The sequence below is a fragment of the Ostrea edulis genome, chromosome 8 (genome assembly GCF_947568905.1).
Source record: "Ostrea edulis chromosome 8, xbOstEdul1.1, whole genome shotgun sequence".
Classification (NCBI taxonomy): Eukaryota; Metazoa; Mollusca; class Bivalvia; order Ostreida; family Ostreidae; genus Ostrea; species Ostrea edulis.
Window position 1 is genome coordinate 69930465 of NC_079171.1, and position 72089 is coordinate 70002553.

Below are 72089 nucleotides of genomic sequence, written 5' to 3' on the forward strand. Positions count from 1 at the left end.
TTGTAAATAATTCGTTTCGCAAGAAACAGGTCGTGACTTCGAGCACCTCTCATAACCATTCGTAGTCAAAGCTAATAGGAAATATATATAGTGCTTCATCATTCGACATATGTTCAATTATTGGATATAGAATAACGGCTTTTTCGCATACGGTGTCTGTTGGCTTGGTAAGTTTTGACAAATTATATGAATATCTAACTTATGATTCCGAGTGCTAATCACAGGTCTTGATTTGTGGTGCTTCATCTACAGCTGATCAGGGTCTCGAAATCAGTGAAAAAGTCTAAACAGGATGTTAAAAGCAATCAATCAATCACTATTTCATTGCAATACATATTGTCACAGCAATTATACGTCGAACGTGTCCAATAGTATCGTCATCGTTATCACAGTAAATACACACAACGGTGACAGCACACTTGTGATACAATTATGTAACATGGACATTTCATTTTTCATTGTAGGTGACGATCTCTGTGTAAATGACAAATTTCTGCAAAAGAGGTACCAATTCTTGCCCTTCCACAACCGGTTACAGTGTATGTACAGAGATTTAAGCTCATTGCTGCCATCATCGCTGCTTCACTGTGGGTAAGGAAGTTATGTCTGAAAAATGTATGATACCGAACAGAGATCAATGAAAAAGTAAAATAGAACGAAATGTTGAAGTAAAAGGAAAATGAAACGAATAACGATCAATAGCATCAGTCCCATCAAGAATATAAAATCAACGACAATGCGCACACGAAATTAGGGACACACAGGTGGTTTGGTCAGGTGAGTAGCAGTAGTAGGCATACATAATATACTTCTTAATTGGCCGTATATACTGTGACCCCTACGTCATGTATGGTAATAAATTAGCATGAATGGAATATCGATGACGTAAATCATGGTATGTCTTTACTAGCGTGGTAGAGGTGTCGTGGGTGGTTACCTACGTGTATATAGAGTTATATATTCTAAGTGTTTTGGTCTGATAATGTCACTGTGATACGTGAATCAAAGTGAAACATATACTACTTCCTAACAGACTAGCACAAAGCCTTGTGAAGACAATACAGCTTAAGAACATACAATGCCCAGACCACAGAACCATGACCAGAGCCCTGACATTGCACACAGACGACTCCAAACAAATGTTTGAGAAATGTGAGTTTTTATTTTCCCATTTAATGGTTGAAAGTGATTTACCTTGCAACTCATTAAATGTTTTATTTATTTTAGGTTACCGTCTTGAGAACAATCAGCGTGGATTCTTGACGAGGAGAATACAAAAGGGACAATATTGTCTGAAATATCTGAAAAACATATTCTTGTCTGAAAGAAAGGAACAGTTCTGCAGGTATAACATTTCTGATGAAACATATATAATTGAACAAGTATTTTTCTTTAGACAGACATAACATACGGTCGAACATATGCGTGTACTGTGTTGTCATACTAAGATACACATTGTTTTAGTGGCTAATATTTAAATGTTGACTTTCGCAATATTTTTACGAAAATTGTTTGCATGCACTGAGAATTAGAATTCAGAGTATTGGACATGATGTGACTTCTAACAACTGCTACTGTATCAACATCGGTAAACTTTCACTGTATCAACATCGGTAAACTTTCACTGTATCAACATCGGTAAACTTTCACTGTATCAACATCGGTAAACTTTCATTGTATAAAGATCTGTAACCTTTCACTGTATCAACATCGGTTAACTTTCACTGTATCAACATCGGTAAACTTTCATTGTATAAAGATCTGTAACCTTTCATTGTATCAACATTGGTAAACTTTCACTGTATCAACATCGGTAAACTTTCATTGTATAAAGATCTGTAACCTTTCACTGTATCAACATCGGTAAACTTTCACTGTATCAACATCGGTAAACTTTCATTGTATAAAGATCCGTAACCTTTCACTGTATCAACATCGGTAAACTTTCACTGTATCAACATCGGTAAACTTTCATTGTATAAAGATCTGTAACCTTTCACTGTATCAACATCGGTAAACTTTCACTGTATCAACATCGGTAAACTTTCATTGTATAAAGATATGTAACCTTTCATTGTATCAACATCGGTAAACTTTCACTGTATCAACATCGGTAAACTTTCATTGTATAAAGATCTGTAACCTTTCGCTGTATCAACATCGGTAAACTTTCACTGTATCAACATCGGTAAACTTTCATTGTATAAAGATCTGTAAACTTTCACTGTATCAACATCGGTAAACTTTCACTGTATCAACATCGGTAAACATTCATTGTATCAACATCGGTAAACTTTCACTGTATCAACATCGGTAAACTTTCACTCTATCAACATCGGTAAACTTTCACTGTATCAACATAGGTAAACTTTCATTGTATAAAGATCTGTAAACTTTCACTGTAGCAACATCGGTAAACTTTCACTGTAGCAACATCGGTAAACTTTCACTGTATCAAGATCGGTAAACTTTCACTGATCAAGATCGGTAAACTTCCAATGCTACTATTCTAAGTGTGAATGTTCTGTTGTTTATAAATTGATGACACTTAAACTACGCCGAGTGACGTATCTTTATATAGGTGAGACATGAATACATAAGACGTAAACAACAGGGGCAGCATTTAAAACAACACACATGAAGTAATATGTGCTTCGTTGAATGATATCAACGAAATGTAGCTTATCTTATTCGTTACAATCCACACATATTTTCAACAGAAAGTAACACATGGACGTTTCACACCGTTGTTCGTAGATGTACATTACTGAGTTTGAAATATGGATTGACCTCATGAAAATATTGTATATGTAAAACTGATACGGTACCTATTTTGATTCACCAGATGGGCATTTCGACAAATAATGTCTCTTCAGAGTACCAAGGACTGGTGCCAGATTCATTCTAGGATCAGAGCTATGCATGAGGGAGATAATCTTTAATTTTGGAATTAATTTCTAAATTTTATCCCAGCAATTAATTATGCATCCGTATTTTCAAGCTAGTAACGGAGACTTAGGTATTGGACTGTAGGGACCCCCGTAGACTAACAGACATATTGCTTAAAATGCCTCTCGAGAAGATTGTACTTATATTGTAACTATAAGTGTTGAATGTAATGCCAACGCATGTCATATGTTTCTGGAAATATGAAAAAAGCTACGACATATTCATGTTATTTGAAAATGTTTTAAAACCTAGGTCAATGTCCGTGTTTGCAAACTGCAAGTTGTCAAAATTGATGGAGGTCACTGATGAAACAATCACAGAATATGACAAGAGCTTTGTTGTCAGACGACTACAGAGAGAGCTCCAGCACATCGGAATTGAACAGTACAACTGTGAGGCATAGTTATCAGTTTTTTTTTAATTTAAAATTTTATTCCACAACCTTAATTTCTCTTCACAATCTTTTAATCAATATAAAATATACTTGTTTTCATCAATGATGCTTTTTACTTTGATTCGACATGCCAAATAGGCAGCAACACATCACATACAAGACAGAGCGGTTAGTACATCATTAGATTCACAATATAATGTAATTTATACAAAATGTCATGACTTTGAAAGTTTTACTCGTTTGTTAAATAAATATTAATCAATCAAACAAATAACACGATTATAATCTTTTCTTAATTTGTTTTCTTCTTTCTTTATTCAGAAAATGCACCAAGGAACGCTTCCCCGTATTTGGACGATAATAGAAGTCTCCCAATTACTTATCTTGTCGGTAAGTACTTCAACATGTTATACTACAGCATAAGTAAGGTTTCCCGTCGACACCGCAATATCAGCTACTGACAGCATGAACAGGCGAATATAACGAACTGTGATGGGTGTCATAACTCTAAAACAAAATACAAATATACGTATATGGTAAACACGTACCCTTGTACATACCAGAAACGCCCTACAAAAATGTTAAGTTAACACGTTATAATACAAATTCGATGTGAGGAAAAAAAAGTGCAGTCAATGTGATACGTCATCACCAGCAGGCAAACAGTGTGAAACACGGCAGTAAAGCCAAGGTTACCCGGCATCACTTGAAGTCTCTATATGAAATACAAACAGTAAAGACAAGGCTATCCGTCTAGTTAAAATGTGAAGCACACACACTAAAGTTAAGGTTACATTGAATCAGTCAATATGTGAAGCACACGGACACTAAAGTTAAGGTTACATTGAATCAGTCAATATGTGAAGCACACGGACACTAAAGTTAAGATTACATTGAATCAGTCAATATGTGAAGCACACGGACACTAAAGTTAAGGTTACATTGAATCAGTCTATATGTGAAGCACACGGACACTAAAATTAAGGTTACATGGAATCAATCAATATGTGAAGCACACGGACACTAAAGTTAAGGTAACTGACGTATAATCATATCACTGTTCGTTATCTTCACCTTATATTAAAGGCGTACATTTGATGAATTTCACAAACAATAGCAATAGACCCAAACTGGCATTACAAACACAGGAACAATAGCGTACTGATATAACACGGTGTTGAAACATCACGGATATCACAAATTAAGTAACAATAAAACCACACTGATATCACGCATTAATAAAAATAAATCGAACACCAAAAAGTCAGTAACGATAAAACTAAACTGATACTTGAAAGTAACAGCACAACATGGATTCCACACTAATATCACAGAGTAATAAGATATCAAAGAGTAATGAGATATAACAGTAATGAGATACCACAGAGTAATGAGATATCACACTACGAATTAAGTAAAGATAAAACCATGTTGATAACACACATCAATAATACATCATAAAAGCCAATAATTAAGTAACGGTATACTCACGCCTGCATTACGCATTAAGTACCTATTAAACCACACCATTGACAAGCGTTGCATGTGAGTAAAATATGTATTTGTGAAACAAAGATGTCCAAAATGGCTGTAAAACAATTTATATACTAAATGATGGGTCCTGTTATAATGATTGTACATATGATATATAAAATGCATAGCACTTATGCAACCCAACGTGATGGCTTTGGTAAATATATTTCATCATCATGTCAAAATATAAGGACGTACGGTAAAAAAAGATATGTTATGAAAGGCATTGTCACGGGAAATATGCATATGGGAAAAGGCATACCCCACCCATGCGACCAAAGTCTTCTTTTTTTTTTTTAAAGTATATCACTTTCCAAGTTCAAACTCATAATGTTAAAATCCCCTACTTAAGGATATTAACTCCAGAACCTCCGAGCACAACTGCACATAATGCTACAACTAAGCCTCACTGGTGCAAACATACCACGCATCTATAGCTGTACCTCATCAAGTCAAAGCATTTTGTCTTCATTTAAATTTTGAAATTGTAGGAGAGGAACTATATTTTTGGCAGAAGGATTGATTAATCAAAACGTTCTAAATCTGCATCATACTACAGTTCTTGTTTCATACGAAGTAGTTTCTATTTATATGCCCAGATGCGTGTATTTCAGTTTATAATTGATGATGCAAATAGTTGAGATTTGGAAATAATTGAAATAGCATTTTAAATACTTTTTTTTTAATTTGATTGATATTTTTTTTTCAAAACAGAACCGTGATTAAGAAAAAAAAGGTTAATTAATTTACTTGGAACTAAGTATTTTGGTCAATGATTTAAAAATTTGATCCTAAATTTCAACTTATTTTAGTTCTATTTTAAATGCTAAGACATGACCTTGGAATTTTTTTGGAATTTTTAGGAACAGGCATCATTTCTAACACGTCCTTTTAAACTCTCAAATTTGATTTCATGAAATGTTGTCGCATATCAAGTGAGTAAAGGTCATTATTTATTTTCGTTACTCGCATTAAACGTTTTTAAATATATTTCGTTAGCTGACATGATTATGTATCTGTTTTATGCAATGACTGACTTGTGGTGTAGTGATATCAAAAGGCATATCAATTTCAATTGAATAAATCATGAATAAATTCTGAGTACAAAAAGTAATGATTCGATCAAGTTTAAAACGTGTGCATACAAGCACACAAACAAACAGACAGACAGGCAGGTAAGCAAACGAACAGAAAAGAAATGAATGTCCCTGAATTTCCAAAGAAATGGCTATAAATTCACACTTAATCTACATAATAAATAACGTTAGACTTAAAATGACACAGACTAGTAAGTGTATTTACTGGCACTGTGACGGCACAATGTAAATTATTGTAAAAGAACGAGGACCTCACACAGTGAATAACAATTAAACCAAACGAATAACGTATATGTATTAATGGTGTATGTACAATGACATCACACAATTAGTAACAATAAAATCAGACAGTCACCACACAGATATCAATTATATGTTCACATTGACATCGCACATTGATATTAAACAGCAGGTAAATATGTGTATGTTCACATTGTTTGTTTGATATTCGTAGGATTGGTTAACTACGATATAATCAATAAGAAGCAAAACAGAAAGTTAAGTTAATGAATGCATCCAATACTGAATAAGCATAAATTATCAATGGAATTATAAGGACATGTGAATAATTAAAATTTAATAGTAAAGTACTTTAACATAATGATATTTAGATTGGAAAACAAATTTTATTATTTAATTTAATAATAATTTTAAGATGTAAATTATATGTATAAATTACAGTAACTCAACTCGTTTAAAAGTACTGTCAAGAGTGTAGAGAAAATGTCGTTATTCGATGGACCACCTTGGAAGTAATGCTTTGTTTATTTGATATTCATAGGATTGGTTAACTATATATCGTTAACCGATTGGTGACTGTATTATCTGCCATAATACTATCCATCTCATTGCGATCCAGCCTCACCCTCCAACACCTCCCAAATGCACCAACATAGTGAAGTTGAAGTGTGTTGTAGTAACATACATATGCTCCGTATGGGACGTATGGGCTGTCCGATGGTTTTAAAAATAAATAAATATAAATAAATAAGGACCATCGTGTACCAACACGTCTGATGACTGTGGTACTGTCTTTTGATTAGCTGCAATAATGTAGCCCTATCCATTTTTTTTTATTTTGACGTTTTCGGGATAGGGCTACAATTCCATAGGATCTCCGTAATGGTGCAAAATAATTTTATGAATAACCGATAATAAACTCTGTGTATTAGTCCCAAATGTTGTTTACACCAAAAGGAGTACCAACTTTGTGCTCGGGTATGTCTAATAAAGGTGTTTTTCATTAAATATAATGTACAGCATGCAAAATTCTTCGTCTGCTCCGCCATGCTTGTTATCGCGAGATCTCGTAGGTGAATCTAATGAAAGGCCTAAACATTGACAATCAGCGCGAAAATGTAGTTACTCGAGCCACTTCGACAAAGAAAGGAAAATCATATTGTTGCAGAAAGAATTTACACTCTGTTGTTTGGTTTTTAACTTGATATTAAATTCAAACCTTTTCAATACCGACGAAATAGCTTTCGCCTCCATGCTTGTCCATTGATGTAAATACTACCTTATATGGCATATGCAAATGACTTGACAACCGGAAGTTGAAACTTCAGTACATCAAACATGGCGCACAAATATGAATCGAGAAATTGGAATTTATCGAAATTGTTGAAAACGGTAGAATAGAGCCTCACAAATCTAAAGTTGCAGGTTGTAAATTTATATATTGACTAAGAAACATAGAATATCATTTTATTTACGTAAAGAAAGTCAGGAAATGTTTAGAATGAGCGCAGATGTTGCGGGAGTGAATCACTCCCGCATTTGCACCATTACGGAGATCCTAAGGAGTTGTAGCCCTCTCCCAAAAAAAAAAAATCAGAGAGGGCTACATTATTGCAGCTATCTTTTGATGGCCGGACACATACATGTGGTCGTATGTCATAAATCATAATGAAATAAAGAAGTAACTTATATTTTACAAAACTAAATAAAAAGCAAAAAATTAATTATATTTTTTATTTATATAATAAATTTAATAATAATTTTTATTTAATTTATTCAATAAATTAAAATTTAAAAAAATATGATAAGTAAATTAAAATTAAATAATTAAAATATTTTTTATTTATAATAAATTACAGAATGTAATAATTAGTAATCGCATGAGTCTCCGTCCTTCGTCCAAATAAATCAAGATACACCGAAATCAATATACCATAATTATTACATAATTAGTAATATTAGTAACAGGTAATAGTAATAGGAATGTAGGTATGTATATACATGTGAAATAACTAAAATATATACAGAAAAGAATTAGGGTAGGGTCGCCAAAGAAAATTTGATAATAGAGTGCTACTAGTTATTAGTTATTAATTATAAATTTTGCCATACAACAATTTTGAGATCGTCATTAGGCAAGAATTTTGAGGTCGTCATCAGGTGCTACACCTCATAACCTGTACCATGTTTATGTAGCTAGATCCAGCTTATAGCACGACATGGCTCCATAATTCTTATTCGATAGTATGTATTATGTGTATAAAACTGAAAATGCATAATGTAATAAGTGGTGAGTTAGTACTTATGTTAAAATTGTATGACAGATAAAATATTAACCATAAGAAGTGGTATACTTAATTACAAAACATATAGATTTAATTAATTAATGAAAATACAGAATAGATGCAAAATCACAAATCGCATACATCCAACAAGCTTACATATATTAAATATAATAGTATGTAGCAGGCCTGCATGCATACAAACTGCGACATTGCATCTAAATGTTTGTCATAAAAAGAGAAGTTTACAAAATACATACACATAATAACATACATGAATTTTATGTATATTTGCATATACATATACTTATAATATACCTGGATTTGATGTATAGCTGCATCTATACTTTAACATACATGTTTATATAAACTAAAACGATAAAAACGCAAAGTTTATATTTATAATATTAATATGCTACGATACTTATATATGTAAATGTTTACATACTGATAAACAATTAGTAACGATAAAATCAGACAGGCACCACACATATACCAATTATATGTTCACATTGACATCGCACATTGATATTAAACAGCAGGTAAATATGTGTATGTTCACATTGACATCGCACATTGATATTAAACAGCAGGTAAATATGTGTATGTTCACATTGATATTAAACAGCAGATAAATATGTGTATGTTCACATTGACATCGCACATTGATATTAAACAGCAGGTAAATATGTGATATGGAGGAAGAGAGAAACACCAATATCTTAGAAAATCTTCATATAACGATATTCTTGGATGTTGTAAAGAATCCTAAGAATCGGTTTTGCTGTAAATTTCAGATTGTAAAATCCCTGAAGTTAGTTATCTTGGAACACAAAACGTGACAGAGCGAGGGTTTGAGTGCCAGGCGTGGGACAAACAGTATCCACACATACACAGCTACGGATCCTACCCCGGGGCTCGTGAGAATTATTGCAGAGATTTTGATTCTGACGAACCGTGGTGCTTGACAACGAACAGAAAAGTGGTCTGGGATCGGTGCATAGTGCCTTCGTGTGGGGTAAATGTGACAGGTATGTTATGTAGTATCATTCAGAAATATGATAAATTGTAATCAGGGTGTCATTTTGCTTCTACACCATAACGGCGGTAGTATTAACAATCATCTTTAGATTGTTCAAATCCTACCAGTTCTTACAATTAACTAATCGTACAATCAATACTTGTATTGTTATTAACAATAAAACAATTTACACTAGCCTTGTGATGAGGGCTTTTGTATTTCAATTAGGAAATCAAGGTCAAATTGTCGAGTCGATCTAAACCTAACAATCTGATGTAGGTGATGGTTGCTCTTTGATAAGCATGTCACACTATTACTGACTATATCTGTTCTTTTAGATATGACCTTAAACAGGTTCAATGGAAATAAAATCACTGTTACGACGTACATAGGTCAAATTTTACAGCATTTTACAGCAACTTGGATGTGTTGATGATTCAATATAGTGCAAAAACTCTCAATTAGGACATTAAACAAAATACATTTAGAGGGAAACGTAAATACGAACCAGAAATACATACTTTAAGACATTAACAATGCACATACACTGCTTTCAATCAATTTTCAAATGAAAATATTTTTTTTTTGAAAATTCCGAGCATTAAATTTGCATCAGATGAAAACGCATAAGATACACTGATTGTGTTTTGTTTGCAGCGAATTCTTCCTCATGTGCGTCTATCGATGAATTGGATATATCTGAACTGAAGAACGAAAGAAGTTGTGGATCCTACTGCAAGTAAGACAAACGTTATGAGGGTAGACGCACGATGTGGTTAACTATATTACGGAAACTATTTGAAGTAGGCTATTAATATTTATAAACTGAATTAACATGAGCATCGACAACAAATTCATAGGAAACAGAAGTAGATACAGAAACAATGTGATTCGTGAAATACATCTTATTATGGGGACTCATTATCAATTGGGAATTAATTTCTGATATTTGATATATCCCTATGAGCTTGAAATAAAGGACACCACAGAGTCGTCCACTTCTGCTTCATACTTAGATATTTTATTGAAAGCAGACATTAACGGCAAACTGACAATTCAACTGTATGACAAACGAGATTATTTCAGCTTCTCCATCGTCAACTTCCCATATTTATGTAGCAATATTCCATTATCACCTGCATATGGTGTTTATATATCTCAACTGATTCGATATGCAAGAGCTTGTTCTGGGTATAGTCAGTTTTTAAATCGAGGTAAGCTACTGACAAACAAGTTGATGGTACAGGGATTTCAACAGTCTCGATTGAAGTCAGCATTTCGCAAATTCTATGGTCGTTATAACGATCTAGTTCGTCAATACAACCTCGCATTGGGTCAAATGCTGTCTGACGTGTTTCATACCGATTGTTAAGCCGTTCTTGGCACACTGATTTGACTGCGGATAACTCCGTTTACCTGATCAGGATATGGGTCTCACGGCGGGTGTGACCGGTCAACAGGGGCTGCTTACTCCTCCTAGGCACCTGATCCCACCTCTGGTGTGTCCAGGGGTCCGTGTTTGCCCAACTATCTATTTTGTATTGCTTGTAGGAGTTATGAGATTGATCACTGTTCGTTATCTTCACCTTGCATCTCTGTATCTTTCACAAACAACTTTTACCGTTGGCATCAAATTGTCTGTATTAAAACCCTTACTATTTCAGCTGGATTAGAACAACTATAAATGACGCAATAACAAAAAGAAATCTGCAAAATGGACGTACATGTGGAATTGGGGACAAGAAGAAAATAGTTCGTAAACACGAGCAGCTTCTTCAAAGGGGCACCTATACACCATGGATGTGTATGTAAATTTACGTTTGTGTAATAATCTAGATTAATATGAAGACATGCATGATTGTAAGGTACCTTAGCTTGTATGTTTCCAATATAAATGTATTCCTGTAGTTAATGTATCCCTTTCCATGTGTACAGGGGCTTCCCACTATGACATCAGTATTTATATCACGTTGATTTTAACATGTGTTAGCTTCTTTCAGGTAAGTATTTCACTATGTATTGACAGTAGAAAGTACATTTAAGATTCGGTTCTTGACTCCCCTGATCCGTATTATTAGACCTTGATCGTCAACACACCATTTTTTTTTTTGCTCGAGGGGGTGAATTCTCACATAAATTGAATGCACTTCCGCTTGAAATCGCTACCATTATTATTTTGTAACTGTCATTATTATACCTGACATAATGTGGCATAAAAAGGAAGGTCGATTGGGTTATATTGTATATACTTTATTGAATTATTTGCAGGCTCCATCTCAATATTTGACGGCAATAAAGATGGTAAGTTTTACCAAATAATCATGGTCTTTAAAACATTTCAAAGCCCGAATTTATTTTTTCAGTTAAAGCAATTCATATGTTGCAGTGCACTAATGTTCCCATTGATGACACCATTTTGCAGTAAATGTAAAACATGCGTCTTTCAATATTTTACTTGATGTGTTATTCTGTCACAAATACATATTTTTCTTTTATATATAGATCAATGTCATATGGTGTAAACTTTTTAAAAAAGAACAATTTCAGTTGACACAGTTGAATGTAATTTCATAAAACTTGAGTTAGCATAGAGACAGGCGCTTACTGCTCACAGTTGATTTTTTCTTGACATTTCAGATTGCATTACCCCAGAACATCAAGACCCGGGCGTTCAATGGAACAATGAAATACTCAGTAAATCACTAAATCTAATCAATCTTCAATTTTAATACATCTTTAAAAGTTGTATAGATACTTTGTTGCAGGGACTCTGAGCTCACCTTACAATATTTACAATCAGTTTGAATACGAAAAAATGAATACAACGAACAGTGGTCAACTTAAGAAAATAAATGAAGGGTGGACACGTACACGCCGGAGATAAAGCCTGGTGTCTAAATGAGAGATGAATTACCCTGTCACAGGTTGAACCCGCCTTAAACTATACATCTTGTTCAGGTTAAAGGCAGAATGTGTAGAAATGAATTCAGTATACAGAGATTACCGAACAATTCACATATAACAAATATCATTTGACAACCTTCAGTGTGTACTTGTGTTTACTAATTAAACCATAGTGCGACTATGAAAACGCTGAATTTAAACAAAACTATTGAAACATCAAGTAACAAGTTAACTTCATTGTTAGTAGCTTACCTCAATTTAGAAACTGATCATACGCACAGCATGCTCTCATTTTCGGATTAATTAAAGGACATGCACACCATATGCAGGTGATACGGGATATTGATACACAGCTATGAGACGTGGATGGTGAAAACACAACTGTAGTAATGTAAAACTAATACAGTACAATATGAGTGAGATATTGTCGAGAGGGACATTAAACATTATTCAATCAATGAATCAATCAAATTCCACATTAGTAATGCTACTTGAAATCCAAGATAGGATTTTACACAGACATACTCCATATTCAAATACATTGAATATCCCAGAAAATTGAAAAAAATAAATAAATATGAGTTATCGTACTTATGCTGGATTCCTAGACTTTGCGAAAAAAATATTTTAGAAACCGGTTGTTAGATCTAGCAAGACTGCCGCCAATTTTCGATGGTTTTTTTCCCCGCCTCATGGATATATTCACTGCTATGTAGGGATAACTTGAAATATACCGTCTCAACATCTGCGGAAAGAGTATAAATCAAATTTCAGGGTAACATTCACCGAACTTTGAATTTTGAATCATACAACTGTTCCCAACTATTGCTAATACAACCTATCATTGGGTGAAATGCTGCATCACGTCTTTAATGCCGATTGTTAGGCCGTTTATGGCACACTGATTTTTACTATGGATAACTCCGTTTACCTGATCAAGACATAAGACTCACGGCGGATGTGGTCGGGAGACAGGGGATGCTGACTCCTCTTGGGAACCTGATCCCACCACTGGTATACCTAATGGTCCGTCTTTATCCAACTACTCTTTGCATTGCTTATAGAAGTCATGTGATTGATCACTGTTGGCTATCTTCATCGTTCACAGTAACAAAATGTATGACTATTCAATATTTCACATTATCACTGTTCACGATAAGGTTAAATTTTTGACATCAAAAACAGCTGTATTTGCAATGAAAATAGAACAAAAAATATGTAGATCTTGTCAACATTGCTTTGCTAAACCCAGCTTTCGTTCTACTCAGAGGTACATTGAATTCAATATTGAACACATATATTGAACATATGTTTAAGTTTCCCCAATGACAATGTATACATACTCTTTGGTTATTTAATGAGGGCTCTTTGTTACCTGAAATATCTTCGAATTATCACAAGAAAGAAATTATTCAACAGTTTCTCTAAGAGCAGGATAAGGCTATTCTTGTGGCCTTCAATTTAAAAGTTAGATATAGCGGCGAAGTTTTAGCTATCAATATGTCCATTTCCATCCATACCTCTATTCGAAGTATTGTATGTTTTACATTACGACCCCTGGGTCGAGGCCTCTGCTGGTGGACTGTTGATCCCCAAGGGTCTCTACAGCGCAGTAGCTAAGTACTTCGTTACTAGCTTGGAAATACGGATGCATATTTAATTACTGGGTTAAAAATTAGAAATTAATTTCTAATTTAAGGATTATCTCGCTTATACATAGCTTTATCTTTGGACGATTTTGGCTCCAGGTTTCGGCACTCTAGTTTTCCTTTTAGCTTGTTACTTCGAATTTCCAAAAAGGTTGGCTTGAGCATCACTGAAGAAACATCATTTGTCGAAATGCACATCTGGTGAATCAACATCGGTACCGTATGTTTTACATTATGACCCCTTGATCAAAGTCTCAAAATAGATATAGGGGCGAAGTTTTAGCTATTGATATGTCCATTTACATCCATACCTCTATTCCAAATATTGTATGTTTTACATTACGACCCCTAGGTCGAGGCCTCTGCTGGTGGACTGTTGATCCCCAAGGGTTTATTTCATCTGATGATTAAATGGATATTATATTTAATAAAAATTGTGAACTGTTGGTCCTAAAGGGTATCTACAGCCCTGCAGCTAAATACTTAGTTAATAACTTGAAAATACGGATGTATATTTAATTCCTAGGATAAGATTTAGAAATTAATTTCAAAATTAAGGCTTATAGGAGTTATGAGATTGATCACTGTTCATTATCTTCACCTTGCATATATGGCTCATGACGCGTTTAGGTGGTCAACAGGGGATGCATGTTCCTCCCAGCCACATGCATTCACCGCTTTTGTGTTCAGGGATTCGTGTTTACACAACTTTGTATTCCTTTTGAGAGTTACGGGATTCATCACTGTTTATTATCTTCACCTTTTCATTAGTCAGATAAGGATGCACATGTAACGGTATATCTATTTTTCAGTTGTGGTTGGAATATATCTTATGTTGGCAATTGTCATCGTTATCGCCGTCAGAATAAACCGGTAAGATTATTTCATCTGATGATTAAATGGATATTGTATTTAATAAAATAGTAAATACAAAATAGTAATGAATGAATGACAACATTGTTTAACGCAGGATGACGAAAAGGCTAGATGTCGAGATCAAACAGATAGAAGCACGGATCCAGCGTGAACTGTTAAATATAACTTGCATGTTGTTGCATCGAGAGTTACAGCGTATGGTTCGACGAAGGCTTCGACAAAGGTCAACCAGATACCAATCTATTGCAGAGGATCACTATGAATTGACCCCGATTGTGAACGATCCATATGAACCTCCTCTTCGAAGATCTGCAACATTAGCAGAAACAGAATACCAATATGTTGCTCCATACGAAACTCCCAAAGAAGGCTGTTTTTGTAAATATTGCTTGGACCAAGCTGCCAATCATCCCCCAAACAGCTTACCAGAAGTAGATGGAGCGCATGGTACAGCAAGAGCATATGACAGTCTGCAAGGAATTTTCGCAGAGAAACCCTTCCTTGACAGAACTACTTCAGAGAAACATTCGCAGTATTCTCTTCTCAATAACCCGCCTGATGTTTACTCGCTAAGCGGCAAAACAAGAGCACTGATCCATAATGATCACTCCCAATCCACAGAACGGCGTCTTTCCCGAAGAAGAATGCGCCGTGGAAGAAAATCCGGACTTAACGATTATGATGATGACGGCATTAATGGTAATTGGATAGAACTGGAGCGGATTAAGCAAAGACAAGAAGAAGCCGAAGATGCGGAGTTCATATCGCAATTGCTATCCGATGTGAAGAGAGAACCTATCACTGATGTTTTACCCGGTATCAGCCCATTCAAAATACCAAAAACATTGCCAAATTATAAACGAGAAGAGGCAAACAAATCCATCGCCCTTTCGGAATTTAGCTTTTTAGAATTAGAAATACTAGAAGTAGATGATGCCATCAATGCCAACTATACTGAGAAAGAGAAACCCAGTTTCAAGAATGAAACATTATCGGATGCCGGAACAACTAAAACCACCAACGATGCACCTAACGAGTTGTTTTCTAGTTCGAATATAAAAAGCAAAGCAGAAGAAAACAATGTGACACCTACAAAAGGAGTGTGCATTGCAGAGGTGAATTTTGATGTAGGAAACAGCGGCGTCGAGTCGAATTCATCAGACTACTTAAAACCAATGCCACACAAAAACACGGGAGATAATTCAAGCGAAAAGCAAACCAGTTTAACAACTGAGTTTTGCCTTGCAGAAGTAAATTTTGATGTTGAAGATAACGAGGGAGACTCAGAATCAGAGCAATATGGCAAAGAAAACGGTTCAAACGAAAAACAAATCATTGACATCGCTGGACTTTGTATTGCTGAGGTGAACTTTGATGTTCAAAACATCGAAGCACTCAATGTATCACCAAACAATACTCAGCCAATGGCGGACAGAGACAACAAGGAAGATAACATGTCAATCGCGTTCTCTACCGGACTATGCATTGCAGAGATAAATTTTGACATTGAAAACACAGAAAAGGTATCTGATTCATCAGACTACCTAGAGCCAATTGAATTAGATTCTGGAACACACACACTGCAAGACGAGAAAACCGACATTGAAACATACGAAACATTGCAAAATGTCACCGACACCATGGTTAACATTCCCAACATTGAGACCGCCAATGAATATTCCATTCAAGGTGAAGATGCTGGTTTCAATATTTGTTTGGCAGATCTGAACAACTTCCAAGATATTTTGTCAGAAGTTGAATATATGGAAGAATCTATATTAGACATCGGGTATTCCTCAAGCAAAGAATACGAACGATTGAGGACGTCTACAGAGATCGTCATGAATGCACCGGAGGAAAAGCACAGGGAAGAAACAACAGTCATGTCTGCTGATACAGGACTCAATGTTTGTTTTGCAGAACTGCAAAATTTTGAACAACTGCTCTTAGAATCTGAGACAGTGGAAGAGACAGCATCGGACAAATCACATGAAAGTCATTATGACACAATTAAGATCGACGTCGACGTCAACCATAGCGATGATTCTGACACCATTTCTGAGTGATCACAGGTAAATGCCATTCGCTTTTGACTTGTGATAAAGAGTTTATTCTTCCTCTCTGCATTGCGTTCTATGTGTAAGATTTAAAATATGATTTCTTGACTATTTACCGAGTTATTCGGCATATAAAAAACCACACAAAACTTGAAACTTAGATATCTACTAATGATTCATTTTAGAGATGACATCCTAATGGCCGGGTATAAAGAGAACCATCTAGCGAATTTTATGAAGATATCCAGCAAAAGACATGGTATGCAGAGAACCAGCTTAGACTTTGTATACAGAGAACCAGCCAAGACGTAGTGTAGAAAGAACCAGCTAAGTCTTGGTATACAAAAATGAAAATCAGTGTTTTGTAAAGGCTACATAAATGACAGACATATATTGAACAATTCAGTATGCTTTATGGAAATTCTATATCATTATCACATGTTTGTTTGATTTTGTACTTCTTGTGTCTTGGGTAGTCAACAGCACACTTTTATGTGTGGGTATTTTTCTAATTAGAAAAACGTACTTATTCACACACCGAATGTAGGGTTTTGATTTGGAAATTTATTGAAAACCAGAAGTTTTCATTGAAAAAGAATGCATTTGATTTTTACAATTCATTGATGTACCTTTTCTGACACGATATAACCGTTTGATTTGTTTACTGTAAATACTTGTATTAAGACATAATTGTACAATCTGTCGACACATGTTTATGCTGTTATACAATTTGCACATATTTTTCAGTGGATATATTGATTTCATTTTATGCGTATTTGTGTTGAGCTATATGTATTTATGCAGACTTCTGTCGTTGGTATGGATGAACATCGTATTGTCTCCATAACTAGCCAAAAAAAAAAAAAAAGAAGAAAGGAAACATTCATTGAAGATGGGAGATGACTTTCTTCTTATACTATCATTCTGTAAAAAGAAATATGCTCAATATACTAACAAAGCTATTGCTTTTGTGAACGTTTGGCTTTGGGTTTTTGTGTTGGAATTATTAAGATGACAACCTAAGCAAATATCTCCCATTGATCTAATAATACATTTTACATGCAGTTTGTTTAAAAAAGACCTGTCTGTTTACTCACTGTTTGTTGTCCTCCCTTGTTTTTATTATTTACATGTAATAATCTATGCAACTTTGTGTTTTTTCTGCTGTATGTACATTTATGTATGTGCTTCTGATATATATAGTTTCATATTCATGTTTAAAAAGGATGTCAGCCACTGTGAAGATGTATTACTCCTTGTTAAAGAAATGATATTTAATACACAAGTTTCTGATTAGATATATAACCATGTAGTATGTAGATTCAAAGTTTTTTATCCCCAGGTTTCTGTATTCAAAAGAATGGTTTGAAGTTTTAAATGTAAATTTATAGGAAAGTTCGCTAAAACATGTATTTTTAATAACCAGAAGGCTACTTTTCCAAAATAAATAAATAAATATGCAAACATCCTATTGCACGGCAAATTCAATAGCACCCAAATCATTTCAACTGGGATTATAGTGGGGGTTACATGACTTAGATCAATATCGAGAATTAATGTTTCACATAAAAATAGTTCAGTTGAGCAATATGGATCACAGATAATATTTCACCTTTCTTCTTGAAAGTATCATGATTACTACTACTACTACTGCAAGTACGACTACTATTATTATTATTACTACTACTACTACAGTTACAACTACTACTACTATCAATACTACTACTACTACTATTAGTATTACTACTATTACAACTACTTCTACTACTACTACTACTAGTTTTATTAGTATTGCTACTTTCACAACTACTTCTACTACATTGTACTTCTATTATCATTGTTGTTATATGGATGTAATATTAGCACTGCTATCTTTATAATTACTAATATTATCACTACCCTTATTACCAAGGTTATTATTATCATCATTGCATGTTGTTTTTTCCCATTGCTGTTATTTTTTATTACAATCATTATTATCATTGATTGTTATACTATGTTGTTTCTATTAAGATTATTGCATGTTTGAGTATTTTTATTGCATTTATTATTATTATTATTATTATTATTATTATTAATATATAAGCTATTATTAATACTGTTGCATTTTTATTTTCCATTTAGTATTCGTATTATTATGATTATTATTGATTTTTACTATTATATTGTTTCTATTATGATTGTTGCATGTTTTAATATTTCCTATTGTAGTTATAATCACTATCCTTATTGATTTTTATATTATAGTATTGGTTTTATAATTAGCTCATGTTTACTTATTTTTATTGTATTTAATATCATTTTTTTTTTATATTCATTATATTCAATCAAAATCTAATTTAAAAAAATGTCAAATATTTAGCATGATATATTTAATAAAGGCTTGTCAACGACTGAATCATTGTATTATTTTAAAGCCACATTTTCAAAGAAAGAAAACACGATTCCCACCACCTGGTTACTCCCTGAAAATGTCAAAACCTGGGTCTTAATTGGTTTGTTAATGTCAAAGATCAGTTGTAATTATCTCTCAGCTGGGAATTGAATTCGTTAGCTAAACATTGATCATGATGAGAAATTGGCATTCTAAAGGAAGGTGATTATGAAGGGTACACGAAAAAAAACAACCTGATGTTTTGGACAAAGTGCAAACGCGAGATGATTCTCATTTGTAAACCCGCGAAAATCATATCTGACTTGGGGGAAGTCATGGTGGCAATGACTTTTTGTGAGGGTTGGAAAATGTCAATGTTACTTTCCCTTGCATACATTATTTGATATGCGTGATGTGTGTTATAAAGCGTTGCTTATAAACATGTGAACTTTACACTATCTACAATTGTCCACACTACTAGTTTACAGACGTCCTCATTAATCGGCTTGATTCACTAAAGGAAATGTTACAGTAAAATGTAACGTTCATTCCATTTCATCAGTGACAGCAATGAAGTTTGTACAACTGCAGACATTTTTTTGCAAGATAAACACTGCTGAAACAGACGTAGGGGGTATCAACGATACATAAGGGAGTGGATATACAGATGTTACCAGAATTTATATCTGATGTAGTAAATAAAATACAGAAATAACACAAGAATAAGACAGTGTAAGTTCACTTGTTACCAGATCTGTCAAAGCAACGTCTTTGTCTATGGTTATCCTTCATCAAACCTCTGGATCAGCTCTATTATAATCAAAGTTTCGATCTAGCTATCTCGATCCTATGTCACCTGATTCTTAACTACGGTGTATATCAATTCTAACGATTGAAACAGTTGGTCCAAATTTTCGGTGACGTAGATGAAATCTCCGGAAAGCAACATCGTCTATTACTGGATCTTGACCCGAAATTCCACTTTCTCCAAACGGAATAAGTATCATGGTTTTCATCAGGAAATCAATACACAATACACAGTAACATGATAGAAGATTTATTAGCAAACGGCGATGAGAATATGGAATGTATTTGTTATGTTATCACTGGTTACACCCGACATAAAACAAGGACGACTGTTATCAGCAGATGTTAAATAGGACGATCCTACACAACGTTTATCACGTGAATACGACGTCACAATAACCGTTAAACATCACATGGACGTCTTTATAATAACCTCTAAGCATCACGTATGTCGTCACAATAACCACGAAAGGTCATATGAACATGACATCAAGATAACATCTAAACGTCATATACTAATGAGGTTAAGTATCCAAGATAATCGGACAGTCATAAATTAGCATACATTCGTACATGTATCCAATAAAAACTATACACATACATGTTTCACGCATTATGGCCATCCATACATGATACGTAATGAATCAATTTTCATACTTCAGACATAATGGGACATTCTTTTACGTGTATCACAATATATATAGCATTATACATCACTGATCCACATTCATATCACCAATAAAATAAAATAATACATGTCATTTAAATACAAAAAACAACACATACACATCGACAGTATTCTTTCACATCCGATATTGTGCAGGGATTTGAATATCATTCCTGAGTTTTTTATAAGTCAACATCCATGCATCCATACAATACACATAAATACTTGATGGGTGTGGTAACATGTTTGTGACATACAAGATATTTCCACATCCGCTAATGATACTATTAAAAATTTGTATGCATAGACACGCTTCTCGCAGGGAACAGCGCAGGAGGTCGGGCTTTCAAAAACTGAAGGGTGGATAGGGAAACAGACAATCCATGAAACACGCACCTGTCTATTTAAAAAAATCACAGAATTGAAATACCAATCCTGAATTCAATTAATATAATTCCATAAAAACAACATTAGGGTCAGCAAAACATCATCGTAAAATATATATCACCTGGCAATATCAGTCACACTGCCCTGATGCCTTTGGTAGGCTTGAGAGAAAACTAACATTATCTGATCACTAGATGATTGCACCATTCTGGTTTATAAGACACCAAGTTACTGATATGTAGAGTATTTAAAAAATGTTTCTGAAATCATTATCTTGATAAGTTGGCAATCATAATATATATATTAAACAATGTGTCTCTCTTCAACCTCCAGTGTAGTAGAATTATATCATTGTATTGTGTTAATTGTTAAATTGCAGTATGTAGTATATTATAGTAAGCGAATTATCAATAAAACATCAGTAAAACAATCTGTTTCTCTGTAAACTCTTGTACTAAAACTTGAGGCAACATCATCTAAACACTCTTTCTACTCCACACGGAGGCAGGTCAAATGCAGTAATTTCATTAACTTGCGATTAAAGATAGTAAGTGTGGAGCCAGTTATTACACAGATTACTTTCTCATAATAGACGGGTTATTATGATAAACATCAATGTTTAGCCTTAACCTCTAGGCACCAAATTTAAGCACATTTCCTATTTTACGAGGAAATAAGTCAGTAGCAACTATTTCTTAAATTTGAGATGAACAAAAATGAAATAATGTTTTAGTTAGCGGGATCTCAATACCACTTGTCATTGAAACTCCGTCTCTTGTCACCGGGGATAGAAAGGTTGACAATATTTAAAACATATCTCCTTCATCGAGGAATATTAATGCAAGGTGAAGATAACGAACAGTGATCAATCTCAAAACTCCTACAAGCAATACAAAATAGATAGTTGGGCAAACACGGACCCCTGGACACACCAGAGTCCATTTCAATCATCAACACATACTTCACATGAAATCCCATTCACAAATTAAAACCTTTCAAGAGTAAATATCTCCTTTAGTTTTTTGGTCATTTGTTGAGACTGTCTCTGAAATAACTTCAACTTAGAATTTTGCAATGTACTACAAAACTCACGAAAACCTAAAAAAAAATTCAAACAGATACATGTGCACCATATTTACATATGAAAACTACATATATCCAAATGTGGTGTTGCAAACATTCCTAAAGACTTGGTTTCAGCAAATATAAAATATTGAATGAGCCTACTTTCTATCTCGTTCTCATTCTTACACTATTTGTTTCCCGCGTTAAATTGAGTCCAAAATCTGGCTTGGATTTCATAAAAAAATCTCAAACTTAAGTTTCAGTTTTCTTTTATTTAAGCAGTCAATATTTGAGTAAACTCTCAGACTTTAGTCCAAGTTTCGACTTCAGTTCTTTTCGAGAAATCCTGGCCTGATGTAAGCTCATTTACATGGCATAGTCGGATAATGAAGATCACATCTAAACACTCTCTGACACAGTCCTACTCAGATAGCGCAGCTTTCTGTCCAATAAAAAGTTGAAACTCACTTTCACAAGATCCCAAGAATATACATCTTTTATCATACTCAATTTCACAGCATAAAAAGTATGTACATGTGTACAGTTTACTTCACACTCAATTTCACTGGAAAACAAATTTGTACAACTCTTATCACACTCAATTTCACAGGATCACAAGTCTATACAATTTTTATCACACTCAATTTCACGGGATCTCATGGTTGTACAGCTTTTATCACACTAAATATCAAATGATCTCAAGTCTATAAATCTCACTAGCATACTCAATTTCACAGCATTTGAAATATCTACAGTCGTAACATCTACATGGCCGTTTATCACATAAAACAATTACAAAATCACTCCCATTATAAACATTCACCATTTGACCTTGAAACTGTATATTTCCATGGGATTCAAGGTAAGGTCACTATCTAGCGATGTGGGGCCTTTGTCGTGTAGTAATGTCAAGGACGTCCGCCGCATCTCCTTCACCCTAGCGTGTCACTGAACAGATCCCGTAATCTGACCTAGATAAAGTGTTTGAGAGAGCATGTACCTGGGCAGTAGTGTAAGGTATGGTAGATAACTCCTATTGCATGTACTGGAATGTTTACATCACAAGAACTACACTAATGACGCAACTCTCTCTTACTGTTCTATGAATGTAAACTAATAGAAAACGTTTAATAGAGGACCAGTGAACAAATGTATATCACAGGTTTAGAGCCTGCTATCCCACAATCCTCTCCTGTCCTAAACTAGGTATCCCATAATTCTGTATCGTTATACTCACATATACCACTGTCAACGTCTCAAAATAAGCAATGTTATTCCACATGTAAATACACCTTTTTACGGCTAATAAAACTAAGAACTACTTTATAAAATATCAGGAAAATGTAGGACAAGCAATTATTTGTAGTTTTTCCCCATTACTATGCATTCTCCATGTACCTATGTATAGCCTTGGTGGAATAGAACAATCCAATATCCGCGTTTCGACCCAAATCAATGTTTCTTGTGTCACAAAAAGACTTGACATCTGCTCAGTATTCATCTATTTACGTATATTTTTGTAACTGAAGCGAAACCATACTTTATTTGAGCATATATGCCATTTTACGAGAATAATGTAAAACCTTCGAGACGTTGACAGAGGTGTATGCGAGAGCAAAGAACGATAACTCTGGGTAGAGATTACCCCAGCCCTAAACTAGGTATCCCATAATTATCTGTATCTAAAGGTGAAGATAATGAACAGTGTACTATCTCATAACTCCTATAAGCAATGCAAAATAGATGGTTGGGCAAAAACGGACCCCTGGACACACCAGAGATGGGATCCGGTGCTTGGGAGGAGTAAGCATTCCCTGTCGACTCGTCACACCCACCGTGAGCCCTATATGTAAAACTTATACGGTACCAATTTAGATGCACCAGATGGGTATTTCGACAAATGCCTCTTCAGTGATGCTCAACCTAAATTTTTGAATCCTGATCCAGTAAACAACAATATGTGTCCAACAATATCCTACATTGTAAGTATAGCCCAAAACTAAGCATCCCATAATACCCAATATATCTAACTCAAAAATAAGCATCCCATAATACTCTATATCTAACTCAAAACTAAGCATCCCATAATACCCTATATCTAACTCAAAACTAAGCATCCCATAATACCCTATATTTAACTCAAAACTAAGCATCCCATAATACTCTATATCTAACTCAAAACTAAGCATCCCATAATACCCTATATCTAACTCAAAACTAAGCATCCCATAATACCCTATATCTAACTCAAAACTAAGCATCCCATAATACCCTATATCTAACTCAAAACTAAGCATCCCATGACACCCTATATCTAATTCAAAACTAAGCATCCCATAATACCCTATATCTAACTCAAAACTAAGCATCCCATAATACCCTATATCTAACTCAAAACTAAGTACCCCATAATACCCTATATCTAACTCAAAACTAAGCATCCGATAAAACCTTTTATCTAACCTAGAGCCCATTGCTAAATCTCCCACAATTCTTGATGTTCAGTCACTAGTTAGATATCCCACAATCCCCTTGTATATAACTCAAAGCTAAGCATTTCGCAATTTTACATACCTAACCTAGAACTCAGTGCTACATCCCCCACAATCCTTGGTGTTCATCCCTAAGTTAGATATCCCACAATCCTTGGTATCCCTCCCTAAGTTAGATATCCCACAATCCTTGGTGTCCATCCCTAAGTTAGATATCCCACAATCCTCGGTGTTCCTCCCTAACTTAGATATCCCACAATCCTTGGTGTCCATCCCTAAGTTAGATATCCCACAATCATTGGTGTCCATCCCTAAGTTAGATATCCCACAATCCTTGGTAGCCATCCCTAAGTTAGATATCCCACAATCCTTGGTGTCCATCCCTAAGTTAGATATCCCACAATCCTTGGTAGCCATCCCTAAGTTAGATATCCCACAATCCTCGGTGTTCCTCCCTAAGTTAGATATCCCACAATCCTTGGTATCCCTCCCTAACTTAGATATCCCACAATCCTTGGTGTCCATCCCTAAGTTAGATATCCCACAATCCTTGGTGTCCATCCCTAAGTTAGATATCCCACAATCCCCTATATTTAACAATAGTTTCGGTATCCCACGTGTCTGTTGTCTACTACATATCCCACAATCACTTACCTTCCCCTGTGTATCAGTACAAGGTAATCCATGGCTTGAAATCCCACAATCCAGTCCTAGTCTGTGTAATAGGAGTGCTGAGTCATCGCTCCGTGTGATTGCTCCATCATAACTCTGCTGTAAGGACCGAAGATTGAGTAGGTGCACATCACACGGTAAAGATCCCGACAGGAAGGAATGCTGGGAAATCAATGGCGGCACACTGACTGAACTTTTCTGGGATAGAATCTGAATGTTATGGACTAGGTGCAGATAGGTAATGTGAGCTTGGAGTGAAGGAAAACCACTTGTTTTGTCCTTGATCTATAAAAGAAAATTAGCAGATACGTCACAATGTTTACATGCCTTATGGTGCTAAGGAAACATTCAAATTCTTATGTGCACCACCCATTGGCTTTACACAAAGGATACAAACACTTTTCATTAACTATATTTTGAATATAAATTAACTTCAAACTAACTATAAACTAAGTATACAACAACTATGCATTAACTTTGCACTAACTTCTAACTAACTTTGCATTAATTATACATTAAATTTACACTAACTATATATTAACTTTACACTAACAGTACACTAACTTTACATTAACTATGCATTTAATATAATATACTAATTTACACTAACCATGCATTCAATATATACTAACTTAACACTAATTATACACTAACCATGCATTCAATGTATACTAACTTAACACTAATTATACACTAACTATACATTAACTATATTATAACTTTACAGTCTGCCTGTATAAACTTCACATTAGCTTCACACATAATACACAGAAATAGTGATTGGTAAAAGTTGTTTTGTAATAGAACGAAAAAATGCTTTGTCAAAATTTGATCACTTACCGGGGGAGCACTTCGGGACTCAAACATAAGCTTGAATCTGTTTGGGGTCAGCGTGTTGTCTCGGACACCCTGACCTAGACCTCTCATGTCGTCCTGATTCAGCGTCCTGTCCAGCATAACCTGGATCTCACCTGTCACCAAGATACATATATATCTATAAATACAAACATATACATTCAAATCTATTATGAATATTGGGATGTGTTGTCCTCTGTATGTGATTATTGAGTTGTGTTGTCATCTGTGGATTGTGAATATTGAGATGTGTTGTCCTTTGTATGTGAATATTGAGATGTGTTGTCATTTGTTTGTGAATATTGAGATGTGTTGTCCTCTGTTTGTGAATTTTGAGATGTGTTGTCCTTTCTTTGTGAATATTGAGATGTGTTGTCCTTTGTTTGTGAATATTGAGATGTGTTGTCCTTTGTTTGTGAATATTGAGATGTGTTGTCCTTTGTGGATTGTGAATATTGAGATGTGTTGTCCTTTATGGATTGTGAATATTGAGATGCGTTGTCCTTTGTTTGTGAATATTGAGATGTGTTGTCCTTTGTGGATTGTGAATATTGAGATGTGTTGTCCTTTGTGGATTGTGAATATTGAGATGTATAGTCCTTTATGGATTGTGAATATTGAGATGTGTTGTCCTTTGTTTGTGAATATTGAGATGTGTTGTCCTTTGTTTGTGAATATTGAGATGTGTTATCCTCTGTTTGTGAATATTGAGATGTGTAGTCCTTTGTTTGTGAATATTGAGATGTGTTGTACTTTGTGAATATTGAGATGTGTTGTCCTTTGTGGACTGTGAATATTGAGATGTGTTGTCCTTTATGGATTGTGAATATTGAGTTGTGCTGTCCTTTATGGATTGTGAATATTGAGATGTGTTGTCCTTTGTTTGTGAATATTGAGATGTGTTTTCCTTTTTTTGTGAATATTGAGATGTGTTGTCCTTTATGGATTGTGAATATTGAGATGTGTTGTCCTTTGTGGATTGTGAATATTGAGATGTGCAGTCCTTTGTTTGTGAATATTGAGATGTGTTGTCCTCTGTTTGTGAATATTGAGATGTGTAGTCCTTTGTTTGTGAATATTGAGATGTGTTGTACTTTGTGAATATTGAGATGTGTTGTCCTCTGTGGATTGTGAATATTGAGATGTGTTGTCCTTTGTGGATTGTGAATATTGAGTTGTGCTGTCCTTTATGGATTGTGAATATTGAGATGTGTTGTCCTTTGTTTGTGAATATTGAGATGTGTGATCCTTTATGGATTGTGAATATTGAGATGTGTTGTCCTTTGTTTGTGAATATTGAGATGTGTTGTCCTCTGTGGATTGTGAATATTGAGATGTGTTGTCCTTTGTTTGTGAATATTGAGAAGTGTTGTCCTCTGTTTGTGAATATTGAGATGTGTTGTCCTTTGTGGATTGTGAATATTAAGATGTGTTGTCCTTTCTGGATTGTGAATATTGAGATGTGTTGTTCTTTGTGAATATTGAGATGTGTAGTCCTTTGTTTGTGAATATTGAGAAGTGTTGTCCTCTGTTTGTGAATATTGAGATGTGTTGTCCTTTGTGGATTGTGAATATTAAAATGTGTTGTCCTTTGTGGATTGTGAATATTGAGATGTGTTGTTCTTTGTTTGTGAGTATTGAGATGTGTAGTCCTTTGTCTGTGAATATTGAGATGTGTAGTCCTTTGTTTGTGAACATTGAGATGTGTTGTCCTTTATGGATTGTGAATATTGAGATATGTTGTCGTTTGTGGATTGTGAATATTGAGATGTGTTGTCCTTTGTGGATTGTGAATATTGAAATGTGTTGTTCTTTATGGATTGTCAATATTGAGATGTGTTGTCTTTTGTTGGTTGTGAATATCGAGAGAGTATTTGGATATTACCTGTCTGTAAGCTGGCTACCCCCAGCGACTGTGCAGTGAGGACACTGAAGCGAGTTTTGTCATCCTCGATGAATGCCATGGCCGGCACTGGGTACACATTGGCCTGAGTGGGCAGCTTGTCAAATGTTTTATGTTTGATCATCTGTATCAAAACCAACAAAGGAATATGAAGAGTGCCTAATCAAACATGTATTTTATCTGTTCATCTCTGTCTTATATCCTGAACTATTCATGCTGGGGTTGGTCAATTTCATAATTTGTGTTCATGGCTACATGAAAGGTGAAGATAACAAACAGAGATCAATCTCATAACTCATATAATCAATTCAAAATAGAGAGTTGGGCAAACACGGACTCCTAGATATACCAGAGGTAGCATCAGGTACCTAGGAGGAGTAAGCATCCCCTGTCGACCGGCAACAGCCTTTGTAAGCCCTTTGCATCCTATTCATAACCATGCATAAAGTGTCAATTCACAAAACACAGAGGTAGAGATGATGATAAAGATTAAATACAATATTATATGGACTCACTCTATAGAATGAACACCTGGTTTTTTTTATTCGTACGGGTTACAATTCGTTCAAAAACTTATACATGACAAAAACTAAACTTGCTGTGGCCTTCAACTTGGCGTTTTGATATACCAACTAGACGTCTTATCTATAAACAATACTCATTTTTACTTATATAACATTGTTTTATCTATAAATAATACTCATTTTTACTTATATAACATTGTTTTATCTATAAATAATACTCATTTTTACTTATATAACATTGTTTTATCTATAAACAATACTCATTTTTACTTATATAACATTGTTTTATCTATAAACAATACTCATTTTTATTTAATATATAACATTGTTTTATCTATAAACAATACTCATTTTTACTTATTTAACATTGTTTTATCAATAAACAATACTCAGTTTTACTTATATAACATTGTTTTATCTATAAACAATACTCATTTTTACTTATAGAACATTGTTTTATCTATAAACAATACTCATTTTTACTTATATAACATTGTTTTATCTATAAACAATACTTTTTACTTATATAACATTGTTTTATCTATAAACAATACTCATTTTTACTTATATAACATTGTTTTATCTATAAACAATACTCATTTTTACTTATATAACATTGTTTTATCTATAAACAATACTCATTTTTATTTATATAACATTGTTTTATCTATAAACAATACTTTTTACTTATATAACATTGTTTTATCTATAAACAATACTCATTTTTACTTATATAACATTGTTTTATCTATAAACAATACTCATTTTTACTTATATCACATTGTTTTATCTATAAACAATACTCATTTTTACTTATATCACATTGTTTTATCTATAAACAATACTCATTTTTACTTATATAGCATTGTTTTATCTATAAACAATATTCATTTTTACTTATAGAACATTGTTTTATCTATAAACAATACTCATTTTTACTTATAGAACATTGTTTTATCTATAAACAATACTCATTTTTACTTATAGAACATTGTTTTATCTATAAACAATACTCATTTTTACTTATAGAACATTGTTTAATATATAAACAATACTCATTTTTACTTATATAACATTGTTTTATCTATAAACAATACTCATTTCTACTTATATAACATTGTTTTATCTATAAACAATATTCATTTTTACTTATATAGCATTGTTTTATCTATAAACAATGCTCATTTTTACTTATATAACATTGTTTTATCTATAAACAATACTCATTTGTAATTATATAACATTGTTTTATCTATAAACAATACTTTTTACTTATATAACATTGTTTTATCTATAAATAATACTGATTTTTACTTATATAACATTGTTTTATCTATAAACAATACTCATTTTTACTTATATAACATTGTTTTATCTATAAACAATACTCATTTTTACTTATATAACATTGTTTTATCTATAAACAATACTCATTTTTACTTATATCACATTGTTTTATCTATAAACAATACTCATTTTTACTTATATTACATTGTTTTATCTATAAACAATACTCAGTTTTACTTATATAACAATGTTTTATCTATAAACAATACTTTTTACTTATATAACTGTTTTATCTATAAACAATACTCATTTTTACTTATAGAACATTGTTTTATCTATAAACAATACTCATTTTTACTTATAGAACATTGTTTTCTCTATAAACAATTCTCATTTTTACTTATATAACGTTGTTGATCTGATATATCCCAGTGAACTTGATGTAAAACACCACAGTGTCTTCCATATCTGCTTTACACTTACATATTTTATTGAACATAGATGTTAACGGCAAACTGAACACTCAATTTTATGACAAACAGGATGACTTTAGTTTCTCCATCGTCAACTCCCCGTATTCATGTAGCAATATTCTGTGATCACCCGGGTACAGTGTTTATGTCTCTCAACTGATTCAAAATGCACAATCGTGTTCTGCATACGATCAATTTTTAAATTGAGACAAGTTGATGATAAAATTAATGAGTTAATTAATGTTACAGGGTTTTCAATTATCTCTTTTGATGTTACAGGGTTTTCAATTGCCTCTCTTAAAGACAGCATTTTAAAAAAAAAAAATTATGTTTGTTGTAACAAACTAATTTACAGATACAACCCATCTTTGGGGCAAATGCTGTATGATGGGTGTGTAGCAATTGTTAGGCCGTTTATTACATTCCAATTTTGACAACATATAACTTTGTTTAACTGATCAAGATATAGGATTCACTACAAACCTAGTCATATTGATCAATAATAACTAATAAAGTGATGGTAGGTGATCAATACCTGGAATCCCTTGAGATCCGTGAAGAATTCTTTGTCAACGTTATGGATGTCAGTAGAGATTTTGACAGCTAGTTCATAGTTCGTCTCCTTTCTGACGTCAACCAGGTTATACATGTCTACCGTCCTCCCATCTGTGCCTGCAACGTAGTCAATATATAATCAGTACTTACAACATAGTGAATATCTAATCAGTACCTACAACATAGTGATTATCTAATCAGTACCTCCAATATAGTGAATATATAATCAGTACCTACAGCATACTGAATATCTAACCAATACCCACATCATAGTGAATATCTAATCAGTACCTACGACATAGTGAATATCTAATCAGTAATTCCAATATAGTGAGTATCTAATCAGTACCTACAGCATACTGAACATTGAATCAGTACCTACAACATAGTCAACATCTAATCAGTACCTCAACATAGTGATTATCTAATCAGTACCTACAACATAGTGATTATCTAATCAGTACCTACAACATAGTGATTATCTAGTCAGTACCTACAACACAGTGATTATTTAATCAGTACCTACGACATAGTGAATATATAATCAGTACCTCCAACATAGTGAATATCTAATCAGTATGTACAACATAGTGATTATCTAATTAGTACCTACAACATAGTGAATATCTAATCAGTAAGTACAACATAGTCAATATCTAATCAGCACCTACAACATAGTCAATATCTAATCAGTACCTACAACATAGTCAATATCTAATCAGTACCTACAGCATAGTCAATATCTAATCAGTACCTACAACATAGTTATTATCTAATCAGTACCTACAACATAGTGAATATCTAATCAGTAAGTACAACATAGTGAATATCTAATCAGTACCTACAAGATAGTGAATATTTAATCAGCACCTACAACATAATCAATATATAATCAGTACCTACCTGGTGAGTTTTTAGTTACCTGGAAAGTTTTTAATTACATGGGGAATTTTTAATTACACGGGGAGTTTTGAGTAACCTGGTGGGTATTTAGAAACCTGGGGACTTTTAAGTTACCCAAAAAAATTAAGGCACCTGGGTCTTTTATTAACCTGGAGAGTTTTTGTTACCTAGAAAGGTTTTCGTAACCTAGGGAGTTTTTAGTCAGTACCGAAAATTTTCAATTAGCTACATAGGTTTTATTTCCCTTGAAAATTTAAGATACCTGGATTGTTTGTAGTAAACCGGAGATGTTTTAGTTACCTGGATTGTTTGTGGTTACTAGAAAAGATGTTAGTTACCTGTTGAGTTTTTGGTTACCTGAAAGTGTTTTAGTGACCTGGAGTTTTTGTTACCTTGGGAGTTTTTAGTTACCTGGAGTTTTAAGTTACTCGGAGAATTTAAAGTAACCTGTGAAGTGTTTAGTTACATTGAGAATTTTTAGATACCTGGTTATTTATTAATTAACTGGAGTTTTTGGCAATACGGAGAGTTTTTAGTTATCTAGATTTTATTGTTTAATTGGAGTGTTTGGCTATATGGAGCGTTTTTAGTCACCTGAATTATATTAGTTAATTGGTTTTTTTTTTTTTTGGCTATATGGAGAGTTTTTAGTTATTTGAAGTATGTTGTTACTCGGATAATTTATAGTAGCCTGTGAAATATTTAGTTCCATTGAGTGTATTTATTTACCTGGATTGTATTAGTTAATTGGAGTTTTTGGCTAGATGGAGAGTTTTTTAGATATCCGTTTGAGGTAATTACAGTTTTAGGGTAGATGAAGAATTCTTAGTTATCCATATTTTGTTTTAGTTCACTGGAGAGTTGTGGAGTCTGACCACTTGTACGTGGATGATTAAGACGGACACTTAATACACGATTTGTCAACACACGACTCTGATGACTGGGTGACTGACTCGCAGACTATGTTAATACAATCATAAGCATTAACAGTGAGAATATGGAGTCTGAATCACCGAAATGTATAATCTTAGTATGTGACCCGAGTCACTACAATTTGTGGTCTGAGTCACTACAATTTGTGGTCTGAGTAGCTATAATTTGTTTGTTTTTGAGTTACTTATCCTTGTGGTCTGAATCACTAGTATCTGTTGACTGAGTCACTAGTCGCTGCGGTCTGAGTCATATACTATGTGGTCTGAGTCATTATACTTTGAGGTTTGAGTCACTACTATTTGTGTCCTGAGTCACTGTAATTTGTTGTCTGAGTCGCTATAATTTGTGGTCTGAGTCACTACAATTTGTGGTCTGAGTCACTACAATTTGTGGTCTGAGTCACTACAATTTGTGGTCTGAGTCACAATAATTTGTTTGTTTTTGAGTTACTTATCTCTGTAGTCTGAGTCACTAGTATATGTTGACTGAGTCACTAGTTGCTGTGGTCTGAGTAATTATAGTTTGTGGTTTGAGTCAATAGTCTCTGTGGTCTGAGTTACTAGTCTCTGTGGTCTGAGTCACTAGTATCTGTTGACTGAGTCACTGTACTGTGTGGTCTGAGTCATTATAACTTGTGGTCTGATTCATTGATATTTGTAGTCTGAATTACTTATATCTGTGGTCTGAGTCACTAATATTTGTGTCAGAGTCAATAATTTCTGTAGTCTGACTCATTGCAATCCATAATTTGAGTCTTTACAATGTGTGTTTTAGTTACTATAGTATGTGGTCGGAATCACTGCAATTTAACATCTTATATATAGCATGTGACTTTGCCACAATACGCATTATTCCAAACAAGCTGCACTAAACATACGCTCTTTTCTAAGATATATATTTAATTCAATTCAAGAGGTCGCACCTGCCATTTGGAGTAATGTCAATGTTTGGGAAGTGTATTTTTGAGTTCTACATTCAAGGGCAATTAGGAAATTAAAAAGAAAAACTGGGGTCCCCACGCTTGTTATTGAGCTGCAGTGTTTTAAACATGAAGTTCTTGCACTTAAAATTTATTTAATTAAACTTGATTTTTTTCTGCTAGTGTCAACACAACATAAACAATGAAAAGCATTGCATAAAAGAGATACATAACCATGTCCTTTAACACTGCAGATGAAAAAAAGAAAGAAATTAATACTAGTTCAGAAATGAATAATTGCCTGTTTGCACTTGATATACGAAAAAACTTAAAGATATCAAAGTTGAGAGTTAAAAGGACATATTAGGAGTAACGTCAATTTGTATAATTTTACATAATTTTCAAGGTCTGGTCTTCAGGTTTATAATGCCTCTAAAAAAGGTAAGGGGTGGCGATCACATTTTTTTTAATTATTAGCCAAAATACTGAATGTTTATACAGAATTTCGAGTAAATTAAAACTTTTCTTTAAGAATCGGTATTTTGTTTGGAGAAATGCATCTACCAAGTTAATAAATTACAACATTTGAACTACGTCCAAGTCTCTACCACCTGTATCATAAATTATAGCACTGAAATACACGTATAGGGATATAGAAATATGCGACAAATTGGATTAAACAGAAACTGTAACACCATGCAGAAGTATAACTTTTTGATTAGTAAATCCTTCCGCCACAAAATATATTCCCTGTCAAACCCTTTCAAAATTTGAATTAAGAAATTATTTTTCAACTGGATAGGGATCAGCAATAGATGTATACTATATTTGCACCATGGGGTCAGTATTGAACCAGTGAATACTTAGTTGTAGTATTCTGCGCAGTTGTACTAAAAAGCTCAGGAGCTAATTTCCTTAAATGCAAAGAAAATGTGATCAACAAGAGGGTATGACTTCACACTATCAAATAACAGAGCCTGACCTGTCCAGCTGACCATCACACCCGACTGCTGTATGTAAAAGTATTTTGGTGGATCCGTCCGACAAAAATAGGTATACTTCACTCCTCTCCTCCCCTGATCATCCCCCTACTGTCTGGAAGCTGATCTTCGATTGATGGACCTGTCCATAGGACTTAATCTTCACTATCTGAAGTGGTCAAGTTATACACACAGATTTATGTATGAAGTCGTCAATATATACAGAAATATGTATGTGTAAAGTGGTCACGATAAACGCGAATATTTATGTATGTAGTTGTCAAGATATCAGCAATGATGCATGTCTGAAGTGGCCAAGGTATAAGCAACGGTCCGGGTATGAAATCAAGATATAAACCCATAATTATGACTGGGGTGGTCAACATATTTGACCCCTCCCCTGCAAATTCCATGTGTTTATCAATCCTAATTCTAAAGTAGTATGAAATTGGAATCGAGGTCAAAGACATTGGTTTCTGGATTCATTAGACGCTGCTACTAGGTTGTATCCTTGTATCGTTCTTCATGAACGCACGTCTATATCAATTCCTGGTATACGTATATAACAGGTTTGCATATTCAAAGTAAGAGGTCAAGGTCGTCAACACTAACAACATATTTTTTATAAACATGTGGTTATTCTTATATCATTCATAACTATGTAAGAAATGATATCGGCACCTTCAGTGATTCTGTGCTCCTTCAAAAAATGGCCTTCATGTGTGTATGATCTAGGGTAAACTCTATAGAATTTTCATCCCAACTGTAAATACATGTATGTAATAAATAAAAACTACAAGTTGTTTCCTTTTCTTTGTGAGAATTGAGACATTTGAAAAATGATAACATATGTATGTGTCAAAGAGAAACATTCTAATCTTAACATTAACCATGGGAAATGTAATACTCACTTCTCAAACGGCCCCCGAACTGTTGGATGAATTGATAGTGCACACCCACTTTAAGATGGTCTCTCATTGTTATGTTAACTGTAAAACATAAATACTCATTTCCAGAGGGTCCCTTCACTGTCATATCAACCGATAGTAATGGTAACCCATATTCATGTAGCAATAGTCGGTTATCACCTCCATATCGTGTTTATATATCTCAATTGATTCGATATGCAAGAGCTTCTTTTGTGTATTGTCAGTTTTCAAATCGAAATCAGGCATTGGCAAACAAGTTAATGGTGCAGGGGTTCCAAGAGTCTCGTTTAAAATCAGCATTTAGCACATTTTATTGTCGTTATAACGATCTAGCTTACCAACGCAACCCACCATTGGGTCAAATGCTGTCTGACGCGTTACATGCCGATAGTTAGGCCGTTCCTGGCATACTGATTGTGGCTGTGGATAATTAATTTTATCTGATCAGGATATAGGGTTCATGGCGAATGTGACCGGTCGACAGGGGACGTTAACTATTTCTAGGCACTTGACCCCACTCTGGTGTATCCAGGGCTCTGTGTCGGCCTTACTCTTTGTTTTATATTGCTTATAGGATTTATTCGACTTTCATAGCAAATACGCATTTTTAGATAACCCCTCTTGGTTGTATTAAATGGCGTAGATACTCACCTTTTTTGAGAAAATATCTGACTGTTGTATTCAATGACAGTGGATACTTATTTTTCAGACTCACGTTTAAGATGACCTCTATTCATTGATACTAACCTTTAAGATGGTCCCTCACTGCTGTATTCATTGACAATAAATACTTTCCAGACGTTCCTTCAATTGTCAGAAAGCCCATCGTTTCTGCATTTATTGACAGAGAATAGTTACTTTTCAGACGACCACTTATATTTGTATTTATTGGGAGAAATACCCAATTCACAGATGACCCATCGCTGTTGAAGTGGATTACTTTACTGGGACTCTGATAGGTATTTGTCCTTTCTTTTCGATCTGATCACGTGCAATTCAAGAAATGACACCCCAGCAACGGATGACAACTACAACATCTTTAGAAGGAATATGACTACAACATATTTAGAATGACAACAACATAGTCAAAATGATTGACAGCTACAATATATCTAGAATGAATGACAACTACAACAAATTGAGAATGAATGACTACTACATCCAATTTATAATGAATGACAATTTCAACATCTTTAGAATGAATGAAACCTAAAACATATTTAGAATGAATAATAGCTGCAACATATTTCGAATAAAATCCAATTACAGAATATCTAGAATAAATGACAGCTACAAGAAATTTAGGGTGAAAGTGAACTGCAACCAATTTAAAAGGAGTGACATCTACAAGAACTTTACAATGGAGGACCGCCACAACCTATTTATCATGACAAAAACAGACAATATATGTAGAATGAAGGACAGCTACAGCAGAAGGTACCTCAAATGTATACCTATGGAAAAGATTCTTAATATGTCAAAGCGTGTGTTGACACGGGACCTGTTCTTAAGGTCAAATCCGAAAGACCCAATATTCTCACTTTTAAATGCCGAGCGTTATATTACTTTTCTTTGATATTGAAATAATTCCAATTTCTTTTTTACATAACATACATGCTAAAGTAATGTCCATATTATATTGTGATCTTGATATCGCCTCTAATCTGCACGTATATTGAATTTCACAATGAACTCATTTACATAAACAGGGTTTCCGTACATACAAATTTCATCATTGCCACGACACCCCGAGGTTTTTAAGTACACTATGTTTGATTTATGTGACATGTGGACTTCAGTGCAAAAGGAAAGTTAGGGGAACAAGTTGTGGCTTCAACAGAAAACATTTTTTTTCAGGCTAGATTCAATTTCGTATATGCACAAATCGCCGCATCTTGCCTATCAAATGCAAAAAATAGACACACTACAAGTAACGCTAAACTTGCTCCCATCACTTTTCAAATTAAGAAATTAATATGTTTTGAAGTTATATTAACTTCAACTTGCATGAATATCTGGAGATGATGCCAATGAAACGATTTATACATAGACGGTACGGTTTTATCTTGATATTTGATCACGTTATATGCAGCTGATGAAGAGACTGTCTGCGTTATAACGACCATATAATATGCGAAATGCTGACTTCAATCTATAACGAAAACGGCTTTTCTATTAAGTGATACTACGATATTGATAGTTGACCTTGGGAAATAATAGGTATCCACTGCTTGGCATATTTTGTATGGGTACCTAATTTGACGGTCCTAGACCCAACGGTTCAGTCTGGAAATAGAGCTGAAATGATTTACCGAAATATCGATACTGTTCAATATAAACGTTCGATACAGTTTTCGATTTATTGCCTCGTTTTTGGTTCGATACCCTTATTACAAATGGGTTCAGTAAACTACATCAATGTCGACCAGTATTTATTATTTTTGCCCGCACCTCTGCGTGAGGGACACAATAGTATTATATAATGTTCAGATTGTTGTTTGCCGTGAACCTGACGAAAACAATGAACGTTAACAGTTTAAAACTACAAAAACATTGTATACATAAAAAAGGCCCAAATATGTCTCTCTATAAGATGTGTCTGGAATTAACCTTAATTAGCCTTTTAAGAAAGTAAAGCATATCCCAGGTATACTATGTCAACAAAGTCAGAATGATATTCCTAATTGGATAGCATGATGACATCATGAATAAGACAATTCCCTCTTTTTTTTCAAAATAAGCCTAAAAACTGTCAAATATTTTACAGATTATTGCTCAGGAAAATATGTGCGCATTTGCAGAGGGAAATGAAAATTATTTATATTGTGTATTATTTTAAGATAAAAAACATACTTGAATACCAATTTGCTCGACGCATGCACTGTATGTTTTCTGAAAGGAAAACACCTGAATATGTGGATATTTTCATTCAAAATGGCATTTCTGCTATTTTATGCCAACTTTTAGCTCTTGCCATATGACACAAATCATTTTGCTGATCAAACGGAGCAAATTTTGAGTTTGCTAATCTATTCCGTATTTGAATGCCATGGTTTGATGTCGAGGTGAAATCATCGGTATTGTGTACCAAATGACTTTAGAAACTGTACGTACGTTTTACAATTCTAAGTCTTGAAAATTGTTTTTTTCTATCCAATACTATTGTTGGTTTTTTCTCTAAATTGTATAATATTACAAATATCGAATCGTGCCATAAGTATTACAATATGTATCGTATCGTGAAGGGGCCCGACGTTTGAGCACTACCTGAAATGTGTCCTAATAAGATATACTATGACGTTGTCATTTGACCTTGGAGAACAATATCCTATTAACTGATGTTACAATCTGTGCAATTTTACCCTTACCTTGAAAAACAATAGATATATGTCTATCAGCATGGTAAGCAAATGTACCAGGTTGTAGGATCCTTGAAATTACAGTTCATTTTATGTTTTACCTACAAGGTCATGACAAACAGGCGACGCCATAACAAAATACTTCCCATCTTTAACGGCATATCAAAACACATAGGGTGTGTTATTTCAGCAAATTTGTTCATATGTCATCACTGAAAAAGAAAGATATATATGTTTTACTGTGCCACCATTGACAAAGATAGTTTAATATGTCAGCACTGAAAAAAAAAATGTTTACTATGTCAGCAATGAAAGAATATTGTTTACGATATGTCAGCACTGCCAAACAAACATCTGTCAGATGAAAAACCAAAACAAAAACAAACGTGTTTTTCTCAGCGAATTGTTCCATATAAGTGAAACAAGAGGCCCAAGGGCCTAGACTCGCTCTTCTAATAAATTGTACAACCCCACCAATTCTATTCTTAGTCACTTAGTATTCTAAATCTTTAGTTAAATCCTAAGAATTAAAAAAAAGTAGGTCAATGTGACCTACTTTTTGATTTACACTTTTTGAGAAACAAAGAAATATCAACTGACAAAGTTTGATGATTTTAAGCCAATTAGTATCTGAATATTGAAATATAGCTGTCAAATTCCAATCGTAAGTCATGATGACCTACTTTTTTGTCAGCGAACACCGAACATGCAAGTCCCATCAACTGAGAAAGTTTGATGACTGTAGGTCAAATAGTATCTGAAATATATAAATATAGCCGTCCAATTCCAAAAGTAGGTCAAGGTGACCTACTTTTTCATCAGCACCCTTCAAACATGCAAGACCCAACAACTGACAAAGTTTGATGACTGTAGGTCAAATATAATCTGAATTATATAAATATAGCCGTCCAATTCCAAAAGTAGGTCAAGGTGACCTACTTTTTGGTCGGCACCCTTTGAACATGCAAGACGCATCAATTGACAAAGTTTGATGACTGTAGGTCAAATAGTATCTGAAATATATAAATATAGCCGTCCAATTCCAAAAGTAGGTCAAGTTGACCTACTTTTTGGTCGAAACCCTTCGAACATGCAAGACCCAACAACTGACAAAGTTTGATGACTGTAGGTCAAATAGTATCTGAAATATATAAATATAGCCGACAATTCCAAAAGTAGGTCAAGGTGACCTACTTTTTTCGTCAACACCATTCGAACATGCAAGACGCATCAACTGACAAAGTTTGATGACTGTAGGTCAAATAGTATCTGAAATATATAAATATAGCTGTCCAATTCTAAAAGTAGGTCAAGGTGACGTACTTTTTGTTCGAAACCCTTCGAACATGCAAGACCCATCAACTGACAAAGTTTGATGACCGTACGTCAAATAGTATCTGAAATATATAAATATAGCCGTCAAATTCCAAAAGTAGGTCAAGGTGATCTACTTTTTGGTCGACACACTCCGTAGACTCAAGATGCATCAACTGTCAAAGTTTGATGATTGTAGGTCAATTAGTGACTGAAATATAGTAATTTAGCTGTCAAATACCAAAAGTAGGGCACGGTGACCTACTTTTTGGTCGACACAAACCGAAGACTGAAGACACATCAACTGACAAAGTTTGATGATCCTAGGTTTTACAGTGCCCAAAATATTCATCTAAAATTGAAAATGTGAAATTTGAATATCTGCAAAATTCAAAAAGTAGGTCACTGTGACCTACTTTTTTATAAATATGTTTCAAGCTGTCAAGATGCATCAACTTACAAGATTTGAAGATTCTAAACCTCTCGGTATTTGAAATAACAACTTAAAATATATCTATAAATGATAAGCCATAAAATTCAGAAAGTAGGTCACGGTGACCTATTTTTCAGTTGGCGCATTTCAAGGTCCCATGATCCACCAACTGACAAGTTTTGATGATCATAGGCTTCAAAGTGTCCAAGATATGCATCAAAATTAATTTTAAAATAAATGCCTGCAAAATTCAAAAAGTAGGTCACCGTGTCCTACTTTTGAGACAACTTGACACAAGGTCCTAAGATGCATCAACTGTCAAAATTTGATGACCCTAGTCCTTATAATGACTAAAATATCAAAGATTTAAGGAAATATAAATTTAGGTCCACTTTGAAGTGACCTTGAGACCACGCCCTTTGCCCCAGGGTAATGCCCTGAACATTTTTTTTATCTACAATATATCCTTATCCTTATGTGTAAGTTTAGTGATGATCTGCCCAGTGGTTCTTCAGAAGAAGATTTTTTAGCAACCACTACTTTTGTTTGTATTTTCCTAATTATCTCCCCTTGTTAAAGGGTCTCATTCCTCTATTTAGTATGTGTGAAAGCCCTTGGGCCAATGATACCCTGTAACAAATTTGAAAAAAAATTGGCCAAGAGGTTGTTGAGTTATAGCCCTTTTTCTAAAAAGATTACGCATACCGCACACCACACACCGCACAAATGGCCATAGCTCAGAAGAGCTAAGAAAAACATTGAGAGGGATGTTAAACTAAATAAAAACAGTCATCTCTATGAGAGTTTAAAAAGAAATATTCTCCTCCATAAACATGAAACATATCGACATTTATGTCAGCACTGAAAAATACATAACAATTCATACATCTGACATCATAAATACTAAGAGATTCACAACAACTACTGTAACCCTTCAGTAACCTCATTCTTTACTGACATCATACAATAATCCCATGTTAGCATCATTATGTGATTATCAATTATTGCCATTTAAATTACTGATATTCAACTTCTGGTGTTTAGCTAATGGTATCGTATAGCACATTTAGTATTCAGTAATGGATTAATAATTGCAAGATTGTTGAGATAAACACATTATCTAGGTTGCCCATCAGAAAGAGTCCGCAACCTTAATGTTTTAACAGTGATACAAGTAGAAACAGAAAATCCCGAAGGGATGTTAAACTAGATAAAACCATTCAAACAGCTCTGTCAGCGATGAAAAACATATGCTTTAATGTGTCAACACTGGAAATAAAAAAAAATGTTTTACGATACCATCACTGAAAAATAAAGAACTTTTAGAAAACCACCACTTAAGAAAACCAGAATCCTGACCTCATAACTAGTAGCAACTTCACTATAACTCCTAAATAGCTCTGCAGCAACCTCGTCATTTACTGACTTCAAAAGGTAACTCCATACTCCCTTTGTTATCTGATTCCTAGTTACTGACATCTAAATTACTGGCATTTAGACATGTCCACTACAAACAGTTTAGTTACTGATATGTTCACTACTAGAATCTTAGATAACGATATCTTACAGCGTTGTAACGCATTTAGCTACCATGTTGTAATGTAACAATACCTCGTTTAGGCCTTTAACTCGAGTTAACTAAAAACCTAAATAACTTATCAAGACCTTATCATGGCCTTATATTCTGTCCAATTTATATTGGAAATATGTAGTGATTTTTTTTTCCATTTTGTAGAATCGAATTAAAATACTGGAACTTTTTAAACAAAACAATGCAGATAAAGGATGACCTTAGGGACCTTTGAAGTGGAATTATATTATCCGTGTGAAACATAATATAACGTTTCAATGGGGACAGTTAGTTGCTACACATTATTCCATACACCTTATCAATGATTTAAAAGAGAAATGCAGTGTTTCACGATAAAGAATACATTTTGTTATCTTTAAACATTTTGACTTAAGTATAATCCATACATTTTACTCTGAATAATACTCAAATTTACCACAATTCTGAGAAAATTGTTCTACAGATAAAGAACAACTTTTCATTTGACAGTAAACTATAGATATTGTAGTACACGTGTGAAATTATTCATATATGATAAGAACACATGCTTACTCCTCCTAGGCACCTGAGCCCACCTCTGGTGTGTCCAGGGGTTCGTGTTTGCCCAACTATCTATTTTGTATTGCTTATAGAAGTTATGAGATTGATCACTGTTCGTTATCTTTACCTTGCATGCATATCTGTCATATGTGATGCTATTTCAATTTTTATTTAACTCGTAGTATATATAAATTTTCCTAACATTGAATTTCATTTCACGAACATTTGTGAATTTACCGTGACGTCAAATTGAATTTGGAGTTTCACAAATAATGTATACGTATAATGAAATATAATATCTGTGAACTCGAAATATCATGCAGTGATGGCTCTGATGGTGTTGGTTTTACACTTTCTAGCATCAGAGAACGTCAATAAAATATAGGTTTGTGTTAAACATCAAACTCATGAATTTGTTCTTTCTAGTAAAGTATAACTCGAGAAGCAAAATTATTAATTCTCAAAATACATTTCGCGCAATCATTATTGTAACTATCTACAATATGTGCTTTCCAAGTGATTAACCTGAATTATGTATTCGTGTGATCAATTTATAATGTACGAACCTCAGTGTTAATAATCTGTTGTTTGGATTTCTGATCAGAAACAAATATACCTCCATGGCCAGAATTTGGCTGTCATGAAAAAATATACGATTTTAATAAACTGCAGCTATTTAATAATTTATGGAGTTTAAGATTTTAGAGATCAAATCTGTTTTTGTCCAACCCCTATTTTGTATTTATTATAGGAGTTACAAGATTGATCGCTGTTCGTTATATCCAGCTTTCGTGCTAACTGTTTTCTTAACGTCACTTTCTTAATAGGTACATTGTAATTTAAATATGGTGACGCGGTCTGCGTTGTAATAGTTAACGTATTTCTTTGAATTCAGGGGGTTTAACGACAATAAATACCCAATTTCGGTAATATAAACACATATCGTGAAATTTATTTTCAAATCATCTAACATGATTCAAATAAGCAGGTCGATTACAAGACTTCATTTGAAAATGATAAATGTATACAGAACACCTATACGCATTATATTCCTAATTATTTATAATTCTGTCCAATATTGGTATTTAGCTCACTACACAGCCCTTTCCTGGAAGGTGAGACGCCATTATCTAGGATATGTTTGACAGGAATTGTATCTCTTGTATCCATTATAACACCTACAGTCTCCTCTTTCATGAAATCGTCGCATCAAATAATAAAAAAGAATAGGGATTATTTGTTGTGTATATTGCCCAGAGTTTCATGGCCGAGCTGGATTGTCACATGGTTCTCTTTGAAATTCAACAGAAGCATCCTTTATGGCGAATCCATAACTAAACTAATGTATGTCTCCGTGATGTAAAACAAGACTAGACTGACTACTAAGTGATTTTACTGTGTATTTTATAGAGTAATTATCGGAATCATGTCTGTCCAGGTGTATGTCGGAGATCAATGATCACCATTTTTACATCATATATCATGTGCACCCGTGGCGGTTTATGGAGTCAATTAATTCTTTGAAAAATACATTTGTAATAAAATACCGTGGTAAATGGCGATAACGGATTAGACGTTTTAACGGGATTTCAAGTAATAAGAAAAACGTTCTTAGGAAAAGGTGACATTGATATGAATTGAATGGCGATGATTCGAAAGTTAACTCTGTCTACCATCAATTCAAAAATATGTGATTATGTGCATTGATACTCCATATAGCCAATCAAAGAAACCATACAATGAATAACTTTAACACATCTAGCATATTGACTGTGTTCCCTTCAATTAGCCATGACTGCAAAAGAAGAATTGAACAATTCACAATGACGTAGATACTCAAGGAACACTTCATACAGAAGTACTTACACTAAACATGTAGTTACAATTAGGTGACAATATACTCTTCAGATTTATATATCTAGTTCCGGTTTTTCTTTCTTATTAGAATGAACGGATTTATTCTACTTTTAAGAACAGTGCGTTTACAGAGCAAAATTAATTGGCGTGTGTTGTATTTATTAGAAATATTGGTTTTCTAATGTGGTCTAGCTAAATGAAGTCACAGTGGTTAGTTCCTGTCTCCGTGGCCAAATCACGCTGTACGAACTTCACAACGTGGGTGCCTTTTATTTGTACTTTTGGACAAGTTAATGAAATACTTGAGCATTATACTTCAGTAAACACCATCCAGTTGTGCAAAAATATGAATGTAATTGACTAGCACTGTTTATTAATTTAGGAAACTAAGTTAGAACGCAATTAAGCTACGAATGGGGAATGTAATTTTATCTTCAAAATAAACGCCATACAGCTGTCAAAAATATGAATGCAATTAACTATTACTGTTTATTAATATAGCAAACTGAGTTATAACTCAATTAAGCTACGAATGGAGAATGTAATGTTATCTTCTCCACAAACATGAACAATATTTATAAATTAAGAATTGTTATTTCCCCCCTTTACTCGTAAGTTTTCAAATGTAGGTTTTTTTTTGGTATAACTTGATCAGACACTTGGAATCCTCAAGCATCTTGCCGGGTTCAATTATCTTTTTTTTTCAAAAGTTTTTTTATTCATTTTGTTTCTGTTTTCCTATTTTATTTCATTTCCTTGGAGGTACATATTAACTGAACAGAACAGAGTTCCTGTCTGGACTCAGGCTATCATAGATAAAAAATTAAGTGGAAACAATCCTAAAATACTTACATTAAACTATCAGGGGCTGAGTCACATAGGTATGTTTCATTTCTTTTTATTTATGTGCTACTTTGCCTTCTTGTAAAAAGCATTTCATCGATTATCAGCAATAATTCAAGGCAAATATATAGTATATTTTCTTACCAATATGATATGAAAAGGGACTATAAAGAAAGTGATTAATCTGATAACTCCTATACAAGGAATACAACATACAGAGTTCAGAAAACACAGACCTTTGTATATATCAGGGGCTGAACCAAATGTCTGAAATGAGTAGGTATCCCATGTCGACCCGGCACACTTGTCATGAGCCCTAGATATTGATAAGGTAAACATATATTTTATTTTTTCCAATGACTAACCTAAAGGAAGTTTATGTTTCAAGATCGTTCCATTACTCTTACTAAAGTTTTATGTAATTGTCAACATCCCTATTTTATAACAATAAAAATCGTAATAATTTTTATTTTTATCCGACATATTAGTTTTTTTTTTGATAAATAAATAAACTGATTCATATTCCCTACATGTTGCCTGGTGGTCCGATAACAATGTCCCTGATGTGTATAGCAGATTGCCAATTTTTGAATGACATCAAGGTGCTGAATCGGTAGGGATACAGGTTCACACACCTACACACCTAACAGCATGACTCCACCGCTGTGGTCGTCTAGCCGGGAACGTTTACTCTTCCAGGGTATTTGTTGTCACTCTCCAAACACTCTCTTTGAAATTCAACAGAACCATCCTTTATGGCGAATTCATGACTAAACTAATGTATGTCTTTATGATGCAAAACAAGATTTCACTGTGTATTTTTTAGAGTAATTACCGGGACCCTGTCTGGCCAGGTGTATGTCAGAGATCAATAATGATCATGTTTGCTTCTCTGAATATGTGCACCCGTGGCAGTTTATGGAGCCAATTAATACTTTGAAATATACATTTGTAATAAAACACCGTGGTTAATGGCGACATTTGGTGGTATTTGTTGTCACTCTCCATACTTCCGGAAATCCTTGATTGTCCTCCTCCTCATTTTATATTCCACATTATATTTAGTATTCCTTATGAAATTGATGAGATTAATAATATTTTATTATATATTTTTTTTATCAAACGTATATATAGATATATATTGTTAATAACAGAAATACCCATCAACAGCATATGCCTGGAATCTAGTTTGTGTAGATAGTGGTTATACCACACAAGGTAACTTTACAAGGTAATTTTACAACGGCCTTATCTTCCGGAAAGCATTAGTGGAGTTATTGTTCTCTGAACTATACTGATATTATACGGGTCTGCATTGATTTGTCTCGAGTAAACTATTTATGCTTTCCATGAAGGGTGTCATCTAGCAAGTATTACTGGGTATTTTGTATTAAGATAACGAACCCAGGACACGACATTGTGTTCTCATTTCCTGATCGCATCACTTGTTTACCCCCCCCCCCCTATAACATATTTCAAGCTTTATAGTAAAAACACATTTCCAAAACGATGCAGCATTTATCAATAGCTATAAATTGTTTCTAAATTTGAACTCATCCCTTGTTGAGATAGTGTCCCTGTGTGTCATATGTAGTTTAGTATGTGTGTAAATGGTAATATCTTTAAGCAATCGATATATTTCTTAAATATCCACATCAATGTTATATAATATGAATTAAACTGATGTGAATCTTAACATTAATAATATATATCATCAATCAATGGTGTTCTGCTGTGGTCAACTTTAACGCATCGAATAACTTACCTTTATTACCCTTCAATGACTCATATTATCAGAAGCAGTATTGGAAAATCCACAACTCACGAACACTTTCAAAGTTATTGTACCAAGCATGTAAAATGCATTTTAGATTACTGCATCTAGTTCCAGTTTTTCTTCTTTATCATTTGAACGAATGTACACTGGTAGGGTGCATAGTAAAGTACTACACGTGTACAGCAAGTTTAAGTGTTGTATGCTAAGGAATAGTGTTATTCGAACAGTTTACCGTATACTTCTAGAGTACTGCACTGGTTATCATCATTAAGCAACACTCACATGATGTTATTTGCGTGACCAATTGATTTTGCACAGCCCTCAAAGTGTGGGCGCTCTTCTATTTTAATTTCTAATCAGATCAATAAAAACCAGCATGATGCTCCAATACGGATCGTGTAGCTACCATACAAATACTACTGCACATCCCTCCCACGCGAAATTGAAAAAAAACATATCTTAAAACAACACATACAGTTGATTAGAACACAAAAACGAACAAGTCGTTACACAATTAGCATTTTCTATTTCTTTTTTGTTGTCATTGCTGCAGGGAGTTTCTAGAATACCATGGTTTTGTCACTCTCACAACATCACAAAAGATATTGGGAGTACTATAAATGTTAAACACTAAGGTAATACAACACACTGTGGTGATACTGTGCAATCTGTCAAGTACTTAGAACTGACTATTCAGTCACATGTCAAGTTTCATGTCAGACATCATCCTGGCACATTTCAGTAGCCATTCCGTCATATTTTAATGAACATCTAGTTCTGTTTCAGGAACCCATCAATTTCATTTATTGACCATTCACTTTTCCTTCTACATTCATGTTGCCATGTTTTAATGCTCACTTTGTTATCTCTCCTTTTGAAGAAAAAGAAAACATTCAAAAATTTGAATAACTTCGTTCCATTAAGTGCTTGTCTCAGATAAAACCATGCAAAACAGTCCAGAAGCACATATTACCAACCCTTGTGATATTTTACATGGAGAATCACCTATGGGTTCTATCTCCATTTGCAAAATATTTCAGTGAAATATCCATGCATGTTCTTTTTATACAGCGCCACCTATTCCAGGCATATTGGTCTCAATTATCAAGCCAATATACAGCTTTTTCAGCTATTTTCGATACCCGAAATAAAGATAACTGAGATAGGCAGTCCAATTCTGGACAGACTTTAAAAAGTACCTCATATATGCCATAAATCAAACTAAAAATGAGGTGAAAATATTTTATCATAATCGAGTACCGATGCCTTTATTATGGGTACCCCCCCAAAAAAAAATAGCTGATTCAGCATTGTTTCCTTATGTTCGGAGCCATCAGTCTTCCAAGGTAGGCCAAGTTTGAAGGTTTTGTGTTCATTTAGTAAAAGCTCTGTCATATATGGTCAACTCATAAAAATATTGAGCTCGGCAAATAATATTGTCCATTTCGTCAAGGGATGCGAAGAGACTACCATTAGGGAATTCACCACAGAATGAATTTCACATACCATACCAACAATTATATCAATACCAAAGGAAAAAAACATTATCATTTTAAGAAACTTTTAATAAACACTAATTTTGAAATTGGTAATTCAAAGTATCTTATACAAATGATAGTAATTATACACCAAAACTGTATTAATATGGACAATTTCAAAATAATCCACATGTTTGACCACATGAATCTGATCCCCTGATCGTTAAAGATATTTATGTTACTTCAACTCCTTTAACCAAGTGTCCTAAAATTGAATAGGGTTTATGTACTAACATACATCAGCCTGCCTTAGGAAACCTATACAGAACAGTCTTTTCTAATACCATGTATGTCTATGAACCAACTGAGAAATATACCAATATGTGCAAAGCAATACGCCAATATTCTTTCAAGTAGAGTTAAGGTGGCTCACTGCAACTTAAAAAGTTTTTCAAATCAGGACAAAAATGATTTTATCATGAAGGATATGATACATCATAAGTATATATGTCAAAAAGGCAGACGATATGCAATTTTGGATAAAAATAACATGGTTTTAAAAATTAATATCATTAACTATGAAAAACAGCCTATGGCGGATTTGAACTCAGGATCTAAGGTTCACCAGCCCAATGCTTTATTCACTGAGCCACAATAATAAGCATGCAACCAAATCAATCGATAAAAACAATTTCACAAAACATTCAAATTGCTCACTTTTGATATGAGCCTTGGTGTAATGAGCTACCTTAAATATCTTGTAGATGAAACAATCTACAAAGATTTTTTTAACAATGTACATAAGATTTAAAAATCCATAACAATCAAAGCTGTCTAAATGTTTGAGGGATCTTGTAGAATTACTGAAGTAGAAATATATACAGTATAGTAATACATAAATTTAACCTCATCCCTGAACATGGACAGAATGATTATTTCATGAGATTGACTTTTGTGCAAGACTTAACATGTGTAACATAATAAAAACATCATTTGCATGAAATGTATCTGACCTTACATGTAAATGCGACCTTAAACATGACTTTCATTCATTGGGTTTCTATCGATCTATTTGTAATAAAGAAGTAACTTTGAATATGGCTTTTACTTTCATTAAATTTTATTTATATTCAGTCCTTCACTACAAGTTTTATGTCTTGAAGGTAAAAAATAAAACAATGATATCAAATAAAAAAAACAAATTTTCATCCACTAAGTTTTAACAACCTTTAACCTATCTTATGGAGCATTTTGAGAGAAAAATTCAGTTCTTTACAAAATCCTTGCATTATGTTTAATGACAATGGGGCCTAAAATGAAAATTACTGTGTTTCCACTGTTTTGAAATTATACCTCCTACCCTAAAATTTAAGATAAAATATATATTGTTAAAGAGATTTTTCATTAAACATTGTTTTGAAGTTCACACTTGTACTAATTTCAAAGTAATTAATATCAAGCATATTTAAAAGTACCATTAACTGTAAAAACTGAGCCCCTCAAATCAAATATGTTAATGTACCTGTAACTTTAAAAATATAGATTGTGATTAGATTGTCTCTTAGTGTTCTTTTGAAAATAAAAGTTTGAGAAAAAAATATAATGTATATTCTACCAGCCTACTTCAGTTTTGACTTACATGTTAACAGAAACACAAAAAATTACATTTTTAGTCTGATTCATAAAATTAAATACATGCAATGTGTATATAATAGACACATATAATGTAATCCCATCATGTATTAGACCATAATCTATAACAATTGTAGAATTAAGAAATATTGGTGTACACAGCATTATAGTACATGTACATTGTTGACAAGGTCTCTTCTGATACTGAACATTACTATCAGATCCATAACTATACTTCAGATAATGTTCATCTATGTGCAGATTTTCCATTGCTTTTAACGTGACACCTTGGACACTCATTCACAGTTTCTTTGTTTTGTTTGGTTCATTCTCTTACACTATAAGTAAAAATCATACATTTAATGAAAACTTTCTCTGAAAAGATAAAATGTGTGTGTGTGTGGGGGGGGGGGGGGGGGGCTATTATATATATACATACAAAACACTCTGTAAGACTTTCATGGTCAGAATAAGGACAAAAAGACAGCCAGACATGCTAAAAACAAATTCTTGGATAATTATGATTAATAATTAAAATTAATGTGTAATTCATTTTTACAACATTCTGAATGTAAAAACTATATATTTAGATTATCAGACACAAGAAGTATTTGAAAACAGGTTCATTAATAAGCAACAAACAAAGCAAAATAAGTTATCATTTTCAGACCATACATGTATATGGTAGTTCAGGTTTATTTGATCAGTTGGGCATCAGATTTGAAAATCAATTTTATAAATGTAGAATTAGTACAGGATATGCATTTATTTTACCTACTTGTATATCATCCTCAATACTGGTAGGTACATTCAAACATGCCAAAGAATTCCTCAATTTGATTGAGCATACTGCTGCATTGCTTTATACCCTGCAATAAAGTAAAACATTCCATTAAGAATTTTCTTACAAAAAGGGATACAATACTGTGATCAATGGTAGGTTATAGCAAATTTGGTATATGACATAGTTATATATGTTTGTAGGTTTATGTTATTATAATTTATGCCTTTAGATTTGACTACATACACTTGAATAATTTTATACATCAGCAGTAGTGTGCAGGAGCAGTATGAATTTGATATCAGGTGTTCAGATCAGATTATATACTGGTACTGTTCCTTGATCCTGACATATTTTCAGTTAAGGAATTTACCTACTTTCCGCATCATGTTTCATGACGGGTTAATTGTTCAAACAAAAGCAAAAACAAAAGCACTTCATTAAAAAAGGTTTACACTACACTTGTCCTTGAATGAATGTATTATTCAATGACTGAAAGCAAATTACTCATATTTCCTGTTCAGATTTTTGTCCACCTTCTGTGAGAGTTAGAATTTTTTCTCTATTCTTTCTAAACCACCCCATCCCCAATAACTATTGAAATAATGGAATGTGACTGGCTTTTAAAATTTGGAATAAATTACAGATCTTTAATCTCCTTTTCTTACTGTCTGAGTGTTAGACAAAAAACGTCCCTGGCTCTGATGATTTTATAGTTCCTATGGAAGGTATCTGTAATATTGTATAACACTACATGAACATTTCCTCATTGTAGACATAGATATCCATTTTTCCACCACCTAATTACTGCTACAAAACCCACAGACTTAGCATCACGCTTTATAAAAAAACATTAAAAAAGCCAGCTAATATTTTTCGGGGAGCCGGAGCCGGGAGTGGGACATTGTAAACACAAATGTATGTAAATTTTTCCTTACCAGCTTCAACCTGAATTGCCTCCCTTGACCAATATCAAAACATTGGTGATGCACCTCAATCTGCCTTCGCCTTTCTGGAAAAGCAATTGTCTAGAACACTGCATTTGTCCGTGTTCTTTTCCAATATATGCCGTAATGGTCTCGTTGTTTTTGACATATTTAACTGTCCGGTAACGCATAAAACTCTGGTCCGGTACAGAATCAATAAGGCTATTTCGAACCGTTTGATTAACATAGGTGTGCAGAAGTATATTTCTTACAATCAATCAACGATGAAGTGTCAAAATCTTTGAAATTATGACCAAAATTTCCACAAATAAAGCTATTATCTCCAAAACATTTGCAAAAATTACAAGTCAGACGATGCCAGCATTTCTCGTATACCTTTCGAGACTCCTTTTTTGAAGAGTTACACGGGGAATCCCCATTTCGATTTATATAGAAGAAGTGTTTTTATCATGTTTTTTCGACCTTTTTTTTAACAATTTCCGAGGTTAGAAATGATAATATAAATGTTTTTGAATGAGTATTATTAAAAAATTGTTTAGAAATCATTAAAAGAAACAGTTTTACAACCAAATTAATTTTCTTCAAATAAGTCGGAATATAGCTACTATTTATTACTTCTCATTATTTGCCAAGCTCCATCATATAATTCTTAATATATCCTAAGTATTTAAAAAATATGGAAATACTACCAATTAAAATAGTTGTCTACTTTACACGACACATGTGCTCAAAGTTGACTAACAATGAACATCTCAAATAGTAAGTCGTGTTTGTCGCACCCCCCTTTTAATGCGTCAAACATAAAAAATCACCCAACAGTCGCAATTGATACATTGGACTGTATATTTCACCATATCAATAAGTTTTAATTCATAAAACTGATATTAACTAATTCAATTTATCGCAAAAATGGGTAATTTTAAACCATTTTCTATGTAGGGAAGCTATAGGGATTGACCGAAATGCAGTTTGCCCGTGTTACTATAAATAGAATGAACTTGACCTATATTTTGGTCTCACGATTGACTCACTTTAGAACATACCTCAAAAAAATATCATCATTGTTGGAAAGTTTTGACCCCCCTTCTGGAATATTTTTCTGATTTTGCCTGTTTTTTCTCTCAGACAAGCACTTAGTATGACCAACAATTTGAATAACTTCCATGTATATGACCATTATGTAGCCTGTTTTATCAACGTTTTATATTTTAGAAATAGTTGTAAACGTTTGTGCGACACCCGGTATTTTTGTAATTTACTAAATATTTTTTGTTATCGTTTGTTTTTAGTTTCTGTAGTCATTTGCACCATAATACCAGTTTGATAAGAAACAATGATCGGCACCAATAATGCGTACCGTATAGCATTGCTTATAATACCAGTTCGATATGAAAGGTGACACTAAGAAACAATGATCGGTACCATGCCTCTTATAATCAATATAAAATGAAGAGTTAGGCGAGCACGATATATACCAGGGGTGGGATCTAGTGCTTAGGAATAAAACGCACCCTACATTGACAAGTTGAATTCGCCGTTATTCCTATATGTGGGTCAGGTTAATGGATATATGTACCTTTTTTTAAAGAATTACATAAATCTAGAATGCATTACATAACTTTTATTGTTCCTTCTAATGTTCTACATTATGCTCAACATCCCTATTTCATCACAACAAATAAAACCACGACAACCCTTAATATCACCCGATACATGGTACATGTATTCACCTTTTCTTTCAACTATATAACAATAGTGACGCGATTTTCTTGCACATACCCTGATGATTCCACATCAAATATCCAGGTGTGTAGAGCAGATTGTCACTAGGTTTATACCATTCAAGTGTTATATCCATAAGTATGGTTCACACACAAACATATCTACCCCCGATGATCCACTATCGTGACGATCTTGTCTGGAATGCGTACTTCGTCTGCGTGTATCTTTTCACTACTGATGATCTTAGAACTCCGGGATTGCTCTAGTCTGGGTTTTTTTTTTTGTATATTCCTAATGAAATATATGAGATTGATTCATCAAATTTACCCTTTATCCATAACACTTCTATGAAACACATGTACAGAGAGAACGATATATATGTATATTGATAACTTACACTTGGAAACTCGTTTGTATAAATGATAGCTACACCAGAGAAGATAACCTAACTTTGCAATAAGTACCGTCTTATCTTCAAGGAACCGTGAACAGTCATTGCTCTTTAAGTTATATGAGATTACTCATGATTACAGTGACTTACCTCGAATGAAGAGTGGCATTTCAAATATCTTACGGGATATATAGTTTAAGGATAGCAAACCCAAAAAAGGATAATGCATCTCCATTTGCTTACACCATCTTTTATTTACTTCTCTATTATATGTTTCAAACATTATATCAGGAACGAAACTTTCATCGTTAAATAGTCACCCCATTGATCGCATATACTTATAAGAAGCAGATGTGTACATCGATACATCTAAAAAAAAAATACAAGTCATCCCTTATATATCAGCATACATGTTAAATAACATCGATTAAAGATAATATAAATCTGCACATTAACCATATATACATCGAGTCCAACGAAATATTCAGTGCTTGATTTTAACACTTTGAGTTACTTGATCATGCTTCTCTTCAATTAATAGTACGAAAGGTGAAGATAACGAACAGTGATCAAGCTCCTAAATCCTATAAGTAATAGATAACCGGTATTTGGTCAAACGCGGACTTCTGAACATACCATAGGTGATATTAGATAACTTGGAGGAGTAAGCATTCCCTGTCGACGGTGAAACCAGTCATGAGTCCTACATCTGAACGAAGTAAACGGAGAAATACGTAATTAAAACCATTGTACCAAGAACGGAATAACAATTGACATGGAACACGTCAGAGAAATGTCCATCCAATGTTAGAACACATAGGCATACTAGATCGTTATAACGATCATAGATATTGTGAAGTGCTGACTTTAATGTCCACTATAGAAACCGTACAGGGATTTCCCAATGACGTAGATACCCAAAACACTTCATACAAAAATCACCACACCACGTTAGTAATTATAATTGAGTTAAAACAATCTCTTCAGATTGCTACATCTAGTTTCGGTTGATCTTTTTTAGTTAGATGAACAAACATAAGTAGGATGCAGTCTTTAGCAATACGCGTTTACAGCCAGATTAAGTATTGTATGCTTAGGGATACAGCTATTCTAGTGCTGTAGTTTCAAACATTACGATTTTACCCCTCTCATCATAATAACAAACAAACTATGTTTCTTGGTTGCTTGACCGCATTTTTGTTTGTACAAACTTAAACAAGTGGACAATGTTTTGGTTTCTAATCAGATTAAGAAAAAAACAGTCTACACCAATTATTTAGTGTGGTTGTCATAAAGCATGACTGTAGTTCTAAGAAGTGTCAGTTTCTTTTGTTTTCATGTTGCAAATACCAATGACTTAACCTGAATGACTATCGATGGTAGAACAATTACTCATTTTTACGCGTGTATTTAACTTTACTCCATAACGGCGGACGACGGGTGTCTCTGAACACACATTTTACAGAATGCAATACAATATCCTCAAACAACAGATATAGTTGATTTAAAACTCAAACATCAATAAAGCGTTTCACAATTTGCATTTCTTATTCACTTGTTCATTGTTTATTTTTTTTTGTTATGATTCACAAAGTGAGCTTATAAACCGAGTCTTTTGTTGCCATCGCATCAGTACAAAATGTATTGGTAAGAAATTATGAAGATGAAGATTAAGATAACACTGTGAAATGATAGGTGTTTAGATCAGTTCCAACATTTTTTTAAAATCCAAATGGGCGAGAATAATAATCCTTTGTTACCTGACGGGTTTTTCATTCCTATGAAGCAGAATTGATTAAAAATCTTCTACTTGAAAAGACAAAAATGTTGCAGGGGCCTTGAATTTCCCATTTAGATATACCGACGACGTATTGTACATTAACGATAAACATTTTCACTGATATGTCAATTCGATCAATCTCTGTGAACTGGAAATGAAAGACATCACAAAGTTGTCATCTTATGATTGATACTTAGATACATTATGGCCCCTGGGTCGAGGCCTCTGCTGGTGGACTGTTAGTCCCCGAGGGTCTCTACAGCCCAGTAGCTAAGTACTTCGTTACTAGCTTGAAAATACGGATGTATATTTAATTGCTGTTATAAAATTTAGAAATTCATTTCAAAATTAAGGATTATCTCCCTCATGCATAACTCTTATCCTTGGACGAATTTGGCTCCAATTGTTTGGCGCGCTGTTTTGGCTATATTTAGATCTAATACTTCATAGTTATTTCGGATTTCAAACATTTCGGTTGAGCATTACTGAAGAGACATTATTTGTCGAAATGCGCATCTGGTGCATCAAGATTGGTACCGTATAAGTTTTACATTATTGAAAATTGATATTAACGGAAAACTAACAAATCACTGGCGTCATGAGAAAGGAGTTCTTATCTTTCGACGTCACAATTTACAGATAACGACGGCAAAGTTGGTGAACTTGAAACGTCAAAATCGCAGCAATGTAAAAAAAAAAAAATGAATTTGTTGGCTGTATTTGCTTACATTCTGGATGCATTAATTATATAAATAAGCACATGACAGTTCCAACAAAGAATATGTATATATCCGAAAAGAATTCTAGTTTGATATTACATGTCATTAATTTCATTGGACGGGTACACATATCTGTGTTTGTTAATACATATGTAGCACAGTCTAGTAAATACATACGGGTTTTCAAATGAAAATGTTAGATGCATGTACACCACGCAAATTTGTTTATATGCTGAATCGCACCGATATGTGTCAATTAAATGTATCGTTGTGCATATTGTTCCTAGTTTTGATGCACCTTTAATTTTAGATGAAATATATACATGTATTTATATCCATACAGTCTTTGATTTATCTCACATTTACAGATATATGCACACTCCTGTATACTTGTACCGTACATACACGTAAAAACTAATCGAAGGAATCGATCTATTTTCCAAACATAATGATATGTTATATGGAGTTGTAAAATTATATTTCTGATAATCCACCATTTTAAATCAATTTGAGACAAACATTTCAGGTCAAATAATGATTATACAGTTACTAATTATTTAGTGGAAGTTTTATGTCTAGGGCCCAAAAGGTGTAATATCGTATGTACTTTACATGATTAAACACAACTTGATATCTCCATTTAAAGTAGTAAATATTATCTATATAAATTACATGTAACCAGAACGAATATCATGTAATTTTATTTCAGCTTATAATGAGAAACATTAAGAAAAAGCGCTTAGGATTTACCATAAAGTCATGTAGTGAAAAGTACGGGGGGGGGGGGGGGGTACGGGTACAGAGAAGTTAGCTAATATTATCGACAAGCCCCCTCCCCCCCGAAAAAAAAACAAAAACAAAAACAAAACTCTGATGGATTGTATTTTGTCAAAACATCAAACTCCGGGGGGAATCACTAAATATATCTTCTTTTAATGTAAAAATAACTATGCATGTAAAAATAACGGGAAATGAGCGTGCTGAAAACAAGGGGGACAACCTATCATCACATAAGGACCGTAGGGCTCTTGCATATTGTACTTGTTGGAGTATTATGTATAAGATTTTTTTGTTGTGCATGCTACAGGTATAAAGCATGTGAAGAATGAACTCCCAAGTCACATGGCAACAATGGACTCGCCTTTTCATTTCCGCACATGATTTTCAAATACAGTGAATATGGATTGCCTCTCCCTGCAGTACCCTATGTCAAATATACAGTCCAAACCCCATGTAGTTCTTTTGCCAGCATCATCAAAAAAGATGTTTCACAACATACAATTCTGTCTGTGAGGGGAGCAATGGTAGAGCTGTTATAATTATTGTTAGCTGAAATCCTATAAAAATAATTAACGACTTTAAGGCTTAATAAAACATTAACGGCTAATGGCAAAAATACTTCTTCTAATGGCAAAAAGTGCTACATGTCAGAGATCTTCAAATCTGTATTAATATTTATCATGGGGGGTGAGGTTAAGAAGTTATCCCGTGAAAACCTCACCCAGCCGGAACTACTTTCGTGTTTATGCATCAGAAATCCTATAAAAATAATTAACGACTTTAACGCTTAATAAAAAATTAACGGCTAATGACAAAAATATTTCTTCTAATGACAAAAAGTGTTACATGTCAGAGCTCTTCAAATCTGTATTAATATATATCATGGGGTGTGAGGTTAAGAAGTTATCCCGTGAAAACCTCACCCAGCCGGAATTATTTCGTGTTTATGCATCAGAAATCCTATAAAAATAATCAACGACTTTAAGGCTTAATAAAAAAAATTAACGGCTAATGGCAAAATTCAGAAATCCTATAAAAATAATTAACGATTTTAAGGCGTAATAGAAAATTAACGGCTAATGGCAAAAATAATTCTTCTATTGACAAAAACTTCTACATGTCAGAGCTCCTCAACTCTTTATTAATATTTATCATTGGGGGTGAGGTTAAGAAGTTATCCCGTGAAAACCTCACTCAGCCGAAACTACTTTCGTGTTTATGCATCAGAAATCCTATAAAAATAATTAACGACTTTAAGGCTTAATAAAAAATTAACGGCTAATGGCAAAAATCAGAAATCATATAAAAATATTTAACGACTTTAAGGCTTAATAAAAAATTAACGGCTAATTGCAAAAAAAGTTCTGCTAATGACAAAAAGTGCTACATGTCAGAGCTCTTCAAATCTGTATTAATATTTATCATGGGGGTGAGGTTAAGAAGTTATCCCGTGAAAACCTCACCCACTCGGAACTACTTTCGTGTTTATGCATCAGAAATCCTATAAAAATAATTAACGACTTTAAGGCTTAATAAAAAAATTAACGGCTAATGGCAAAAATATTTCTTCTAATGGCAAAAAGTGCTACATGTCAGAGCTCTTCAAATCTGTATTAATATATATCATGGGGGGTGAGGTTAAGAAGTTATCCCGTGAAAATCTCACCCAGCCGGAACTACTTTCGTGTTTATGCATCAGAAATCCTATAAAATAATTAACGACTTTAAGACTTAATAAAAAATTAACGGCTAATGGCAAAAATCAGAAATCCTATAAAAATAATTAACGACTTTAAGGCTTAATTAAAAATTAACCGCTAATGGCAAAAATATTTCTTCTAATGGCAAAAAGTGTTACATGTCAGAGTTCTTCAAATCTGTATTAATATTTATCATGGGGAGTGAGGTTAAGAAGTTATCCCGAGAAAACCTCACCCAGCCAAAACTACATTTCTGTTTATCATCAGAAATCCTATAAAAATAATTAACGACTTTAAGGCTTAATAACGAAATTAACAGCTATTGGCAAAAATCAAAAATCCTATAAAAATAATTAACGACTTTAAGGCTTAATAAAAAATTAACAGCTAAAGGCAAAAATATTTCTTCTAATGACAAAAAGTGCTACATGTCAGAGCTCTTCAAATCTGTATTAATATTTATCATGGGGGGGGGGGAGGTGAGGTTAAGAAGTTATCCCGTGAAAATCTCACCCAGCCGAAACTAATTTCGTGTTTATGCATCAGAAATCCTATCAAAATAATTAACGACTTTAAGTCTTAATAAAAAATTAACGGCTAATGGCAAAAATATTTCTTCTAATGGGAAAAAGTGCTACATGTCAGAGCTCTTCAAATGTATATTAATATTTATCATGGGGGTGAGGTTAACAAGATATCCCGTGAAAACCTCACTCAGCCGAAACTACTTTCGTGTTTATGCATCAGAAATCCTATAAAAATAATTAACGACTTTAAGGCTTAATGAAGAAATTAACGGTCAATGGCAAAAATCAGAAATCCTATAAAAATAATTAACGACTTTAAGGCTTAATAACGAAATTAACGGCTATTGGCAAAAATCAGAAATCCTATAAAAATAATTAACGACTTTAAGGCTTAATAAAAAATTAACGGCTAATGGCAAAAATACTTCTTCTAATGGCAAAAAATGCTACATTCCAGAGCTCTTCAAATCTGTATTAATATTTATCATTGGGGGTGAGGTTAAGAAGTTCTCCCGTGAAAACCTCACCCAGCCGGAACTACTTTCGTGTTTATGCATCAGAAATCCTATAAAAATAATTAACGACTTTAAGGCTTAATAAAAAAATAACGGCTAATGGCAAAAATATTTCTTCTAATGGCAAAAAGTGCTACATGTCAGAGCTCTTCAAATCTGTATTAATATATATCATGGGGTGTGAGGTTAAGAAGTTATCCCGTGAAAACCTCACCTAGCCGGAATTACTTTCGTGTTTATGCATCAGAAATCCTATAAAAATAATCAACGACTTTAAGGCTTAATAAAAAAATTAACGGCTAATGGCAATATTCAGAAATCCTATAAAAATAATTAACGATTTTAAGGCGTAATAGAAAATAAACGGCTAATGGTAAAAATAATTCTTCTATTGACAAAAACTGCTACATGTCAGAGCTCCTCAACTCTTTATTAATATTTATCATTGGGGGTGAGGTTAAGAAGTTATCCCGTGAAAACCTCACCTAGCCGGAACTACTTTCGTGTTGATGCATCAGAAATCCTATAAAAATAATTAACGACTTTAAGGCTTAAAAAAAAATTAACGGCTAATGTCAAAAATCAGAAATCATAGAAAAATAATTAACGACTTTAAGGCTTAATAAAAAAATAACGGCTAATTGCAAAAATAGTTCTGCTAATGACAAAAAGTGCTACATGTCAGAGCTCTTCAACTCTGTATTAATATTTATCATGGGGGTGAGGTTAAGAAGTTATCCCGTGAAAACCTCACCCACTCGGAACTACTTTCGTGTTTATGCATCAGAAATCCTATAAAAATAATTAACGACTTTAAGGCTTAATAACGAAATTAACGGCTATTGGCAAAAATCAGAAATCCTATAAAAATAATTAACGACTTTAAGGCTTAATAAAAAATTAACGGCTAATGGCAAAAATACTTCTTCTAATGGCAAAAAATGCTACATGTCAGAGCTCTTCAAATCTGTATTAATATTTATCATTGGGGGTGAGGTTAAGAAGTTCTCCCGTGAAAACCTCACCCAGCCGGAACTACTTTCGTGTTTATGCATCAGAAATCCTATAAAAATAATTAACGACTTTAAGGCTTAATAAAAAAATAACGGCTAATGGCAAAAATATTTCTTCTAATGGCAAAAAGTGCTACATGTCAGAGCTCTTCAAATCTGTATTAATATATATCATGGGGTGTGAGGTTAAGAAGTTATCCCGTGAAAACCTCACCTAGCCGGAATTACTTTCGTGTTTATGCATCAGAAATCCTATAAAAATAATCAACGACTTTAAGGCTTAATAAAAAAATTAACGGCTAATGGCAATATTCAGAAATCCTATAAAAATAATTAACGATTTTAAGGCGTAATAGAAAATAAACGGCTAATGGTAAAAATAATTCTTCTATTGACAAAAACTGCTACATGTCAGAGCTCCTCAACTCTTTATTAATATTTATCATGGGGGGTGAGGTTAAGAAGGTATCCCGTGAAAACTTCACCCAGTGGGAACTACTTTCGTGTTGATGCATCAGAAATCCTATAAAAATAATTAACGACTTTAAGGCTTAAAAAAAAATTAACGGCTAATGTCAAAAATCAGAAATCATAGAAAAATAATTAACGACTTTAAGGCTTAATAAAAAAATAACGGCTAATTGCAAAAATAGTTCTGCTAATGACAAAAAGTGCTACATGTCAGAGCTCTTCAACTCTGTATTAATATTTATCATGGGGGTGAGGTTAAGAAGTTATCCCGTGAAAACCTCACCCACTCGGAACTACTTTCGTGTGTATGCATCAGAAATCCTATAAAAATAATTAACGACTTTAAGGCTTAATAAAAAAATTAACGGCTAATGGCAAAAATCAGAAATCCTATAAAAATAATTAACGACTTTAAGGCTTAATAAAAAATTAACGGCTAATGGCAAAAATATTTCTTCTAATGGCAAAAAGTGCTACATGTCAGAGTTCTTCAAATCTGTATTAATATTTAGCATGGGGGTGAGGTTAAGAAGTTATCCCGTGAAAATCTCACCCAGCCGGAACTACTTTCGTGTTTATGCATCGGAAATCCTATAAAAATAATTGACGACTTTAAGGCTTAATAAAAAATTAACGGCTAATGGCAAAAATATTTCTTCTAATTGCAAAAAGTGCTACATGTCAGAGTTCTTCAAATCTGTATTAATTTTATCATTGGGGGTGAGGTTAAGAAGTTATCCCGTGAAAACCTCACCCAGCCGAAACTACATTCGTGTTTATCATCAGAAATCCTATAAAAATAATTAACGACTTTAAGGCTTAATAAAAAATTAACGGCTAATGGCAAAATTATTTCTTCTAATGGTAATAAGTGCTGCATGTCAGAGCTCTTCAAATGTATATTAATATTTATCATGGGGTGAGGTTAAGAAGTTATCCGTTGAAAACCTCACCCAGCCGGAACTACTTTCGTGTTTATGCATCGGAAATCCTATAAAAATAATTAACAACTTGAAGGCTTAATAACAAATTAACGGCTAATGGCAAAAATATTTCTTCTGATGGCAAAAAGTGCTACATGTCAGAGCTCTTCAAATCTGTATTAATATTTATCATGGGGGGGGGGGGGAGAGGTGAGTTTAAGAAGTTATCCCGTGAAAGTCTCACCCAGCCGAAACTACTTTCGTGTTTATGCATCAGAAATCCTATCAAAATAATTAACGACTTTAAGGCTTAACAAAAAATTAACGGCTAATGGCAAAAATATTTCTTCTATTTGCAAAAAGTGCTACATGTCAGAGCTCTTAAAATGTATATTAATATTTATCATGGGGGTGAGGTTAAGAAGATATCCCGTGAAAACCTCACTCAGCCGAAACTACTTTCGTGTTTATGCATCAGAAATCCTATCAAAATAATTAACGACTTGAAGGCTTAATGAAGAAATTAACGGCTAATGGCAAAAATCAGAAATCCTATAAAAATAATTAACGACTTTAAGGCTTAATAACGAAATCAACGGCTATTGGCAAAAATCAGAAATCCTATAAAAATAATTAACGACTTTAAGGCTTAATAAAAAATTAACGGCTAATGGCAAAATTCAGAAATCCTATAAAAATAATTAACGATTTTAAGGCGTAATAAAAAATTAACGGCTAATGGCAAAAATAATTCTTCTAATGACAAAAACTGCTACATGGAGAGCTCCTCAACTCTTTATTAATATATATCATTGGGGGTGAGGTTAAGAAGTTATCCCGTGAAAACCTCACCTAGCCGGAACTACTTTCGTGTTTATGCATCAGAAATCCTATAAAAATAATTAACAACTTTAAGGCTTAATAAAAAATTAACGGCTAATGGCAAAAATCAGAAATCATATAAAAATAATTATCGACTTTAAGGCTTAATAAAAAATTAACGGCTAATTGCAAAAATAGTTCTGCTAATGACAAAAAGTGCTACATGTCAGAGCCCTTCAAATCTGTATTAATATTTATCATGGGGGGTGAGGTTAAGAAGTTATCCCGTGAAAACCTCACCCAGTCGGAACTACTTTCGTGTTTCTGCATCAGAAATCCTATGAAAATAATTAACGACTTTAAGGCTTAATAAAAAAATTAACGGCTAATGGCAAAAATATTTCTTCTAATGGCAAAAAGTGCTACATGTCAGAGCTCTTCAAATCTGTATTAATATATATCATGGGGGGTGAGGTTAAGAAGTTATCCCGTGAAAATCTCACCCAGTCGGAACTACTTTCGTGTTTATGCATCAGAAATCCTATAAAAATAACTAACGACTTTAAGACTTAATAAAAAAAATAACGGCTAATGGCAAAAATCAGAAATCCTATCAAAATAATTAACGACTTTAAGGCTTAATAAAAAATTAACGGCTAATAGCAAAAATATTTCTTCTAATGGCAAAAAGTGGTACATGTCAGAGTTCTTCAAATCTGTATTAATATTTATCATGGGGGGCGAGGTAAAGAAGTTATCCCGTGAAAACCTCACCCAGCCGGAACTACTTTCGTGTTTATGCATCAGAAATCCTATAAAAATAATTAACGACTTTAAGGCTTAATAAAAAATTAACGGCTAATGGCAAAACTATTTCTTCTAATGGCAAAAAGTGCTACATGTCAGAGCTCTTCAAATCTGTATTAATATTTATCATTGGGGGTGAGGTTAAGAAGTTATCCCGTGAAAACCTCACCCAGCCGGAACTACTTTCGTGTTTATGCATCAGAAATCCTATAAAAATAATTAACGAATTTAAGGCTTAATAAAAAATTAACGGCTAATGGCAAAAATATTTCTTCTAATGGCAAAAAGTGCTACATGTCAGAGCTCTTCAAATCTGTATTAATATTTATCATTGGGGGTGAGGTTAAGAAGTTATCCCGTGAAAACCTCACCCAGCCGGAACTACTTTCGTGTTTATCATCAGAAATCCTATAAAAATAATTAACGACTTTAAGGCTTAATAAAAAATTAACGGCAAATGGCAAAAATATTTCTGCTAATGTAAAAAAGTGCTACATGTCAGAGCTCTTCAAATTTGTATTGATATTTATCATGGGGGGGTGAGGTTAAGAAGTTATCCCGTGAAAACCTCACCCAGCCGGAACTACTTTCGTGTTTATGCATCAGAAATCCTATAAAAATAATTAACGACTTTAAGCCTTAATAAAAAATAATGGCTAATGAAAAAATATTTCTTCTAATGGCAAAAAGTGCTACATGTCAGAGTTCTTCAAATCTTTATTAATATTTACCATGGGGAGTAAGGTTAAGAAGTTATCCCGTGAAAACCTCACCCAGCCGGAACTACTTTCGTGTTTATGCATCAGAAATCCTATAAAAATAATTAACGACTTTAAGGCTTAATAAAAAATTAACGGCTAATGGCAAAAATATTTCTTCTAATGGCAAATAGTGCTACATTTCAGAGCTCTTCAAATCTGTATTAATATATATCATGGGGGGTGAGATTAAGAAGTTATCCCGTGAAAACCTCACCTAGCCGGAACTACTTTCGTGTTTATGCATCAGAAATCCTATAAAAATAATTAACGACTTTAAGGCTTAATAAAGAATTAACGGCTAATGGCAAAAATCAGAAATCCTATAAAAATAATTAACGACTTTAAAGCTTAATAAAAAATTAACGGCTAATTGCAAAAATAGTTCTGCTAATGACAAAAAGTGCTACATGTCAGAGCTCTTCAAATCTGTATTAATATTTATCATGGGTGGTGAGGTTAAGAAGTTATCATGTGAAAACCTCACACAGTCGGAACTACTTTCGTGTTTATCATCAGAAATCCTATAAAAATAATTAACGACTTTAAGGCTTAATAAAAAATTAACGGCTAATGGCAAAAATAGTTCTTCTAATAACAAAAAGTGCTACATGTCAGAGCTCTTCAAATCTGTATTAATATTTATCACTGGGGGTGAGGTTAAGAAGTTGTCCCGTGAAAACCTCACCCAGCCGGAACTCCTTTCGTGTTTATCATCAGAAATCCTATAAAAATAATTAAAAACTTTAAGGCTTAATAACGAAATTAACGGCTATTGGCAAAAATCAGTAATCCTATCAAAATAATTAACGACTTTAAGGCTTAATAAAACATTAACGGCTAATGGCAAAACTAGTTCTGCTAATGACAAAAAGTGCTACATGTCAGAGCTCTTCAAACCTGTATTAATATTTATCATTGGGGTGAGGTTAAGAAGTTATCCCGTGAAAACCTCACCCAGCCGGAACTACTTTCGTGTTTATGCATCAGATATCCTATAAAAATAATTAACGACTTTAAGGCTAAATAACGAAATTAACGGCTATTGGCAAAAATCAGAAATCCTATAAAAATAATTAACGACTCTAAGGCTTAATAAAAAATTAACGGCTAATGGCAGATATATTTCTGCTAATGAGAAAAAGTGCTACATGTCAGAGCTCTTCAAATCTATATTAATATTTATCATTGGGGGTGAGGTTAAGAAGTTATCCCGTGAAAACCTCACCCAGTCGGAACTACTTTCGTGTTTATGCATCAGAAATCCTATAAAAATAATTAACGACTTTAAGGCTTAATAAAAAATTAACGGCTAATGGCAAAAATATTTCTTCTAATGACAAAAAGTGCTACATGTCAGAGCTCATCAAATCTCAATTAATATTTATCATGGGGGGTGAGGTTAAGAAGTTATCCCGTGAAAACCTCACCCAGCCGGAACTACTTTCGTGTTTATGCTTCAGAAATCCTATAAAAATAATTAACGACTTTAAGGCTTAATAAAAAAAATAACGGCTAATGGCAAACATATTTCTTCAAATGGCAAAAAGTGCAACATGTCAGAGCTCTTCAAATCTGTATTAATATTTATCATGGGGGGGGGGGAGGTGAGGTTAAGAAGTTATCCCGTGAAAGTCTCACCCAGCCGAAACTACTTTCGTGTTTATGCATCAGAAATCCTATCAAAATAATTAACGACTTTAAGGCTTAATAAAAAATTAACGGCTAATGGCAAAAATATTTCTTCTAATTGCAAAAAGTGCTACATGTCAGAGCTCTTAAAATGTATATTAATATTTATCATGGGGGTGAGGTTAAGAAGATATCCCGTGAAAACCTCACTCAGCAGAAACTACTTTCGTGTTTATGCATCAGAAATCCTATCAAAATAATTAACGACTTGAAGGCTTAATGAAGAAATTAACGGTTAATGGCAAAAATCAGAAATCCTATAAAAATAATTAACGACTTTAAGGCTTAATAACGAAATCAACGGCTATTGGCAAAAATCAGAAATCCTATAAAAATAATTAACGACTTTAAGGCTTAATAAAAAATTAACGGCTAATGGCAAAATTCAGAAATCCTATAAAAATAATTAACGATTTTAAGGCGTAATAAAAAAATAACGGGTAATGGCAAAAATAATTCTTCTAATGACAAAAACTGCTACATGTCAGAGCTCCTCAACTCTTTATTAATATATATCATTGGGGGTGAGGTTAAGAAGTTATCCCGTGAAAACCTCACCTAGTCGGAACTACTTTCGTGTTTATGCATCAGAAATCCTATAAAAATAATTAACAACTTTAACGCTTAATAAAAAATTAACGGCTAATGGCAAAAATCAAAAATCCTATAAAAATAATTAACGACTTTAAGGCTTAATAAAAAATTAACGGCTAATGGCAAAAATAGTTCTGCTAATGACAAAAAGTGCTACATGTCAGAGCTCTTCAAATCTGTATTAATATTTATCATGGGTGGTGAGGTTAAGAAGTTATCATGTGAAAACCTCACACAGTCGGAACTACTTTCGTGTTTATCATCAGAAATCCTATAAAAATAATTAACGACTTTAAGGCTTAATAAAAAATTAACGGCTAATGGCAAAAATAGTTCTTCTAATAACAAAAAGTGCTACTTGTCAGAGCTCTTCAAATCTGTATTAATATTTATCACTGGGGGTGAGGTTAAGAAGTTGTCCCGTGAAAACCTCACCCAGCCGGAACTACTTTCGTGTTTATCATCAGAAATCCTATAAAAATAATTAAAAACTTTAAGGCTTAATAACGAAATTAACGGCTATTGGCAAAAATCAGCAATCCTATCAATATAATTAACGACTTTAAGGCTTAATAAAACATTAACGGCTAATGGCAAAACTAGTTCTGCTAATGACAAAAAGTGCTACATGTCAGAGCTCTTCAAACCTGTATTAATATTTATCATTGGGGTGAGGTTAAGAAGTTATCCCGTGAAAACCTCACCCAGCCGGAACTACTTTCGTGTTTATGCATCAGATATCCTATAAAAATAATTAACGACTTTAAGGCTAAATAACGAAATTAACGGCTATTGGCAAAAATCAGAAATCCTATAAAAATAATTAACGACTCTAAGGCTTAATAAAAAATTAACGGCTAATGGCAGATATATTTCTGCTAATGAGAAAAAGTGCTACATGTCAGAGCTCTTCAAATCTATATTAATATTTATCATTGGGGGTGAGGTTAAGAAGTTATCCCGTGAAAACCTCACCCAGTCGGAACTACTTTCGTGTTTATGCATCAGAAATCCTATAAAAATAATTAACGACTTTAAGGCTTAATAAAAAATTAACGGCTAATGGCAAAAATATTTCTTCTAATGACAAAAAGTGCTACATGTCAGAGCTCATCAAATCTCAATTAATATTTATCATGGGGGGTGAGGTTAAGAAGTTATCCCGTGAAAACCTCACCCAGCCGGAACTACTTTCGTGTTTATGCTTCAGAAATCCTATAAAAATAATTAACGACTTTAAGGCTTAATAAAAAAAATAACGGCTAATGGCAAAAATATTTCTTCAAATGGCAAAAAGTGCTACATGTCAGAGCTCTTCAAATCTGTATTAATATTTATCATGGGGGGGGGGGAGGTGAGGTTAAGAAGTTATCCCGTGAAAGTCTCACCCAGCCGAAACTACTTTCGTGTTTATGCATCAGAAATCCTTTCAAAATAATTAACGACTTTAAGGCTTAATAAAAAATTAACGGCTAATGGCAAAAATATTTCTTCTAATTGCAAAAAGTGCTACATGTCAGAGCTCTTAAAATGTATATTAATATTTATCATGGGGGTGAGGTTAAGAAGATATCCCGTGAAAACCTCACTCAGCAGAAACTACTTTCGTGTTTATGCATCAGAAATCCTATCAAAATAATTAACGACTTGAAGGCTTAATGAAGAAATTAACGGCTAATGGCAAAAATCAGAAATCCTATAAAAATAATTAACGACTTTAAGGCTTAATAACGAAATCAACGGCTATTGGCAAAAATCAGAAATCCTATAAAAATAATTAACGACTTTAAGGCTTAATAAAAAATTAACGGCTAATGGCAAAATTCAGAAATCCTATAAAAATAATTAACGATTTTAAGGCGTAATAAAAAATTAACGGGTAATGGCAAAAATAATTCTTCTAATGACAAAAACTGCTACATGTCAGAGCTCCTCAACTCTTTATTAATATATATCATTGGGGGTGAGGTTAAGAAGTTATCCCGTGAAAACCTCACCTAGTCGGAACTACTTTCGTGTTTATGCATCAGAAATCCTATAAAAATAATTAACAACTTTAAGGCTTAATAAAAAATTAACGGCTAATGGCAAAAATCAAAAATCCTATAAAAATAATTAACGACTTTAAGGCTTAATAAAAAATTAACGGCTAATTGCAAAAAGAGTTATGCTAATGACAAAAAGTGCTACATGGCAGAGCTCTTCAAATCTGTATTAATATTTATCATGGGGGGTGAGGTTAAGAAGTTATCCCGTGAAAACCTCACCCAGTCGGAACTACTTTCGTGTTTATGCATCAGAAATCCTATAAAAATAATTAACGACTTTAAGGCTTAATAAAAAAAAATTAACGGCTAATGGCAAAAATATTTCTTCTAATGGCAAAAAGTGCTACATGTCAGAGCTCTTCAAATCTGTATTAATATATATCATGGGGGTGAGGTTAAGAAGTTATCCCGTGAAAATCTCACCCAGCCGGAACTACTTTCGTGTTTATGCATCAGAAATCCTATAAAAATAATTAACGACTTTAAGACTTAATAACGAAATTAACGGCTATTGACAAAAATCAGAAATCCTATAAAAATAATTAACGACTTTAAGGCTTAATAAAAAATTAACGTCAAATGGCAAAAATATTTCTGCTAATGAAAAAAAGTGCTACATGTCAGAGCTCTTCAAATTTGTATTGATATTTATCATGGGGGGTGAGGTTAAGAAGTTATCCCGTGAAAACCTCACCCAGCCGGAACTACTTTCGTGTTTATGCATCAGAAATCCTATAAAAATAATTAACGACTTTAAGGCTTAATAAAAAATTAACGGCTATGGCAAAAATATTTTTTCTAATGGCAAATAGTGCTACATTTCAGAGCTCTTCAAATCTGTATTAATATATATCATGGGGGGTGAGGTTAAGAAGTTATCCCGTGAAAACCTCACCTAGCCGGAACTACTTTCGTGTTTATCCATCAGAAATCCTATAAAAATAATTAACGACTTTAAGGCTTAATAAAAAATTAACGGCTAATGGCAAAAATCAAAAATCCTATAAAAATAATTAACGACTTTAAGGCTTAATAAAAAATTAACGGCTAATTGCAAAAATAGTTCTGCTAATGACAAAAAGTGCTACATGTCAGAGCTCTTCAAATCTGTATTAATATTTATCATGGGTGGTGAGGTTAAGAAGTTATTATGTGAAAACCTCACCCAGTCGGAACTACTTTCGTGTTTATGCATCAGAAATCCTATAAAAATAATTAACGACTTTAAGGCCTTAATAAAAAATTAACGGCTAATGGCAAAAATATTTCTTCTAATGGCAAAAAGTGCTACATGTCAGAGCTCTTTAAATCTGTAGTAATATTTATTATTGGGGGTGAGGTTAAGAAGTTATCCCGTGAAAATCTCACCCAGCCGGAACTACTTTCGTGTTTATGCATCAGAAATCCTATAAAAATAATTAATGACTTTAAGTCTTAATAAAAAATTAACGGCAAATGGCAAAAATCAGAAATCCTATAAAAATAATTAACGACTTTAAGGCTTAATAAAAAATTAACGGCTAATGGCAAAAATATTTCTTCTAATGGCAAATAGTGCTACATGTCAGAGCTCTTCAAATCTGTATTAATATATATCATGGGGGGTGAGGTTAAGAAGTTATCCCGTGAGAACCTCACCCACCGGAACTACTTTCGTGTTTATGCATCAGAAATCCTATAAAAATAATTAACGACTTTAAGGCTTAATAAAAAATTAACGGCTAATGGCAAAAATCAGAAATCCTATAAAAATAATTAACGACTTTAAGGCTTAATAAAAAATTAACGGCTAATGCAAAAATAGTTCTGCTAATGACAAAAAGTGCTACATGTCAGAGGTCTTCAAATCTGTATTAATATTTATCATGGGTGGTGAGGTAAAGAAGTTATCCCGTGAAAACCTCACCCAGTCGGAAATACTTTCGTGTTTATGCATCAGAAATCCTATAAAAATAATTAACGACTTTAAGGCTTAATAAAAAATTAACGGCTAATGGCAAAAATAGTTCTTCTAATGACAAAAACTTCTACATGTCAGAGCTCTTCAAATCTGTATTAATATTTATAATTGGGGGTGAGGTTAAGAAGTTGTCCCGTGAAAACCTCACCCAGCCGGAACTACTTTCGTGTTTATGCATCAGAAATCCTATAAAAGTAATTAACGACTTTAAGGCTTAATAAAAAATTAACGGCTAATGGCAAAAATCAGAAATCCTATAAAAATAATGAACGACTTTAAGGCTTAATAGAAAATTAACGGCTAATTGCAAAAATAGTTCTGCTAATGACAAAAAGTGCTACATGTCAGAGCTCTTCAAATCTGTATTAATATTTATCATGGGGGTGAGGTTAAGAAGTTATCCCGTGAAAACCTCACCCAGCCGGAACTACTTTCGTGTTTATGCATCAGAAATCCGATAAAAATAATTAACGACTTTAAGGCTTAATAAAAAATTAACGGCTAATGGGAAAGATGTTTCTTCTAATGGCAAAAAGTGCTACATGTCAGAGCTCTTCAAATCTGTATTAATATATATCATGGGGGGTGAATTTAAGAAGTTATCCCGTG

The 72089-nt window shown here is 33.5% G+C and overlaps 2 protein-coding genes across 2 annotated transcripts; one reads left to right on the forward strand and one right to left on the reverse strand.

Annotated features, from left to right (window-relative positions):
* The first annotated feature begins 14650 nt into the window (after positions 1 to 14650).
* Positions 14651 to 17830, forward strand: LOC130049775 (uncharacterized). The gene is made up of 3 exons (XM_056147778.1): positions 14651 to 14942; positions 15040 to 17017; positions 17188 to 17830. Exons 1-2 carry the CDS (start codon positions 14902 to 14904, stop codon positions 17009 to 17011), a joined length of 2013 nt encoding a protein of 670 aa, XP_056003753.1. The 5' UTR covers positions 14651 to 14901; the 3' UTR covers positions 17012 to 17017; positions 17188 to 17830.
* Positions 17831 to 22847: 5017 nt separating this feature from the next.
* On the reverse strand, positions 22848 to 31623 carry LOC125653116 (alpha-mannosidase 2-like). The gene is made up of 7 exons (XM_056147779.1): positions 31615 to 31623; positions 31417 to 31441; positions 31044 to 31180; positions 28207 to 28348; positions 26307 to 26437; positions 25412 to 25751; positions 22848 to 22867 (listed from the first exon to the last, which is right to left on the reverse strand). The coding sequence occupies exons 1-7, from the start codon at positions 31621 to 31623 to the stop codon at positions 22848 to 22850; spliced, it is 804 nt and encodes a 267-aa protein (XP_056003754.1).
* Positions 31624 to 72089: the final 40466 nt, after the last annotated feature.

Coding starts and splice junctions, on each gene's coding strand:
- LOC130049775 (XM_056147778.1), top strand. CDS start 14,902: ATGTTGGCAATTGTCATCGTTATCGCCGTCAGAATAAACCG. Junction 14,943..15,039: donor ATCGCCGTCAGAATAAACCG/GTAAGATTATTT, acceptor TGTTTAACGCAG/GATGACGAAAAGGCTAGATG.
- LOC125653116 (XM_056147779.1), bottom strand. Junction 31,181..31,416: donor GATTCAATGTTCAGTATGCT/GTAGGTACTGAT, acceptor ACTACGTTGCAG/GCACAGATGGGAGGACGGTA. Junction 26,438..28,206: donor GGTAGCCAGCTTACAGACAG/GTAATATCCAAA, acceptor TCTTGGTGACAG/GTGAGATCCAGGTTATGCTG.